This window comes from Biomphalaria glabrata, chromosome 1 (genome assembly GCF_947242115.1).
Source record: "Biomphalaria glabrata chromosome 1, xgBioGlab47.1, whole genome shotgun sequence".
Lineage (NCBI taxonomy): Eukaryota > Metazoa > Mollusca > Gastropoda > Planorbidae > Biomphalaria > Biomphalaria glabrata.
This window is the reverse complement of record NC_074711.1, coordinates 8,538,532-8,593,304: the sequence shown is the minus strand read 5'-3', so window position 1 is coordinate 8,593,304 and position 54,773 is coordinate 8,538,532. Positions and strand designations below refer to the sequence as shown.

The window sequence follows — 54,773 nt, the reverse complement described above, 5'->3', positions numbered from 1 at the left end:
GGTAAAAAAAGTTTAATGTCTTCAACCTCCGATGCCTATTGCAGATCTTTAAAATAAGGTGGCAAGATAAAATAACCATTGAGGAAGTGTTACGCATAGCGGTGCCAGGATATTCACTGTGTTATCTGTAGCAGACGCCTTGGCTGGCTTGGTCACGTTAGTAGAATGCTGAAAGGTCGACTTTCACAAGGCATTCTGTAATAGAAGGCTGGAGAGCCGCTGGTCGTCCACCTTTACGGTAAAAGAATGTATGCAAACGCTACATGAAGCTTTTCTAAATCGACACTAGCAGCTGGGAAAAAGTGGCACTAGATAGACCACATGGAGAAAGAGCATAAAGGAAGAGTCTCGGATTGCAGATGCCATACATAACAGCAGCAGAAAGAAGGGTAAAAATGCGACGGCGCCTGGTGGTTACGTATGTCCACCCTGTGACCAGGGATTGGTCTCTTTAGCCACACAAAGGGAAAAGATCGTCTCTCGAGACGTCTAATGCCTCAGACGTATATGAAATTAAATATCGCGAAAATTTTAATTTCTCGGAACGTCACCCCAATAAACAGTCAAGAAAACACTAACTTTTATTTGTCAAATGTTGTATTTATGTTAACAATACTATAAATGACTTATTTATAGCCCTGCAACTGGTTCAACCTTGATCTTTACGCCTTTTCCTATTCAAATCCAATAGGTTGTCGTTTATTTTCGAAATTAAATGATCTTAATTTGTCGATTTCATCTACTTGTTTTTATTGATGCCAAAGTAAACAGTTATTAAGCAATGATAGCCTCGTAGAAAAGACGCTGTCTTTACCAACACTGAACGGTTTTTAAAACCAAAAAATGTCATTTTTAGAGCTTGGATGGTAACTGGTATTATATATATGTCAGCAAGTCTTCCCAAATATTAAGTAAAAAGCCCTAGTTAAAGAAAGCTGATCTGGAGAGCGAAGCTAAGGGTGACAAGGGAATCTATCTAAAGGATCGGGGCCTGGGACGGTAGCCCACCTGCCACCCTCCAGGACCGCTACTGGTTGAGGCCTTCTATACCGTGTGGTCTCGATTGAAATCAGACATTCAGCACGTTATCGTCGAATACGATTATTTATGCAAACATTATTTTTATAGTGGAATCGATTATTCCAACGTGAAAAAAAATATATTTACGTAAAAAAAGTTTTGGATAGCGTTTGGTAACTAAGTTCATGTTGTAATAACTGAAGGGAGGCAACTCAACGAAATATAGATGTTTATTTACATGGAGACATGACAAGCACAACATCTTCATCTCCTTTTACAGACCTTGGCGAAAATCGTTGTCTCTCGGTCCAATGTCAACACCCTTCCTAGCCAGGTGTCTAACAAGGCTCACCTTCTGCACCATCCTGAATGGCGGTGTGCACCACAAGGTTACAACAATATACAATGGATGCACTAGTTCACTGTGTTATTAAATTATACAGTGATTTTGCACATGTTATCCTTATAGTGTTAGGACATACTATTGTCCTGGTATTGTATCAGTTCAAAAGTTTAGATTAGTGTATTGTGTAGCAGAGTTGGCAAGTCTTTTATGTTATCAAAAAGGTGTTGTCACTGCTATTTATCTTATTGCTGTTTGGAAGCTGGATTAACTTTATTTTCTTCTTGTGTAGTTTAGGACAATGAACTGTTTTTATAGTTTGAGGAAAAAAAGAAACGAATTATCTTTATAAATAGATGTCGCTCCATTTTCTTCCAAGCTCGTATTGTCCTCAAGTGATAGTCTTACAATGCACATTATTGTATAGCCGGGGAATTAGTTTTTAGCCTAGACTTCATTCACTTTAGAATGAATCGTTCTTTTTTAAATAAGGTGGTGTGGCTGAGTGGCAAAGCTCTTGGCTGCCAGGTTCGAATCGTAGTGAAGGCTGAGATTTTTATTTCGCTATCTTTATGGCGCCTTAGAGTCCGCCCAGCCCTATTAAGTAACTGATATTAATTGGGATATAGTAAAGGCGGTTGGTTTTTGTGCGCGAAGGATTCGAACTACCCGTCGCCTCAGCGTGGCGCCTCCGTGGAAACGTCTAGTAGTGTAACTTGATAGGCAAAGTACGACTAGCGAACACGGCCCCGGCCTGAAACCCTGAGTGAGTTTTTTTTTTATCTCACTCGGATGGGGATTGAACAAAAGCCAGCAACCCAGTCCAACAAGTCCGCCACAACGTTCCAAGCAGGAGTCCGTCATCAGTTATGCTGGAGTGGCGGTCCTTACATAGAATAGCGGCGGTCACAGTTTAGGAATATGAGGTAAAATCCCCATGGTTAGCCGTTAAGCTGGAGTGCGGTCCTACATAGAATAGTGGCGGCCACGGTAAAGGAACATGAGGTAAATTCCTCATAGTTAGCCCTGTCCCCAGCCACTTGTTGGAACGAGGCGAGGTGCGCCGTGTACGTGGTACGCTCGCCCTTTCGGTCTATTGTCGTTAATGCTGGGAGCCCTCAGACACGTTAGGGGTGAAGAGCCCCATGTCCAGGCCTGTTCGTTGGATAAAATCCTTTCTAACGATCAACGTGATAATGACAACCTCGGCCCCGATTCTCTACTGAACGTTTTTGAAGGTCGTTGTGCTGGCCACATGACACCTCGTGAACTGTGGGAGACAAAACAGATTGCAAGGTCTGAAAGGGAACTTTTATTATAACAGTAATAACCAAAAGGCCCATTAGGCGTATAAATAATGACATCAATAGTGACATGCTCTCGCAGATTTTTATGAGTACCAGGTGACTGAGCATGGCTCTTTTGAAAATAATTATTGATGTAAGATATTTATTTATTTTGGAAACATTTTTGTAATGACAAAAAAAAAAGTGATCGGTTAAAAACTCCCAATCTGAAGAGCTGCTCTCGTGTTCTTTTAGTTCTAAATGTCAATGTACATGGCAATTAAAATAGAAAGTCTCTTAAGTCCCCCAACAAAAAACGCGTAATCATATTCTTTTTTTAAGGTAAAGTCTGGACTTCATTTCATGATAAAATACAGTCTAGAAAACCGCAACTCAAGTCGTGTCGTTTACATTAAGTCTTTTGCCTAAAGGTATTTGGCTGTTATTGGCTGTGGAAGAAGTCTTTGCAGTATAACTTCTAAAATGATTATATTCAGACATTAATATTGCAAATGGTATATTCATTAAGTCTTTAGTATGAAATATCAAGTGATGCAAATGCTCTAGGCTAAAACATGGACTTTTTTCTTTTAAACAAAATAAAACAAAATTATTTAAAAACATTCTATTAGTATTTTAAAGAAGGATTCATATCAATTTCGGACCAAAAAAAAAAGCGGAGCATTCAACGAATTCACAAACGCTGTCGCTTCTTTCGTTTTATCTATAACCTGAAAAGAACTTGTTGAAGGATAAAATTAGACTCATCACCATGTCTGGACCAAACAACAAATTTAGCAACAGCATACAATCCTTCGTGCTTTTTGCATTAGGGTCTAAATTTTCTCCATTACAGAAAGATGCCAACTACATGAGCAAAGTTTGACCTAATAATTTGCACTAAAGTTTTTTGCTTGTTTTTGTTTTGCATTATTTTGTCCGAAATATACCACTACATCAACTGTATCAAACATCAAACAAAATTACTATGCATACATACATAATAGATAACTAGATAACTAACCAACCAAACTGGGCCAACCTTAATAACAACAAATTACAAACTTAACTATATTCCCAATTACGTATATTATAAGATGAATATACTATCCCAAGGTACCTCGAGACAACATAAATATTAGTCTAGTAATGACAACAAGGCCAGCCAATTAATTAAGAATGCACGAATTGACATAAAATCTATTTACATTTACATACACAAGACAATCGTATAGCGTTATGTTTCACTGGCTTTCTGCGCGAGCCATGCATTTGTTCTCTCAAACTGGAGTTTACATTTTTTTCTGATAAGACCTTCTACCTATGTATGACTTTTAATTACCCATACTGCAGTCATCTTTTCTATCATCACTATCGGATATAAGCCAGCGTCTCCAATCCGACCGTGCAATCTTCGGTTCTGACTGCTCTACTCCTACAATATCTAGCGACGTGCTCAAATTTATGGCATGAATAACAAACTATGTCTTTTCTAGGTTTGTTTCGCTTCTTGTTGTATAGCTACTTTTCCAATGTCTAACCTGCTTGTCAGTAGCGGCTCTGACACCTTCTACATTTCCTAGTAGAACATCCGTAGATAACCTCGTCATGGCTACCCCTTCACAATACCCTGTATACAACGGAGATCTAAGAAATACTTTGCACGCTTGGAAACGCTTAACTTTTGCCGTCTGCCAATCTAAATGATTTGGAATAGCCCAAATAATCTCTAGCTTTCACTAATCCCCCTCTAACCGCGAGAGTACTACTAGCTAGGTCCCGAATCACAATCACCTGTATATTATTTGCAACGCCTGTATACAAGTTTAAATTTATTTTCCCCACTATCAACGTAATTAATTTCTTCATCTGGTTTACTGTCCCCACAGTCGCAATCCCTGCCTTGGATGCTTATTACAAAATGAACCCGCGTCGGAGGCCGATTGAAGGTATAAGCAACAATAACGCCAACACAGTTGCATCGCTTGTACACGATTTCTCTGATTACCTCCCCTGACACTTGTGCATTGCCTATTGTCAGGTCTCTTTCTTTTATGTTTTTACACTGGTCTGCCAAATGTGTGTTTTCCCTGACAGTTAAGACACGTCACCTCACAGAGGTTTCTATTACTCGTTTTAGGTCTATCACTTCTCCTATCTTAAATTTCTCTGCCATTATTTTCATTTTCCCAAGAACTATCGTTTAAGCTATAATTACTATCCAAACTAATATTCCTATGTCCTTCTATCATTAGTGACCCTGTCTCTAACTTGATTCACTTTGACATACCCTACCAGGTCAATGACTTTCCTATGGTCCCGATCTTAAAGTGGGTTGTTTAGGAAGGCGTTTTTGAACATCCATATGATTTCTATCACCTCTTCTATTGTTTTAGGGTTCCTTTTCTTTATAAAGGACTGTAGCTGAGAGCCACTTTTGTTAATGATATTGTGGATCAAGATGAAGTTCTCGAATCCGAGCCATTTGGTGAAAAAAAAATTGTTCCGAATAGATGGTCGTTTGTGGATCTACCTGGTTGAATGCGTATTTTCGTAATATTTCTTTCGGAATGTTGCAGCGTTGTGCCCGTATTCATTTAAAAGTTACTTTTTTAACACTTGATTGCATCGATTTCTGGTGGTTCTGGCAAATCGTGAGGGCTAGCCCATGTACGAAATCCAGCAAGATTTTTGGATCACTCCTTCTCTCGGACTTTAAACTTTGTAAGCTTGATCTGGAAATGCTTTAGATAGGCGCTGATGTCGTCCTTGTTCTCTGCAAAAAGCTGTATAATCCTCTTGATGCTTGCGTCGCTACTTGGGTTCTCTGTGTTGCTCTTACCTTCAGTGGGCACACTTACGCCATCTTCTCCACTTGTATCTTTACCTTTCTATCTCCCTCATCTCTTTTCTCCCTCTCTATGTGTTCCGTTTCTCTAACTTTTTCCCGCCCTATGCGGCCAGCCTCTTCTTTTTTTCTTTTTCTCTGACTCTTTCCGCTTCTCTAACCATCTCTCTCTCTCTCCAAGCGCTCTGCTTCCTCCGCCACCATCTGCTGCAGATAGGCGGTTAGTTGTTTGTTGCGCAGTTCTAGATCTGTCTTGCCTTCTTGGATTAACCTCTTCCTAAAATCTTCTAAGTCGTGACTTGAAACAGTCGCCATATTATTTACCTGTTTTGTGCTAATTTCCATTACTTTTTACATAACTTATGGTACCTCTCGTACAAACGACTACTAGCCCTTCTTAGTTATGTTCTATAATTGAAACCAACTTATGAGATTAACCTCGCTCCGCAGCTTCCAAATATTTCTTAATTCAATCGAATTAAATTCGTCCCTCTAGACATTTGGCGTCTAGATAACCAACTTAGATTTATAATAATTTCTATACTTATTAAAATGCACTCAGTATTATTGACTCGACTTATAACGCTGTGCGACACATGCACACTTATCCGACTACGTGTTACTCAACTCGAGTCACTGGTAAATAGACCAACCTGTCTATTTACAAACTACAAAATTGCGAATGGCCAATCCGGCTTCAACTCGATTGTCCTCTAGATCTATTCTAGGTTACGCTAGATCTTAGTTACCTCTTACCTGCTTTCACAGCCAGAAGAGTATATAACTAATATAATTAAACTATGAAAATAAATAAACTTAAATAAGATAAACACCAAAATATAGATCTAGTTCTAATGTATGAGACTTTCGTCTGACAGTAAGACTTAAGACAGGAGTACTGCAAACATTTAGTACACGACGTTAGTACAAACAAATGCTCAACTAAATGATTCACATTCACATACAAGAGGGGTTCACAGCAAAACGTATATCTGTGCCTCTTGCTAGACGACACCTCATTTTAAGGCTATCCCCAATCCATCACGATTCAACCTGGTAGGGATAATCTATCGAGCTGTCACTTTTCGCAAAGACTCTAATTATTCTACGGAGAAAGAAGTTAATTAAATAACAGTTATATGTTTTAGAAAACTTTCCAATCAGTCTCGGGTCCACTCTTCCCACGCTAACGTCTGTCCCGACGGCAAAGGTCACGGCTATGTCTTCACCAAATGTTGGTTAGGACAACGAACGTTCCGGCTCCCCAATGTCCTTCGGTACTGGTCTATAACGGCCCCGGTTCTTCTTCCAGATGCTTCTTTTGGTTCCGGTTTCTGGGTGATCTGGCGTCTGGCTCCGGTTCTTCGGTGCTGTGGCGTCTGGCTCCGGTTTCTAGTTCTGACGCAGGCACAGTGGTTCTGCACAGAATGATACTGGAACGGACCAACAGCAGATGTAGCGACAATGTCAGAGTCCAGTGGTAGAGTAACGGCTATAATAATAATAATAATTTTATTTATAAAGCGCTGTTAACAAACAAAATATAGGCTCAAGGCGCTGTAATAACATTACAAACACAGACACGACAGCTAAAATGACAGTTATCTGGCTATCTAGCGTGTAGCACAGATTCGACCAATAATCAGAGCAGTATAACGCTACTATACTCAAGTGCCGTAGATAGTAGGATAATTGGCCTTGCAAAGGTAACCTTCAACGTTCGTTCTTCGCTTTCAAGATGCCGGGCAGGTATATATCTCTTCACAGAGGGCTTTGACAGGATGGTTTTCTTCCCTTCCACAACAAAAAAAGTAGGCCTTCTCGAAACGTTATACGATGCCCCAAAGTATGGACGTTTCTAAAAGTGTCTCTCGTTACTTCATAAATTTATATCTATGAGTCCATTGTTTATGTCGACTGGTATATCGTTCTTACTTTTAAAAAAAAAAAAAAACTATCACGAAAGTTTTACTAAGTAAAAACTTTCCCCTTATTCCCGAAACAAATAACTAATTCCTAATCATGCCATAACATTACACAAAACTTCATAATTCTGTTTGTGCCACGTCATTGTTTTTCTTAGCGGCCCCGTATGGCGAAAAGCCTGTATAGGGTTTGTGTAAAATATCCGTGTGTCGGTCTGTCCGTCTGTCACACTTAGATCTCGAAAACTAGAAAAGGAATGAAAAATATTATTTCACCATGCGATGCGGCTTGAAAAGTTTAGGTTCAACAGCTACTTTTAGTTTTCTTAAAGCAAACCGTTTAATTTATACAATTAATTATGCAAGCGATTTTTTCATAAAAATACACCAATTCTAAAACAAACATAAATGTAAGAGAAATAATGTTACAATATGTTAAGAATAGATCTATTGTACTATTGTTTCAGAAACATCAAGCGTGTCTGGAGAATGTACAAGAAATGTTCACAACACATATAAATATTAGTTAAAGGTGTTTTTTTTTCTGGTCAAACTAGCTGCTAAAATTAAAAGAAAACATTTATGTTTGTTTATAAGGGCTAAGAATGCACTTTGTATGTTAATATCACCCATATTTTTTTTTAATGGACCTTTATGCAGCAACTCTCGTGCAGTAGCGTGACAAGCAGCGGCAAGACATTTTACTAATCAGTTCCCTAAAAATTTTAAAAATAATCAGATTTTATTTCTTTTTTGTTTTTCAGAATACAAGACGCTTATTTTTGTGCGTTTTGTCTGTCGGTCAGTAGTTCCGTCACGTTCTTTTTTTCCTTTCCATTTCAATTACATATCAATGCTGAAAGATTATCTAACATCTTTCTCGTATGAGATGTTGTACATATCAAGTAGATGTCATGCCCTAAAGTATTATATATCTCTTGAGTAATAATATTAATTATTATACAATATTAATAATAATTTGTAAACAATTTGTTATTATAATAATTATAGCTTTTATATAGCGCTACTTTCATGCTTATAGCATGCTCAGAGCGCTTTTGGTCCAATCTCATTTTGTGGACCAGTGGGGGGGAGCGGGTATCTAGGAGTTGGTTCCGTGCTGTCTTTAGGCGCTCAGTAAACACGAGTCGGGTGTCGAACCTCGAGCCCCCTTCTAGGTAGCCATGCCAAGCCAAGTTCAAGCGCACTTGGCCTCTCGACCACGCTTCCCATTAAGTTAACAGCAATGCCTGGTTAGCGTGCTGGACTGATTATCTCGACGGTCTAGGCTTCATACCCTGCTCGATGCCATCTCCCGTCGTCCAGCGGGAGGTTTGTAAAAGTAATTAAATTATCTTTAACTTTGAAGGAGCATCAGAAACATGTAAAACAGAAAAAAAATGAATCTTTATTATTTTTGACAATCAAAATACAATTACGTCTTGAATATTCCTTGGGAATATGTGGACCCGACAGGGATCCAAAGGGGACCGACTCTGAGTTTGTGTGATAACACAAACTCTCTTTGTAATATTTTCTATTATGACTCAAGTGCGCATTTCTATATTTAGAAAATACTACATTCTTCTCTTTTCTATAAAAGATAAGTAAGCCATTTATATGATGATGTACGATTATTATATAGGTCCAACCAAATATTAATTTAGTTTTTTCTACAATAGCCGAACTCAGTATTACTATTACATAGTAAGAACACATTCACAATTACAAACAATTTACACACAATGAATAACAACAATTACCACAACCATCCTATGATTTAATACTCTCCTGTATGTTTCTAAGCGTCGACGTATTACGTTGAAACACTCTGACTGATAATAAAGTAAAGATATATCTAATTTATGTGTATACATCCATGAACACTGAGAGTGTATACGCCTATGAGCTGATCGCGATATTCGACTACAAATCAACGTCTTCGACTAATGACATGTCATAAGAACGCTACTTAACGGAATCCCGCTTCTAATATTACACAGATGTAAGCAATTCACCGCAGAGTAAATCACATGTACAACATGATAGCCCGAAGTGTTTTACTCCTGATTCCGCTCACCATGTATTTGGGTAAGTTTTGTCTGACTTCCACCATGATTTTATTTTGTGATCTACACACTATGCATTTTAAAAACTTGGAAAATTATCATTGAGACTAATTAGAATGACCTAATCATAATTTGAAGAACTTAAATGGCATTTATCAATATTACTTCTACTTGACACAAGGATGAATATTGTTTTTAAAAATTTTCTAAACACGATGTATCAGTCGAAACGGTTTAATTAGGTTATATCCCTTGTCATATTTTAAATAATTTTGATGTCTTATGCGGATCTTATAAAATAAGGTGGCAAGATAAAATAACCAATGAGGAAGTGCTGCGAAGAGCAGGCTACCGGGACATCTTCTCTGTTATCAGCAGCAGACGCCTTGTCTGGTTTGGCCACGTGCCACGTTCATAGAATGCCACCAGGTCGACTTCAACATGACATTCTGTATGATGATCTAACACAGCGGTTCTCAACTTTTTAGGCTCGGCGACCCCTTTTTACAATCCCCCACTCTGCCGCGACCCCCCCCCCACACACACACACTCACACATACAGCAATAGAAGAATAGACAAAAACAATTCATTTTTTGATGGTCTTAGGCGACCCCTGGCAAATCGTCAATCGACCCCCAAAGGGGTCGCGAACCACAGGTTGAGAACCCTGATCTAACAGAAGACAGGAGAGCCACTAACTGTCCACTTTTAAGGTATACTGATGTATGCAAACGTATGAAGCTCTTCAAAATCGACACCAGCAGTTGGAAAAAAGTGGAACTGGATAGATCCACATGGAAGAGCGAGCATATAAGAAGGGTTCCGGAATGCAGAGGCCTAACACCAGTGGCGCAGCATCCATGGCACGAAGGGGTTCAATGAGCCCGGGCCAAACACAATTAGGGGCCCACAGCATGTGGAGTAGAAACAATGACGCAAAGGGGTTCATTTCACTTAGGCCCATGACTCTTGACCAGGGGCGGACTGGCTATATGGGCAAAAAGGGCAAATGCCCGGTGGGCCGGTACCAAATGGGCCGGTCTGGTCGCGACCAAAGAAAAAAAAATTTCAATGCAGACAACTTAAAAAAAAGTGACAGCAGCAAGACACAAAGGCCCGAACACGTTTTTTTTCTAATTCTTATTACAATTAATTTGGTTTGAAAGTCAACAAGAATATGAAGAAAAATAAATAAAAATAGATACACTATACACTGTACGTATTATCATTTGCAAAACGTTAGACCGTCCTTTCTGCTATGCACGAGCGGCACGGACTGCTTTGATGTCTTCGAGGTTGTGTTTGGCCTACTCATTTTGCTGGTCGGCATGTGCCTTTGATGGCACTCCTATTTTTTTATTTTGCTCCTTCCCTCTCCCGTCTTTTGATGGTTCCAATGAAATTGAACCAAAAAGAGGGATGAGAGAGGTTAAGTTAGAAAACATGATATAAAGCAGAAAAAAAAAGATAGGCGCGACAATTACCTCTTTAACAATACTTAAAAGAAATTAACACATATACACAGCCGCAAAATTGCAAGCCACCCAACCTATTCACAGCTCAATATGGGTATAATGCTCTAATTTCTGCGATTTGAAAAGAAAAAGCAAGTTTATTTTTGTTTATTTTTAATAACATAGATTTAAAAATACTACACTTAGGGCTTACAAAAAAAACTATTTAATTAAAAAATAAATCTAGATGTAAATTAATTTTTATACTATTATAATTAATGGCAAACTTATGCTTAGTAATAATAATAAGGCTAGTCTTCGAGTCCGAAGATTAGTGAGGAATGCAATATTTCCCGTGGCTGCGCAGCCTCAGCTGAGACCTACATATTTTGCCACATCCAGGGCAAACATAACCATTGTCCGATTGTGGTCGATTTATATTTTCTTTTTCGCCGTCTGCGTTTGTCCTAGGCAGCAGATTTTCTTTTGGTCTCAAATGTGTATCCCGCGGCCTTCGTGAGTGATCTCCAGCTGTCTCGTTCTGAGGCCGCATGCAACCAGGTGCTCTCTTTTATATCAGCCAAGGAAAGTTGACGCCTAAGCTGGTCTTTGAAGCGTTTCCGTGGGGCGCCTCTGTTACGTTGACCACCTTTTAGCTCACCAAAAAAGACTGCCTTTGGCATACGTTCGTCTCCCATATGGGAAACGTGCCCTGCCCAGCGTAACTGTCTATACCGGCGTTCGCAAGGACATCGCTGTTTGTAGTGCGGTCTTGCCACCGTATGTCCATGATGGAGAGCAAGCATCTTTGGTGGAAGCGCTAAAGAAGTCTTAGATGTTTCCTGTATAGTGTCCATGTCTCGGAGCCATACAGAAGGGTTGAGAGAACCACCGCCTGGTAGATACTGATTCATGTAGGTATTCAGAGCGATCTGTTCCGCCAAACTCTCACCTGAAGGCGTCCAAAAGCGCTACTGGCCCTGGACAGACTGTTATCAACTTCAATTGAAAGTGAGGCGTCAATTGACACTGTAATACCTAGATATGTGAAGTGGTCTACCACATTAAGGGGCTGTCCGTTTATGGTAATCCTTGGGGCTAAGTATGTTTTATTGTGTGACTTCTGGAACATAAATTCTGTTTTCCCGAGGCTTATAGATAGACCGAAAGAGGCGGCAGCGTATGCAAATTCGTTTACCGCGTTCTTGAGGTCATGATCATTTTGAGCTAGCATAGAGAAGCTCCGTTATGACCATTTCCTTTGTTTTTTTATGGAATAGTAGACGTCGAAGATTGAACACATTGCCGTCACAACGAAACCGGATATAGATGCCTTCGTGCAATCACTGCCTCATTTGACCCAGCATTACGCCAAAGAAGATAGCGAATAGAGTAGGAGCAAGTACACAGCCCTGCTTCACGCCATTTTCTATTGGGAAGTGATCAGAAAGGGCACCATTTTGTCTGATCTGGCCTTTTTGTCCAACGTGAAGCTGCTTGTGAATGAATAGGAACGTAGATGGGCATCCCAGCCTGGCCAAAATCCTCCACAAACCATCGCGACTGACCGTGTCGAAAGCCTTGGTGAGGTCCACAAAGGCAGCGTATAGGTTTAAGTGCTGCTTTTTGCATTTTTCTTGTAATTGTCGCAGAACAAATATCATGTTATGCTTAGTTATAATAATAATAATAATAAAATTGCCTCAGACCTCATTGTCTGAAAGGGAAACTTTACTTACTGCCCCAGTGCAGCCAACTTAAGCAAACTACAGTCACTAAATTTCATGAGCGTAGCCAAAAGGGGTTTTGTGGTTTCCCTCCCCTTTCCAATACAAAAACTAAGGCATTTTACCATTTTCTACCAGTCGCAGGATTCCATTGAATAGCAGAGTTGTTTTTTTTTATTTTTTTTAGCGGAAGAGTAGCAGGCTAATTGCACTGTAGATACCTCAGAATATGCATTTTTAAGTTTAAAATAACGGAAATAACGCTTGGTTCCGGGGCTTAGCCCCGTGCCCGACTGGACTGGGGGGGGGAGGGGGAGGGGAAGCTCAAAGCGCCCTCCCGGACTTTCTAGCTGCCCTTTGGCGGTGTGTACTGTCTTTCCACTAATTATAGGAAGAGAGTATTCTAGGGTAGAAAAACGTTGAAAGAATGAAAGATCAGAATGTAATGAAGATTAATTACATATACACACACTCTAATATATATATATATATATATATATATATATATATATATATATATATATATATAAATTACGGATTGGGTTAAAAATCCCCCCCAACCGAAAATATATGACATGCCATTTGTGGGCCGGTTTATGTGGTAGTGCCCGGGCCGATTTTGATACCCAGTCCGCCCCTGCTCTTGACTAGTTGGGGCTCACGTGAGAACTTAAGGATGACACTAAAGTCCTGATGTTCATGAATTAAAATTTCGACACAGCTGGTAATTATTCAATTTTCTCAAAGCTTAATTTGTTTCATTTTTTAAATGTATTTAAAATGTAAAATCTAATTTTTGTTTTTGGTTTAGAGTGTTTATATAAGTTGTAAAACTGTTACGACAGTTACGATTTTGAAACTTGTATCTGCGACAATGAAGTAGATACTTCTGTAGTACGACGGCGTCCTCGGCAGCCTTAATCACATTGTTTTGTTGTCTTTGTATTGTGTAAAAAAAATGTAATAACAACAGAATAAAAAAAGAAGAAGATGAAATCTAAAAATAAATTATATAAGAAATAACATTAAATATTTAGCAAGGAAACTAAACACCAGAATAAGTTACATATATTATATATACCGTTAAAGTTGAAATGTTTGTTCTGTTACAATAAATGGCGAAACCAAATTGCGGAGCATGTTTATATCAAAGATGTGGAATATAGAAAGATGTCAAAATTAAACGTGGAATATTGTCATTTTCTAACCAATGTATAGAATTTGGTTTATAGTTCTTAAAGAAAGTTAACACCATTATATTTTTACAATAACATGATCATGGTATAACCTGGTATAGTGTCTTTCGGAGATGAATACCAAAATAACTATACACAACGGAACGATGTCGCCCACACAGCAGCGGAAATTCTTATAATAATCATCTGGTTTTATTGTTTATATAGCTTTCACATCCGATATTTATTGACATTTATATTTATATTTTAATTAATCAGGGCCGGACTTAAGGGAGTGCAGGCGTGGCCCAGGGACTCTACAAGAAAGGGGAATTTCGACGTGTCTTTAAAGTAATTTTTTCCCAATTTTTACCTCTCACACTTTAAATCTTACGTCGGCTGGCAACTCTGTCGTGATAAAGAAGTGTCCGCTTGTGGCATGCTCATAATATATGAATGTAACTCATAAATTACGGCTGTGAGTCTACCAAGGGCTTTACCCTAAACAAACTCAAAATTACTTACATTTAAAACTAAAATATGCATATTAAATTTTACAAAATTGGAAGGTGAGATTAAATTTAACATCCCTTTAGATATAAGCAGGGGCGGACTGGGTATCAAAATCGTCCCGGGCATTACCATATAAACCGGCCCACAAATGGCATGTCATATATTTTCGGTGTGGGGGTGTGGGATTTTTACCCCACTCCGCAATTTATATATATATAAATAAATATATATATATATATATATATATATATATATATATATATATATATATATATATATATATATTAGTGTGTGTGTTTATGTAATTAATCTTCATTACATTCTGATCTTTCATTTTTTTAAAACGTTTTTTCTACCCTAGAATACTCTCTTCCTATAATTAGTGGAAAGACGGCACACACCGCCAAAGAACAGCTAGGGAGTCCGAGGGAGCGCTGTGAGCTCCCCCCAGTGGGGTCCGGGGCGAAGCATTATTTCCGTTATTTTAAGCTTTAAAAATGCATTTTCTGAGGTATCTACAGTGCAATTAGCCTGCTAATCTTTCGCTAAAGAAAATCAAAAACCATATATCTGCTATTCAATGGAGTCCAGCGACTGGTAGAAAATGGTAAAATGCTTTAGTTTTTATATTTGAGGGGGAAGGGAAACCACAAAACCCCTTTTGGCTACGCTCATGAAATTTAGTGACTGTAGTTTGCTTAAGTTGGCTGCACTGGGGCAGTAAGTAAAGTTTCCCTTTCAGACAATGAGGTCTGAGGCAATTGATGGTTTGAAGACCCTCCCCTCATGTATGTTGATCTGCGACTTAAAATATGCTAAATCTTTGGTTTTCCTGGCTTACTCAGGTAACCCATTCCATTAAAAGATAAGAGAAAGTAGAACGGTTAGGAGAGGCACTTACTTAATGTGAAAAGCTCTTGCATCCTCCTAGTACATTCTCAAAAACGCGATTGTAGAGGAATATACCATGACCCATTATTTAAATTATAAATCTCCTTTCATATCGGATGTAACAGCGCTAAATAAATTATTGTAATTATTGTAATAGTTTTCATCTTTAATGACTTTGTACTAAGTTGCTCATTCTTTAGTGGACGAGGTCTTATCTGAAAGCCAATGTGGTTTCAGAGCCGGTAGAGATAGGCCTACATCTAACATGATATTTGTTCTGCGACAATTACAAGAAAAATGCAAAGAGCAGAACTTAAACCTATACGCTGCCTTTGTGAACCTCACCATGGCTTTCGACACAGTCAGTCGCGATGGTTTGTGGAGGATTTTAGCCAGGCTGGGATGCCCATCTACGTTCCTATCCATTCTCAAGCAGCTTCACGTGGGACAAAGAGGCCAGATTAGACACAATGGTGCCCTTTCTGATCACTTCCCAATAGAAAATGGCTTGAAGCAGGGCTGTGTACTTGCTCCTACTTTATTCACGAAGGCATCTATATCCGGTTTCGTTCTGACGGCAATGTGTTCAATCTTCGACGTCTACTATCCCATACAAACACAAAGAAGATGGTCATAACGGAGCTTCTCTATGCTAGCTCACAATGAACATGATCTCCAGAACGCGGTAAACGAATTTGCATACGCTGCCGCCTCTTTCGGTCTATCTATAAACCTCGGGAAAATAGAAGTCATGTTTCAGAAGTCACCCAATAAAACATACTCAGCTCCAAGGATCACCGTAAACGGACAGCCCCTTAATGTGGTAGACAACTTCACATATCTAGGTAGTATAGTGTCAATGACGCCTCACTTTCAAGGGAAGTTGATGATCGTCTTGCCAGGGCCAGTAGCGCTTTTGGACGCATTCAGGCGAGAGTTTGGTGGAACAGATCAGACACAATGCCTACAAAAATCAGTGTCTACCAGGCGGTGGTTCTCTCAACCCTTCAGTATGGCTCTGAGACATGGACACTATACAGAAAACATCTAAGATTTCTTGAGCGCTTCCACCAAAGATGCTTGCGCTCTATCATGGACATACGTTGGCAAGACCGCACTACAAACAGTGATGTCCTTGCGAACGCCGGTTTGGACAGTATAGAGGGACTTCTTTTGGTCCGACAGTTACGTTGGATAGGGCACGTATCCCGTATGGGAGACGAACGTATGCCAAAGGCAGTCTTTTTTGGTGAGCTAAAAGGTGGTCGAAATAACAGAGGCGCCCCACGGAAACTCTTCAAAGACCAGCTTAGGCGTCAACTTTCCTTGACTGATATGCCTGACATAGAAGAGTTGCATGCGGCCTCAGAACGAGACACCTGGAGGTCACTCACGAAGGCCGCGGGATACACATTTGAGACCAAAAGAAAATCTGCTGCTGATGACAAACGCAGACGGCGAAAAGAAAATCTAAATTTACCAACTGCGGACAATGGTTATGTTTGCACTGGATGTGGCAAAATATGTAGGTCTCAGCTGGGACTGCGCAGCCACGGGAAATACTGCACTCCTCACTAATCTTCGGACTCGAAGACAAGCCTTATTATTATAACTAAGCATAACTTTGCCATTAATAATAATAGTATAAAATAGATTTAGATCTAGATTTATTTTTTAATTAAATAATTTTTTGTAAGCCTTAAGTGTAGTATTTTTAGATCTATGTTATTAAAAATCAACAAAAAGAAACTTACGCAGAAAGTAGAGCTTTATATCCATATTGAGCTGTGAATAAGCTGGGTGGTTTGCAATTTTGCGGCTGTGTGTGATTTCTTTTAAGTATTGTTAAAGAGCAAATTGTCGCGCCTATCTTTTTTTATTATTTTTTTTTCCTGCGTTATATCAATGTTTTCTAGCTTAACCTCTCTCATCCCTCTTTTTGGTTAAATTTAATTGGAACCATTAAAAGACGGGGGAGGGAAGGAGAAAAAAAATGGCAGTGCCATCAAACGCCCATGCCGACCAGCAAAATGATTAGGCCAAACACAACCTCGAAGACATCAAAGCAGTCCATGCCGCTCGTGCATAGCAGAATGTACGGTCTAACGTTTTGCAAATGATAATACGTACAGTGTATTGTGTAATTGTAATAAGAATTAAAAAACAAAAGACAAAACAAGAAAACGTGTTTGGGCCTTTGTGTCTTGGTGCTGTCACTTTTTTTTTAAAGTTGTCTGCATTGAAATTTTTGTTTTCTTTGGTCGCGACCAGACCGGCCCATTTGGTACCGGCCCACCGGGCATTTGCCCGTTTGCCCATATAGCCAGTCCGCCCCTGGATATAAGTATTTTTTATTCATAAATAAGAAACCTATACAATGTAGATTACTCAATTGTTCTGTCACACTATACATTCGACTTATTCTTGAACACGGGCCCATGGATACCTTGCTACGCCACTGCCTAACACAACAGTACTTAAAAGTAGGATGAAATTACAACGACGCCTGGTGATTACAGACGCTCAACCTGTGACCCCAGCTGTGTATCAAGGATGGGCCTCCTTAGTCAGACAAGAAGTTCCAAAGCAGATACACCATCTCTCGAGAAGTGCAATGCCACAGATTTTGAAAATGTATTCTAAAACCTATCTAGCTACATTTTACTATTTATTATCGCTATAATTTTAACTATTAGTAGGTTTGTTTAAAAGACATTTGACGTGGCTTCAATAAGGTGTATGAGAGAAGTGGTCTAGTCTTTCTTCGAAGCTTCCATTTGGCTGTTAGCCCACTATTAGCTTTAGTACTATAATATAACAAAAAACAGGGTTAACATTTAACGTTGATTGACCAAAAATTACATTTATTTTGAAATGATACACACAGTAAATATGCATTACACCGGTGCTCAGCCCCGGCTCCGGCTCCTGCATAATATTTGGCCGTATTTTACTTTCCGGCCATAAAAAAAAAATCAAAATACTGTGCCGGATGGTCAAAAGTATACTATAGATGTGATTGAAAATCCGAAAGTTTTTTAACTTTATTAATTACATAAGCAGAGATAAAGAAGTATGAGACTAATAGAGTGTCAAATATTCAACTTTTTTAGAAGCTCTACCAGGCAAGAGACGTTATATGTATTGGAGGAAACACTTTTTTTTTCTCAAACGCACTGATTAGCAAAAAGGTCCTTCGAACCAGACGAATTTTTTAGTAGTCTTACTAACAATCGAAAAAAAAAAAGCAGCTCGCATGTTTTATAATTAAATTGTATTTCTAAGTTGAGTACCGTAATTATTTCAGATAAACTACCTACATTTACAAACTAATGTTTATTTATTTTTTTACAGGATAACTCTATTTTTTATGCATATAGGGACACTATAATTTAAAACAACAATTAAAAAGCAGTGTTCCATATTTTATCCTGAACTGCCGCAGACAATGAACAAGATTTACTATTAATTAAAGGGAAAGTTTGTATTTGTTCTTGGAATGATAGATTTTCCCCAGGTAATCATTCAGTAACATCTGCTAGGCCAGGTTTACATTATTTAACTTCCCCTACACCTATCCTTTAGCTTTGTTGGACCCATCTGGGCACCACACAAGATCCGTCAATGATCTTTATTTATTCCTCTCTGTCTTTAACCTTTGATAGAGTTTCATTCGCTGACAGGCTATTCCATTCTTTGATGTCGTCCCATCGCCAATAGGAATCTATAGTATCTTGTGATGTGGCTATAGAGTTTGATTTGATGTTGTTGTTGTTGTTTTTTTGGACAGTGGTCAGCAGGTCATCGTGGGTTCTGCATTACTCCTGTTTCTAATCTCTTCATTCGTTACGCGGGCTTAGTAAGTGACACATGGGATTTATCTCTATCTTAATTAAGTTTCAATGCATTGAATACACATGGATATTAACAATGCCGTAATAGTACCATTAATAAATGTCCGTATTCTGAGGCATAAGTTGTTAGACGAACTGACAATTCATGAGAATCGGCAAGACTTTCGACACAAGCACGTCACTTCTTTTTGTATCAACGGAGTCAGGGCTGTAGTTGGGGATAATTTGTAGTTCACAGTTTCTGATATTCTTTCTGAAAATATTGATACCTGGCTTTTTACCTGGGTGAGTAAACCACTTTGGGTGCCGATACTTAGTTTGTGTTTCCACACAAGCTGTCTTTCTAACCTTGTTTTTTTTTTTTAGATTGATGATAAAACATTGATTAAAATACATGTTTTGCACAATGGTTCCCAGCAGCTTGTGCTGATGTTGTGTCCGGTGCACATGAAAGTGTTGTTTTTTTTAATCGATTTTATGACATTAGTATAATAGTTGTATTTACCTTCATCTCTTATTAGTCTGTAGGACAGAGGGGTGCGGAAAAGAGGATTGGCGAAGCCTGCAAATGCTTTGGCTAGAAGACGAATGGACGGACCTGACGGATAAGAGAAAAAATACGGAATCACTGCATGAATTTATACAATTGCTATATACGAAACCACAATATCTTAGGCTGCAAGACGCAATGTTACAATTGAGGCTTACAATGGAGAAAGAACTGTTGCAAAGTAAGATACTATTGCAGTTATCAATTCTTTCTTCCCAACTAAATCTTTAGATACTACCAAACGCTCTGGGGTAATGTTTGAATAAACTTGTGCATAAACGTGATTTGCTATTTAAAAATAGATTTGTTTTGATATGCACAATTTGCAAAAAAAAATAATTCTTTAGGATAAAAAAGTTATTATTATTATAAAGAACGAGTATTCATTCTACGGCGAAGCCAGGGTCGAGTTTCGTTAAAGGGAAACTAAATTCATCGTAGTCCCTTTATCAGTTTCCACATCTGTCCACTGCATTCATTTCCTGTCCATTTATCTTGATGCTTGGATCCGAGTTGGCTTTACCTGGAGCAGGCAAGTATTGTGTTGATAGTGAAGCTGAAGTCTAAGCATGCTCTTGAGAAGTCACTGACGATGCTCTGCAGATCATTTTCAGAGCAGGCATTTAGGGCACAGTCGTCAGCAAATAGCAAGTCCCTGATTTTTGCTGATTTTGTTTTAGATTTTGCTTTAAGCCGCCTCGGGTTGAACAGGCGATTATTGTTTATAAGGAGCGTTCTTTTCAAATCAGGTCATTTGTCAAGGCCAAGTAGGCCTACGATGTATTATTTTCTTTACTTGAATATGGTGATCTAACAAGCCAGCGATAAACAACCTGCCATTAGGTGTTTTAATGACTCACCTAGGTTCCCCCAATTTAGTCAATAACCTCGTGTTTTATAATGTGCCTTTTATAGTGTGTTGATATTGTTATAGCTATATTAACAAGCTAAAATTTAAAAAAAAAATTTAGTTCTGTTCCTTTATTTAATTCAATTTGTAATAGATCTAGACTAAAAAAAAAAAATCTGTATGATTAGAAATAGTATTTTAACAATTGTTTATGTTTAGCGCAATTTCTGCTTTTAGCTTTCTCAATACGCTACGATCCTATCACTTGAAGAATCAGTTGTAAAGGGGCGGAGGAAGAACGGGTATCTGAATGATCGGTTTAAATGCTTTGTTTTAAAGGAACGACCTGAATTCTAACTGTTGAACAAAAGCCTTCTCAGGCTCCTCAAGCCAACGTGGTAACCACGTAGTCACTCTATTAGCAAATACTGTTTATGTATTATCTATTGATTCTATTTCGTGTTAAACTAATTAGTTATTTTTAGCGGCCCCCCGAAAGGGGAAAGGACGCTATTAGTTTTGTGTGAAATGTCTGTCCGTCTGTCCGTCCGTCCCGTTTAGATCTCGTAAACTAGAAAAGATATTGAAAATCCGACATCACAATATTTTAGATCATTCAAAGTTCTGATGCAACGGCTACTTTTTTTTTCTGAAAGCGAAAAGTATAATTTTTTAAATCACCTGTGCAAGCAGTTTTTTAAAGAGAAAAAGCTAATTAGTATGCATTATAAATTAGACCTAATTTAAAACGAATAGTTTTAATAGTTTGTAAATTGCATTTTCTTGAACAATAATTTGCGGGAGTTCCGTATTTTTTTTTTTTGTTGAGGCTTTTTCAAAACAATTACATCAATTATAAGACTTCAGTTGGGCCAGGAGAGGCGCTTGGCTTCCGAACCGGGGGTCCCGGGTTCGAATCCTGGTGAAGACTGGAATTTTTAACGCCTATGAGTCCATCCAGCTCTAATGGGTACCTGACATTAGTTGGGAAAAGTAAAGGCGGTTGGTCGTTGTGCTGGCTACATGATACCCTCGTTAACCGTAGGCAACAAAAACAGATGAACTTTACATCAACTGCCCTATAGACCACAAGGTCTGAAAGGGGAACTAGTTAGGCCAGGTTCACATCTAACTTTGCATTCACTTGCACCTATTCTTTAATCTGCTGGACCGTTGGGGCACTACACAAGATCTGTCAACCTTCTTTCTCCATTCTTATCTCTCATTTGTCTTTGATATAATTTCATTCGGATGTTCTTTCTGAAAATATTGAAGCCTGACTGGGTGGACCACTTCGGGGGCCGATTTTGAGTTTGTGTTTCCACACAAACTATCTTTGTAACCTTGTTTTACAATTGATTCTTGTCAGGTAAAAGAAATAATTGTGAACAATTTCAGCATGAGCAGAGATTGGGTGTCGGGCAAATAATGTGTACAAAAATTTTGGCCACACAGACCGACATAGTGAGTTCATATAAGCTTTGTGGGACTAAAGGGTGTATCCTCTGTTGGACTGGATGGGCATGTCCTCCTGCAGTTACACTCACGACCAACTTCTTTTAGTATGGCGTCAATATCTGAGAATATCAAATAACTTTTCTTAATTATCACAGAACGTCTATCAGCAACTTTCCGTTCGGTGAAGTGTTAATAATATAGACTCTTGGACTTCTTGTTTTATTATTAGTATTATGATAATCTAGGTGGTATAGTGTCAAATGACGTCTCACTTTTAAGGGAAGTTGATAACCGTCTGGCCAGGGCCATGTATCGCTTTTGGACGCCTTCAGGCGAGAGTTAGGTGGAACAGATCGCTCAGCCTACCTACAAAAATCAGTGTCTACCAGGCGGTGGTTCTCTTAACCTTTCTGTATGGCTCTGAGACATTGACACTATACAGGAAACATCTAAGACTTCTTGAGCGCTTCCACCAAAGATGCTTGCGCTCCATCATGGACAGTATAGAGAGACTTCATTTGGTCCGACAGTTGCGCTGGGCAGGGCATGTATCCCGTATGGGAGACGAACGTATGCCAAAGGCAGTCTTTTTTGGTGAGCTAAAATGTGGCCGACGTAACAGAGGCGCCCAACGGAAACGCTTCAAAGACCAGCTTAGGCATCAACTTTCCTTGGATAACATAGAAAAGAGCACCTGGTTGCATGAGGCCTCAGAACGAGACAGCTGGAGGTCACTCACGAAGGCCGCGGGATAAACATTTAAGATCAAAAGAAAATCTGCTGCCGAGGACAAACGCAGACGGCGAAAAGAAAATCTAAATCGACCGACTGATGACAATGGTTATGCTTGCCCTGGATGTGGCAAAATATGTAGGTCACAGCTGAGACTGTGCAGCCACGGGAAATACTGCATTCCTCACTAATCTTCGGACTCGAAGACTTGCCTTATTATTATTATCATTATTATAAACTAACTGCAAGTGTGAAAATGTAAAGACGAGATGCCAATAACTTAAGTAAAAGCGCTTTTTAAATATTTTATTACTTTTGTTTTGAGTGTACAACGCAACTGTAAAACAACATCAACCTAAAGAGGATTTTGTCCTTACAGATAAAGAAAAGAAAATATTATTGCATTCATATATTGCTAATTTATATTGTTTACAAATCTTTTCTTTAAACTCACTCTGTCAGTCTGTCTGGTAAAAAAATGAACACCTTATTTCTCCCACACCCATTCTCAGATCAAGCTGAAACTTTACATAATTATGCATTGACATAGATAGGACATGAATTGATGTCTTTTAGAGACTATATCTTTTTTTTACTGGTATATCTTATACTGCAGTATTTACAGATATGGCTATTTGGTTTAGACCCCTGTTAATAATAGTTCAAGCTATTTCTCCGATTAAGTTGATACTGTAATGACTTAATAGTTAAAAGTATGTTATAATTGGTTTACTTAGTCAATCATTATTAATAATTTATTACTTGTTTGATATCGAATACGGGAAATTACTTGTACATTATTAGTAGTTATAGTTTTAAGGATATAGTTCTTTCCCTTTGTAAAAAAGCATTTTAAAAAAAATATTTTTTTATATTTTGCTTGTTTTTGTTCCTCTAGTGCACCTAGGGATAAAAGAAGGTATGTACTCTCTAACTACTAAATCTATTAAATAAATTATATAGTAAGGCATATGTATTTATATATGTAATGGTAACCGTAAAACATCAAGTGGGTAGAGTTTGCTACAGTGTAAAGAAAAGTCCAGATCAAGTTGAATACTGTAATGACTTAATAGTTAGAAGTATGGTAAAATTGGTTTACTTAGTCAATCATTACTAATAATTCATTACTTGTTTGATATCAAATAAGGGAAATTACTTGTACATTATTGGTATAGTTTTAAGGATATAGTTCTTCCCCTTTGTAAAAAAACTTTTTCTTTTAAATTATTTTTTTTTAATTTTGCATGTATTTTTGTTCCTCTAGCGAACCTAAGGATAAAAGATGGTATGTATTCTCTCACTACTGCATCTATGATATAAATAATTAAGTAAGGGGGTACGTATGTATGTATGTAATGGTAACCGTAAGATATCAAGGGAATACAGTTTGCTACAGTGTGACAAAAAGTCATGGACAAGTTCTTACAACAAGATCAAAATGTAAGTTCTTTCTACCTGCGCTTCCTCCGGGATCTTGAAACTGTCACAGGCAAAGGCGGCCCCCCATCGAGTGGACCAATGGACAAGGAATATTTAATCCATAGTCTTGTTTTGATCGGCCACACAAAACTAAAAACATCTTTTCACCTTTCGGGGCTGCTAAAAATCGCCTGAGGCCACTTTCGAATTATCGGAGTGTCTTTCGGATAAACATATAGAGGTCAATCCCAATACAAAAATAGAGAACACAAAATTTAAAATGATTTTTAAAAAGTAATATTGTTGGTATGTTTACATTAAGCCATGAAAAAATGTAATATGTATACTAAAAAAGATAACTATTGAACACCCATGTGCTCCCCATGAGCACGCTTCTTCTTATATAATATATAGTATGTTCTAGTGAATAGTAAAATAGTTTATGAAGTTTTCTATATTATATGTGAAATCTCTATGACATTTTAAGTCTGAAGAGATGATTATTATCTTTAAAACTGTAGACTGTAGAGGCACTGGCGGATCCAGGGGGGGGGGCGGTAGGGGCGATCGCCCCTCCCCACACTCGGACGACCCTCCCCAGAGGGGGGGGGGAGGGCGAATTTTCTTATAGAATTCACACAATTTGTATACGAATTTATTACTTATGTTAAAAATATATACTAATTTTTTATATTTCAACCTATTTTTAGATTATTTCGCCCCCCCCCCTTCTAGTATGTTGGCCTATTTGGTGTGGTCGAGAGGAGGCGATGATATCGATCCCGCCCCCCATACACTTTGGAGTGGGGGGGGGGCGGTCCAATTTATTTGTAGAAATCACAGCTTGCTAACAGAATCAATTAAATATCAATATATTTAAAACTTGTTATTGATATTTTAACCGATCTTTATATTATTTCGTTCCCAGTTTGCCGATTGATGGGTGGGGGGGGGGGGGGGCGAATACCTCTACTGCCCTTCCCACCTGAACCCTTTGAGTTGGGGGGGGGGGCGGTCCGTTTTTTAGGGAGAAATCATAGTTTGTGAACAAAATTAGTTGAATTAAAATATAAATTTTTTATTATGTCGCTCCCTTTCTGGTATTTTGGCCGATTCGGTGGGGTTGGGGGGAGGGTGATTGCATGTACTGCCCTCCCCACTCTAGCCCTCTGAGTGCTGGGGGGGGGCGGTCCTATTTTTGTGGAGAATCATAGTTTGTGAACAAAATTACTTAAATATCTATATAATATAAACTACGTATTGATGTGACCCATTGTATATTATGTCGTACCACACCCTAATCTCAAATTGTATCATTAGTAAATTTAAATGAAAAAGGGTTGTACCAGGTGGGAGGGGCGATACATGCAATCGCATTTCCCCCATCGGACAAATCAATACTTTTTCTTTTTGTATTATAGTTCAGAAATTACTAAATTTTAAAAATCTGTCTCTAATATAATTTATATATGCTATAAATTAAATTCTTATATCGAGTCGCCCCACCCCTATTCTTTAATGCTAAATGCAATCTTTAGCAGAAATTATTAAAGGAGCGAGGATTAATCATTTTCACTCTACCGCACCTCCCATTTCCAGACAGAGTTTATGTAATTTCACATGAATTTATCACTATTATTTTAAGAAAGACTTTGCATTGGAAAAGTTAGAATTCAAACGAAATTTTTCAGTATAAGAGTCATGATTGAGAAGAGTTTTAAACTCAAACAATGTTCTCATAGTCGCCTTTTCCCAACCTTTACTCAACCTGATATTTTTCTAGTTAAATAAATTTGGGCGGCGATCCTCAAAGCCAAAATCTAAATATGTGGGGTATCTATCTTTTCAAGAAACAAATCGGTTTTATTTGCGATGTATTTAGGGCCTATAAGTTCATATTAGAATATTTTTCAAGTACAACATTATTCAAAAGGTCCTTTTTTAATAGTATGAATAATGAGCTTTAGGTTAGGAGAATGCGTTTCTGCAGTGAAGAATGCAAGAAAACGCTTTTGGCGTCGGGGCTTCGCCCCGAACTCCATTGATGAATTATGAGCTGTAGATGTCAGGAGAATGCGTTTCTGCAACGAAGAATGCAAGAAAATGCTTTTGGCGTCGGGGCTTCGCCCCGAACCCCACAAGGTAACCTTATAGAGCTGCCCCAGTTGTTTTGTTTTTCGACGAAGGTTGAGAAATGCTGCTTTTTTATTCTCATATATATAAATATATGTTTGTGTGTGTATGTGTGTGCGTGCGCGCGCGTGTCTCTCTAACTCAATAACATTGTCTGTTGTTGTTTCATCGTGTACGATTTTGTTTTCTTCTTCCACTTCGATCTAGAAAAGTTTAAAGTATTCAAGGGAGTTTTAACCATGATGCACAGAGACTTTATAATGTTCTTTCAACGGCTTCCTGAGAAGTTGAAAAGAAGAGCCCCAACTGAGCTGAAAGAGTTCTACCGTCTCCTTGCCATCCTGACACCTAATGACGACTCATTCGATACAAAGGACTCGAAGTTGGTTCTGGAAAAGTGGCAGAAGTTGGCCAGCGCCCTGAAGCTTGTGCTGTTGCACATTGAAAGTTACGTCGCGAAAAAAAATCTGAAATGGTTTCAAGAAGTGAAGAAAAAGTTAGATGTGTCGATTGGCATAGTTGACAACCATTCAAGGTGGCTGAGGGTTGATCCTACTTTGTATGATACAAACACAGGTACTTATAGTTCAAAGCTTATTCATTACACAATTTCTATTTGAGCTTTTTTTTTTTGGAGACACTTAGTGAAATCGGTCTACAACTTTTGTACAATGACAAAATATTTGTTTACCTTTCATTAAAATGCATAGAAATGTTCAAAGGATCTTTTTGACGTATATGTGTCTTTGTTTTTTATGTAGACTCGAGCGCAGGAATAGGCTTAGCTAACAGTGAATCTGCTGATCTGAAAAAGAAAATCAAATCGAGCAGGTAAGAAGTCGATTCATATGCGGTGAATATTCACATAATTTTATTTGTGCCTGTGTATGTGTCTCTATATTTTGTGTGTATGTGTGGAGAAAGAGACTAATGCGAGAAGGAACAAAGAAGAAAAGAAAGAGAATGAAGATAGCTCTATATTCTAATGAGAGCGAGAAAGAGAGAGACAGAGAGAGAGAGAGAGAGAGAGACATAGAGACATATAGAGAGACTGAGAAAGTGAGAGAGAGAGAGAGGCCTATAAATGTGATGAGATCTTGCCTTGGATCTTATAGGCTGCACTACGGTCATGGATACGCATGACAGCATTTAGAAATGAAACCTACCTGTTAGTATTTGAAGTTTATTTTTCTTTATAGATGTTTTAAGTCTTTTATGTATTGTTGTAACTTTGTTCTCGTGCCAAACTGATGGTACTAAACACAAGAGTGGAAGTCATGTTTATACAGGAAGAAGGCCTGTTGTAGATCCGCTGCAGTGATCTGCAAGTTATTGAAGTATGAGCAACATAATGATGAGAAATGTGAAAACGATTGACACTAGGAATTGTGTCGGTGGTCTGCATAGGTTTTTAGGTACAAAAGGACTGGTGTCACTCAAGAGACGACATCCTGGAACTATAGTTGAAGTCCATGCCTGTTTGTACTGTAAATAAATACCTAGTTTATTGTTACCTCCTGCCTTTTGTTGAGTGCCTACCTTAGAGTTACAACAATATTAAAAGAGAAGCGCGGTAGCTAAGCGGTTAAAAAGCTTGACTTCCAAACCGGGGTCCGGGGATAGAATTCAGGTGAAGACTGTTTTTTTTTCCGGAATCTTCGGGAACCTTGAGTACATCCAGCTCTTATGGTTACTGACATTAGTTGGGGAAAACTAAAGGCGTTTGGTCGTTGTGCTGACCATATTACACCCTCATTAACCGAATACCACAGAAATAGATGACCTTTACATATTAAAAGCAAAAAGGCCAAAGAAAAACGTGACCTCTCGTAAACTTAAAGCCATTGATATTGTCTCCTTCAAAATGGACGTGACCTCTTTGCTGTTACAACAGAGCAACACAGACGTTCTCAGCAATTACAATTCTTGCTTGAAAAAGTTACTGGGTAGCCATGCACCTCTTGTCACTCGTACAGTCTCAGTTAGGCCATCTGCACCCTGGATGACGGAAGACATAAAGACTGCCAAACTTATTCGCCGACGTGCCGAACGTACATTTCAAAACACAAGTTTAACGATACATCGACAAATATACATCCTAGAAAAAAAATAAGTTTAACCGTATGATTAGAGACGCAAAAGCTAGTCATATTCGACCAAAAATCGAAACTTCTGATTCTTCAAAGGAGCTATTCAGGATCATCGCTGAAATGTTAGGGGGAGCAAATAACTTCCTGATTCTTTCAATAGATTCTTCATTGGCAAGATTGAGCAGATCAGAAATGGCATAAAATAAATCAAAGCAAAAAATAAGTCTTTAAATTCCGACCCCCCCCCAAGCAGGGGAGATCTCTTTTCGGGAGGGGGGGGGGCGAACCCCCCCCCTGGCTACGCTCATGATGTGTATGTATAAGAACGCTATGTTATGATGTGTGTGTGTGTGTATAAAGCATTTATGTGTTTATACCTGGGTATAAAGCAACAACGTTATTATTTCTTGGTATAAAGCGACAATGTTATGTGTGTGTATAACTTACGTAAGTAAATGTAAATGTTTTTGATGCTTTAATTTTGTGGTGATTTTGATTTGAAGTACAAATATTTTTTTCTAGTCAGTTGAAAATTCTACAGTACATTCCATGTAATATTTGCCTTTTTTTTTTTCTTTCAGCAAAAAAGATTTTTTTAGCGCTCTCGAGGAGTTGGGGGTTACATATTTTGTAAAATAGTTACATTGCCGCTTTGTAATAGATGTCTGACAATAAATAAATCAAAGTTTGTTTCATCCGAGTCTCTATTTGCACAGTGTAGAAATGACATTTTAGTCTGAGAGTTTGTGATGTGAATATTTGTTTTTGTACTTTTACCATATGGTCGCACATATAACTATAGATATAGACTAGATCAAGATATAGAATTTGAATTTTCAGACTTAAAGTGTAGATTTTGATTTCCAAACGCTTAGATCTATATTACAATGCTATAGCCTAATATGCTAAAACTAATCTACTATTTTAAAATTTAATGTTCAATTCAGTCTATTAATAGATTATCTAGGCTTTTTATTTTTATAAATCTAATTACATCTAAATTATTCCAAATTTATTTTTTAGATCTAGATCTAGTAGATCTTAAGAGTGCTAAATCAGAAGTTTAGGTAGATCTACATTTTCATTCTAGTTCCATTTAAATGAAAATGCCAATAGCTCTGTTGTTAACTGTGATGAGACATTGAAATTGGCCTACAAGCTATTAGTTTGTAAACAATTTGTTATTAAGTTAACAGCAATGCCTGGTCGTGCGGTTAGCGTGCTGGACTGATTATCTCGACAGTCCCGGGTTCATACCCAGCTCGCTACCATCCCCTGTCGTCTATTGGGAGGTTTGGACAAGGAAGTTAATTATCTTTAATTTTGAAAGAACATCCGAAACATGTACGACAGAATTTTTTTTTTACAACGGCAAATAAATCTTTGAAACATTATTACTTTAGACAATCAAATTCCTTGCGAATAGGCGGATCCGATTTGGATTTGATGGGGGCCGCCTTTGTAATCTTGCTTTTTGGTGTAAAGTAGTTGTTAGCATGACAGAACTTAACTTAGTAATATGAAAGTAAAAAAAAAAACACTTGACAAAAAATCTAAAACCATTTGCATAAATGTGTTAAAAATATGGTAAATAGTTATCTCCCCTTCTAAAGAGCCTCCCGTGTTTGTCAATATTAATAGTGAAAAGTTGTGTATTTTTAGGAAAAAAATGATTTCATTATTTATTTAAAAAATAAGATTTTTACCTATCAGAAAAGAAAAATGTAGCTGTTGCTTCAGAACTTTGAATTATCTAAAATACTATTATGTTGGATTCTCACTAAATTTTATAGTTTACGAGATCTAAAAGAGACGGACGGACGGACGGACGGACAGACAGACAATCCACTCAAAGTTAATAGCGTCTTTTTCCCTTTTTCCTATTTTGTTTTTGTAAGGAATAAAAAAAAAACCTCCGCGGTCAGAACATAAGGAATAAAAAAAAACCGCCGCTGTCAGAACATAAGGAATAAAAAAAAAACCGCCGCGGTCAGAACATAAGGAATAAAAAAAAAAACCGCCGCGGTCAGAACATAAGGAATAAAAAAAAAACGCCGCTGTCAGAACATAAGGAATAAAAAAAAAACCGCCGCGGTCAGAACATAAGGAATAAAAAAAAATCGTCGCGGTCAGAACATAAGGAATAAAAAAAAATCGTCGCGGTCAGAACATAAGGAATAAAAAAAAAAACGCCGCGGTCAGAACATAAGGAATAAAAAAAAATCGCCGCGGTCAGAACATAAGGAATAAAAAAAAAACGCCGCGGTCAGAACATAAGGAATAAAAAAAAAAACGCCGCGGTCACAACATAAGGAATACAAAAAAACCGCCGCGGTCAGAACATAAGGAATAAAAAAAAAACGCCGCTGTCAGAACATAAGGAATAAAAAAAAAACCGCCGCGGTCAGAACATAAGGAATAAAAAAAAATCGTCGCGGTCAGAACATAAGGAATAAAAAAAAAATCGTCGCGGTCAGAACATAAGGAATAAAAAAAAAAACGCCGCGGTCAGAACATAAGGAATAAAAAAAAATCGCCGCGGTCAGAACATAAGGAATAAAAAAAAAACGCCGCGGTCAGAACATAAGGAATAAAAAAAAAAACGCCGCGGTCACAACATAAGGAATACAAAAAAATCGCCGCGGTCAGAACATAAGGAATAAAAAAAAAACGCCGCGGTCAGAACATAAGGAATACAAAAAAAAACGCCGCGGTCACAACATAAGGAATACAAAAAAATCGCCGCGGTCAGAACATAAGGAATAAAAAAAAAACCGCCGCGGTCAGAACATAAGGAATAAAAAAAAATCGCCGCGGTCAGAACATAAGGAATAAAAAAAAATCGCCGCGGTCACAACATAAGGAATACAAAAAAATCGCCGCGGTCACAACATTAGATACAAAAAATTGCTGCCGTCACAATTCAGGGAACAAAGCGGCGGTCACAACAGAAGGAACAAAAAAGATCTCCGCGGTCACAATTCAGGGAACAAAGCTAGCGGCGGTCATTGAAGTCCAGTCAGCTCTTGGACACAATATCTACACTTCAGAAACAAGGGGAGATATGTTTATGTAGCTATTTACAAAAAAAAAAATATCTTAAACTTCTTCTACGTTGCTTATCAGTGAACAAAAATAGATCTGTTTGTGTAGCTATTGCATATATTTAACAAGAAAGAAAACACTTCAACAAAAGTTAGAAACCACACAGACAGTGCCAAGTACATTATTTCTTTACAGATGATACTCGACATTTATTTTTTAAATTAAATTAAATTATGGTCAGAGGAAGGCCAAAGGCCGAGCACACCTGAAAAATAAAACAATATTTCTGCTCTATACAACATCATCCTTACAGATGTCTGCCATAAAAATGGCTCCAGGAGAAACGGTGTGTTGATAGAGTCTGTTGCGGCTTTCTTCCATCCTCGCCAGTGCAATGGACTCGGTTCTTAGGTGTCCAAAAGGGGTTCTGTTTTGCTTTTCCTCTAACGACCGTTTACAGCCGAGCTCTGGGCTCTGACGTTGAACTGAGAGCGCGGTGCCACTATTTCTTTAAATATATTTCATTTGATATTTTACAACTATTGTGACCCCGTTATCGACTTTGTTTTACTCTGTAACCCAAACTATTGAATGTAACTTCACATGTAACACTTGTAGTTATATTTTCTAAACAGTGATTCTTTACAAAATATAATCTTTACTTTGTCAAAAAAAAAACTTTTAATTTTAATGAGGGTTGTGGTGACTGAGTTGTAAAGCGCTTGGTTTCCGAAACGATGGTCCTGTATTCGAATCCTAGATTTTGAACTTCGGGATTTTAAGGGCGCATATGAGTCCACCTGAAAATAATGGGTATCTGTCATTAATTGTGGAAAAGTGTGGAAAAGTAAATGGGATTGGTCGCTGTGCTGGCCACATAACATTCTCGTTAGCCATCGGCTACAGAAACAGACAATCTTACATCATCTGCCCTATAGAATGCAAGGTCTGAAAAGGTGGGGTGGGGTAGTTTTGAATAGATAATTTTAATTTTGTAAATGGAAAAAAAAATTAATTGTGTTACTTTATTTTTAAATAATTTTTTCTTCTAACCTCTAAAGAATTTCATAAATAATTTGGTTTCTGAATATTATGTTTTAAATTCCCTTTCGCACTAACTAACACTGGCACTATAGGGCATCAATGCGAATTTTTTCACTCTATTTGTATAGCTGCACAAACAAATGTCAACTTGATTATAGCCCATTGTCGCGTACCATGACATGGTATAAATATTGTTTTTATGCCACAATTTCTATTGTCCGTGGTTGGAGGCGTCTTCGTTTGATCAATGCTGTTTATTTAGATAACTACGTAAACAAATCTTCCCATTTTTCTGGGAAGCAGGTGTTGTACATTGGAGTGGGCTGGACTTCAATGACCGCCGCCATCTTTTGCTCGTTGAGGTGTGACGGCGGCGATCTATTGTTCCTAAGTTTTGACCGCGGCGATGAAGTAAGACATCGCTTTTGACACCTTTTGTTGTCTTCTCTTACCGCTCTCTGACATGAGGATTGGTCAGTTCGGTCAGGGGGACGGACAAAATACAGGATGTGACGTAGACATTGGACACTGCAATATAAAGCAAGAGAGACGCTTGTGGACTTCATATCGTTAAGTAGTCTTGCGATACACGGATTGTTGCCTTCAATTTATGTGATTTCTGAGACTTGTAGATTTTATATTGCTAAGTTGCCTTTCAATACACGGATTGTTGCCTTCTGTTTTTGTGATTTCTGCGAAACAGAAAAATTGTTTAGTGAACATTAGGATTTTTCAGAATTTAAGATTTACTGGTAAGTAGGACAGTTTTATATTTAATAATTTTTATTATTTAAATTTATTGTCTGGCTTCCATACATTTGTATTTCTATGATTTTAGACTTAAACAAATTTTACACATAGATGATGGTTAAAGTATTTCTACTCATACAAATTTACCTCTTGTCTCAATAAGCGTTTGGTTTACATAGCCTATAAAATGAAATTATAAAAATGTATTACATCTATTTCTTACAAATCATATTGATATAGTTTTAGTGTATCAAAAATTGAAATTTAAATTTAGCATTATCGATTTTTCTTTTAAACTAAATTTGTTCCAATTGTATAAATAGCAACCTATAACATTTTAAAAAATAAGAACATTTATTTTTTGAGACCTTGTTACCTAAAAATTTTTCATTCTTTTTAATGTTTATTTTCAAGTGCTTCTTTCTATGAGATGATCTCCAATGAGTTATATCTAAATATCAAATTAGGGATGAACTAAAGTATACGGTTTAAATATATAAATAAGGAACATAAATCACAGTCAAACAGATTTTCATTAGTTGATACCCGTGCTTCGCTACGGTTGAAATAGTTGGAATATATGTTTATATTGCCGGAAACACTGGAATTAATTTAACTAGAAAAAGCAGTGTGCGTAATTGCGAAAAAATAATAAATTAAAAAATCTTCATACTTAACCATTTTTTTTGCGCTTTCCTTACTATAAGAAAAAGTGATCTGTGAAGCTCTCAGTGCATAGAAAACACGTCAGACCCTCTTGTAGAATAAAGGGAAAGGGGATTTTTCAATACTACCTTTACAAAGAACCTTTTTTCAATATACAAAACACTTAGAAACTATCCGCGAAACACTATTTCTGAAAAAAAAAGATAAATGACTAGCGTCAAATACCATTTAGTGCGTAAATACTGTAAATATTTATATTTGAAAATTCTGTGATAATTAAGTCTTACATTAATCTTGAGAACAAAAAATTCAAGTGTATTTTGTTTCTAGTGTAAATTTTGTTTCTATTATTTTACGTTTACAGCCAGTGTAGGATGGAGACAAGTGTCTGCTCATCACCACCCAAATCTAGGGCCAGGAAAAGAGAGTATGATTACTAGTAAGTTTCATTTACCTTTTAAGAGTCAGTCTGATCTATTTCTCATATCCTTCTAACCTTTATAATGAGTTTCACTTTTTTTTTTTTTGGTCAAACGTGTCCAATTTATTTTATTTTTTTACTATGTTTTTACATTTCATTCTCACTTTTGTTATTAGTTTTAAAGTTTGTTATTTAATGTAGTACGATATAAGAAAAGTGGAGTAAGAAAATAAAAGAACTGCGTTTCATGTTGGGAAAAGAACAGTTCTTTCTTTGATATAATAAACTGTTTAAGAATATATGAAAAAACTTAACTAATTTATAGGCTTCTAAATTCAAACTTTACTATTGAATTTTTTCCCTCTTATTTTAAATTCGTTCAGTACTGTCTTAAAAGTTTTTATGTATCAAAAGAAATGTATATGTTTATTTACTTGTTAAAGTGTGTAATTCTGGGTGCAGTTGTAACACTTGCGTTAGGTATTAAAGTGTCATAATGTTAAAAAAAAACTTTTTCTATTTATATTAGAATATATATTTAGATATTTAAAAAGTATAATGAATATTTTACCTACATCTATTTTTCCAAATATTTTGCTTTATTTAAAATAGTGTTAATAGAACGTATGCAAATGGGAAATAAATATAATATATATGTATAATACCAGTGGGGGGTAAAAACATTATTTTTACTGAAATTCTAATTTTTTTTTTTTTATCATCTCCAGTGAAAAGAGTCATCGGAAGTACGCAAAAAAGGTGAAGAAAAGTCTATTCTTAGCCATTGAAAAAAGAGACCTTGAACATTTCGCCAAAATCGTTAATACGCGAGTCCAAGTGACAACTTGCAGTGGCAAAAAGATTATCCAGAAAGCTTTCATTAAAGCTTGTCGTGCAGGTGAAACAAACATCGTCCGATTTCTGCTCCGTAACGGGGCTGAGGTCAACGAGAGATCGAAAGGTGACCTCACGCCTATCATGGCCGCAGTTCTGTCTAACTCTTACGACACGGTTGAATTCTTGCTCGAATGTAGAGCTAAGATCAGAACCCGTTTAAAGCCTACACAAGACAGCGTACTCCATATGGCTTTAAAGAGAGGATTTTATCATAGCGATATCGTAGGTTCAGAAAACTGGGACCCTACATTTTTCATCGACACTAAAATAATCAAACTTCTAATTGACAATGGAGCTTCAGTTAACCAGAAATGTAAAGACGGTTACCTGCCCTTGTCGCTTGCTGCCTCTTCCAACAGGGATGCAGTCATCACTCACCTCATTAAGAAAGGCGCTGATGTCGACAGAGTGGACAGTAGATATGAGATGACTCCCTTGATGCACGCAGCTATGGCAGGCAATGTCTACATCGTGAGACAGCTTCTGAAGTACAACGTAGACATGGACATCACAGACAAATGGGACTATACGGCTCTCATGTTGGCTGCACAGTTCAAAAAGCCTTTAGTTGTCTCAGCTTTAATTCAAGAAGGCGCTGATGTCAACATGGTCAGTGACTATGATGGAAAGAACGCCTTAATTTTGGCTACACAGTCCAACTGTTTTGATTCCGTCAATAGTCTTCTGGAAAATGGAGCAGACGTGAACTACAGAAAGCCAAAGCGAGGCACAACCGCCTTGATGATCGCAGCTAAAAAAGGACTCGTCGATGTCGTGGACACTTTACTCTACTACAATGCAGATGTTGACCTGAGAGACGAGGATGGAAAGACAGCGGTGTGTTTGTGTTCAGATGATGAGATTGTGGATTTGATAAAAAGACCATTTTAGTGTGATTTGTCCTACGTCTTATAAGTCAGACGATGTATATAGTTTGCATGTATAAGTGTACACTGTTTATAGACACATAGATGTATTAAAGTTTTTTTTTAATGCATTATAAAAACTATTTAAATCTTATAATTTTTTTTTGTTTTTGTAAAATTGTATATACTTTAATGCAGTAATCAATAAAAATAAATCTGTGAGCAACTTAACAACTTTTTGTTTAATCTTTAAGTAATTGTATATAGTTGAAAGCTGGAACTCTAAATTTTAATTCCCTCCACTTACTTCATTCTCTGGCTGAGTCACGGGAGGAGGGGTGGTTCATCTTCACTGTCAACTTGTGCAGTTTGTTTTCTAATTTCATTTGTTTTACTATGTACTGTACAGGTATTTTTATTTACTCTTTAATTGTTTGAGCCTGTTTCCGTAGAACCCTAGAAAGGTCATCTAAAATTTAATAAATGACCATAGCGAACAGACATACAATATTTTAAAAAGATCACATCATATTTTGTGCCTTTCATTTTGCCACAATGTTATTAAACATTCAAAAAAAAAAAAGAAAATAGAATCTAAAATTCTCTCTCTATATATATATTTAGTTGCAAGTGCTGATCATATCAAATAGACATAACACATTGAAAAAAAAGGTCACTTATCACTTTGAATCTTTTAAGTAGCTGTTAAATTATCAGCCATTGAAAAAACGGGAAATGTAAAACAAGCAAGTGGAAAAGATATAAAACAATAATGACAAGAGGTAATGAGAACATTAGAGCTAGGTGTCACTTGTGGTCTTCCATACTTTTGTTCTAATCACAAATAAATTACTTTGGAAATCTCTTGCTTAACAACTGACACGTACACACTTTGCAGAATCGGCATAGACTTCTCAAGTACTTTTATTGAGTTCAAGGTACTGGTATGCTAAAAGATTAGCCACCTGTCAATTTTTTTACTGGACTTAAATGGATAATTTAAAACACTATGACTTTAATAACTGCCGTTAAATAACAAACAAACGTTACTACTAACTAAACTCTATAAGAACTCTTAGCTATCTAGGTAAATGAGAGCTGTAAAAAGCATAATAATTTAAATCTAAAAAATGGAGGGGAATGTTCCGGCTATAATAAACAATATAAAGAAAGTAAAGGACCTAGATAGATATAAGTTGAACAATTTATTTACTCATAGCCACTTGCTTACAGGAAGATAACATTTTTATTCCCCGTTATTTCAACACTTTTAGTCACTATGTCATGATAAAACAGAACAGTCATATACAACACTTATATCAAATATTTGAATATATTTTTGAATAAAAAGGATGAAAAAAAATGTTTGTTTATAAAAGTATTACAAAGACATTTGAATATTGCCAAAGAAAGATTGGTCATTACATACAGAACATGAATATGTTTTTAATACATGTGTATAACCATAGAACATTAAATAGCAGATTGTAATTTAATATTGCGTTTTGTTAATATTGATAGATCTTAGAGACTCAATCGTCTGCCTTGTTTCGTTTTTTTTAAGGGAGACTAATAAGACATGCTGCTTATATTGTAGCGTATAAGAGAAAATAAAGGTCACCTCCCTTTCACTTTAAAAAGCAAATGTCAGGTTTGGTTTGAAATATTTACATTTGTTATCATTGACCATTTTATAAAATGAAACGTTTTGATTCCAGTATAAAAAGAGTTTACATAGCTACATACATACACAAAAAGTGATAGAAAATGTACTTAAAACAATTAAAAATACTAATTATTTAAAAAATGAGAGTACCACACTTGATCTAGTGCAAATGGCATTGATTTTTTTTTAACTAGTTGAATTTCTATAATCTCTGCAAAGTCTAAAAGATTAAAATCTGTATTCTGTTTTACGAATGTATATAGCACCCTGAATTCAATAAACTTACAATTGAAACAAAAGTAAAGTTCCTATTCTAGACCTTCCGACCTATAGGACATATCATGCTATAGTAATCTGTTTCTTTGGCCAAAGGTTGATGAGGAAGGTGGCATGTGGCCAGCACAACGACAAACCGCATTTTCTTTCCCCAGAGTCAAATACCCATCAGAGTTGGGTAGACCCAGGGACGCCCTAAAATTTCCGAAATTCAAAATCCCAGTCTTTACGAGATACGATCCAAGGACCCCATGTTTGGAAGCCAAGCTAAATGCTTAAACGCTCAACCACCACGCCACCGAAATGTAAAGTTCCCTTATCAGACCCTACGATGTAAGTACGAGTACTTGTACTTCTATTGATTTAGAGAGATGGTTTATCTTTAATAATTCAAAAGTATTAGAAAACTCGTTTGTTAAAGAAGAAATATAAAAAATAAATCACAGCTTATATTAGTGTAATTGTAGCAATTAGTTTAAATTTGTTATAAATCTAGCCTAAAATAAAATTGTGCGATTAGAAATATTTGTACTATCTGTAATTGTTTAACGCCATTTTATGTTTTTAGTATTCTCAATGCGATATGATTCAGTCAGTTGTCTGGACCCGTTGGGAAAAGAAAGGGGTGGAAGGGACATCTGTGTGAATATTACAGCCTTCGCTTTTTAAAACGCTTTATATATTAAAAAAAAGTTGTTTGACTTCAATTTGAACTAGAAGGCTAAGCCTCTTTAAGCCAATACACATGTGTAGAGCAATAGCTCGTTGAATGGTCACAGGTCAGTGTTGTGCGTAGCCAGGGAGTGGGAATCCCCCCCCCCCACTTTGGAATCGAATATTCAAACGTGGAAAAAATGTATTTACGTAAATAAAACGTTTTGGATTGCGTCAGGTAACTAAGTTCATATAGTATTAACGCATTAGTTGCCTGTGTAATGAAATTATACAGTTTTTGCACATGCTATCCTAATAGTGTTAGGTCATACTATTGTCCTGGTATTGTATCAGTTCAAAAGTTTAGATTAGCGTATTGTGTAGCAGAGTTGGCAAATCTTGTATATTATCATAAAGGTGTTGTCACTTCTATTTATGGTAAATGGATATACTAATTAGATTAACTCTACTTTTTTCTTGTGTAGTTTAGGACCATGAATTATTTTTATAGTTTGAGGGAAAAAAAAACGAATTATCTTTATAAATAGATGTCGCTCCATTTTCTTTAAAGCTCGTATTGTCCTCAAGTGTTAGTCTTACAAAGTACATTCTCGTATAGCCTGGTATTTTTATTTTTAGTCTAGACTTTATTCATTTAATCATGAATCCGTTCTTATATAAATGAGGTACGTTGGCTGAGGGGTAAAGCGCTTGGCTGCCTGGTTCGAATCGTAGTGAAGGCTGAGATTTTTTTTTTGTTATCTTTAGGGCGCCTTTGAGTCCACCCAGCCCAAATGGGTTCCTGATATTAGTTGGGATAAAGTTAAGGTTTTTGGTTTTTGTGCTCGGAGGATTTCCAGCGTGGCGCCTCCGTGGAAACGGCTAGTAGTGGAACTAGATAGGCTAAGTACTGGTAGCGAACAAGGATACCCTGAGTGAGCTTTTTTTTTATCTTACTCGGGGTGGATATTGAATAAAAGCCAGCAACTCAGTCCAACAAGTCCGCCACACCGTTCCAAGCAGGGGGGCTTCATTAGTTAGCCGGTAAGCTGGAGTGGCGGTCCTTACATAGAATAGTGGCGGTCACAGTATAGGAATATTAGGTAAACTCCCCATGGTTAGCGCTGCCCCTGGCCACTTGTCGCGAGTGGGACCCCGAAACGAGGCTAGGTGCGCCGTGTACGTGGTACGCTCGCCCTTTCGGTCTATAGTCGTCACTGTTGGGAGGCCTCAGACAGGATAGGTGCGACAAAAACAGATTGCAAGGTCTGAAAGGGAACTTTTACTATAACAGTAATAACCAAAAGGCCTATTAGACGTATAAATAAAGGCATCAATAGTGACATGCTCTCGCAGATTTTTATGAGTATCAGGTGACGAGCCTCGCCCGGTTGAATAATTTATTGATAAAAAATATTTACTTATTTTAATTTTAGAAACATTTTTGTAATGATAAAAATTTGCCATCGGTTAAAAACTCCCAATCTGATGAGCTACATTCGTGTTCTTTTAGTTCTAAATGTCAACGTATATTGCAATTAAAATGGAAAGTCTCTTAAATCCCCAAACAAAGCACGCGTAATTATCTTCTTTTTGAAGTAACGTCTGGATTTCATAAGATAATATACAGTCTAGAAAACCGCAGCTCACGTCGAGTCGTTTACATCTTTTGCCTAAAGGTATTTCTGCAGTGTAACTTCTCAAACATTAATATTGCAATTGGTATATTCATTAATTCTTTAGTATAAAATATCAAGGGATGCAATATCTCTAAAGTAAAACATGGACTTTTTTGTACTTTTGACAAAATAAAATGATATACATCAATATTTGCCCCAAAAACGCTTCAATTTCTTTTGTTGTACTTATAACCTGAAAAAAAAAACTTGTTATATGCAACATTTAACTCATCACTATATCTGGACTTAACAATACGTTTAACTACAACAGCATAAAACCCTCGTGCTTTTTTTGCATTAGCAAAGTCTGAATGTTCCCTTTACGTACTTGAGCTAAAGTCTAGCTTTTTTTTTGCATTATTTAAATCCAAATGTTCCACAACAGAATATCTAGATTGACAACTGTACCTAAAGTTTGTATTGATAGGCGTTTGAAAAATATAAACTAGTTCTAGAGATTTAGAGAGGACAAGAGAGGTCAAGATGACCCAGGCTGCACAATGATGGACATTTGTAATTATTGCTATTCTATAGTTACTCACACAAGAGGATAACAGCCGAAAAAAAAAAGAAATACTTATTCAACAAGATAAACAGTTCCTTTTAAACTAAAAAAAACTTTTTATCGCCCCAAAGTACAGAACAAAAGATAACATTAACAATCGATAATCTCACCAAAATGTGTTTCTTAACAATTCAGCTGTTTCTTATCACTTCTAGGAAGTGTTTATTTGTAATGTTATCACAGCGACTTGAGCCTGCATTTTGTTTATTTATTTTTGTATTTCTTTCACAACCAATCTCGGATCAAGCTGAAATTTTTAACAATTATTTCTTTACCTGACAAAACCATAATCCATAAAATTAACCAATTAGTTAATTAACTGTTGGTGATTAATTATTTTGTTTGGTATTTGGGAAGAAAGAATTTGTAATTGATTTATAAGGTAATATAAATTGAATTAGTCCCCTTTATACTTTTTAGATAGTGGGGAAACTAACAAAAGATTTACCCCATTCTTTCTCCACCCCTCACCCCCTTTTTTTTCCCCAACTGATCAAGAAATATGATAGAATCATAGAGCATTGACAAAATCTAAAAGCATGAAAATGCGCTAAACAAAAGCAATTATTAAAAATATGTGTAATCGCACATATTTATTATCGTTACTCTAGATCTATTACAAATTTCATTATATGACTGTTTCAAACTAATTGATACAACTACATAACATATAGAATTTCTTTTGTATAAAATTATTTTATTTTGATAGCACCATTCACTCATACTATTTTTACATTTTTACGCATTCGCTTTACTTATAACATTATTATTTCGTTTAATTGTTTACAAACCACTCTCAGTGACTCATCGACAGTTATACGCAAACAAAAAACCCGCGGGCCACGGGTAATATATGTCTAGTTTTATATAAAATATAAACAGGAATTAATAAGATCAAGTAAGATTACTGTATCGGTCTAACCAAATAGAAATTCAGTTTGTCTACAATAGCCAACCTCACTATTTCTTTTTTATTTATTTCTATTTATTTATTTTCTAATACAAACTCTTATCTTTCTCTTATTATCTGTATTCCTACCCAAACGTGGCTTCGCGAACGGTTTAGTCCGGCCATGCCATGACGGGTGAATATAGAGTATATTACTTGTTCTCCCCCACTCCCTCTTTTTTTTTCGCACCTCGAGTTACGCGGAGTAACTCTAGTCAAACTTGAAAAAAAAAGAGTGATCTTTCCATTACTTCTTGGTGACCAGACTCTTTGAGCCATAAAGAGAATTATATATATATAGATAGCTTACTCACAATGAATGAACTCTTTTTCTCCTAATTAAGGATGCCATTGTTGATTTAACCCCATCCAACTAAACTGATTTTTGGATTTATAAATTTTGAATTGCGTTGAATAAAAACAGAATGCCATAACTTGATACAAAAGCAAAGTTACCTTTTCAAACCTTGAGCATCTGTTCTTCACAAAAAACACGCCTTAACTTTTCCCTAACTAACACCCATTAGAGCTGGGTGGAATCAGAGGCGCCCGAAGATTCCAAAATTAAAAATACCAGTCTTCACCAGGATTCGAACTCCGGTCCCCGGTTCGGAAGCCAAGCGCTTTACCGCTCAGCCACTGGGCCCTTGATATCAAACATAAAATTTTAAACACAAAAGTCATTTGAAAGTTTAATTATAACAGGAGAGTGAAATACAAATGAGCAGAACGAATAATTCTATCGGAACGAGGACAATAATTACGGATAGAAAGAGTTAATATCAATTCCTATAAACAACCATCGCTTGATGTGCTACACTCCCGTGTATTTCTAAGCGTCAACGTATTGCCTTGAAACACTTTGACTAATAATGAAGTAAAGAGATATCTAAATTATGTGTATATATCCAAGAAAGTGCATACGCCTTTGAGCTGATCGCGATATTCGACTACAAATCCACGTCTTCGATAAATGACCTGTCATGAGAATGCTACTTAAACGAGCCCCGTGTCTGACACCACACATGTTTAATTAATCCACCACAGTAGAAATCACACGTACAACATGATAGCCCGAAGTCTGCTACTTCTGATTCCGCTCACCATGTATTTGGGTAAGTTTTTATTTTGTGATGTACACAAAATGCATTAATAAAAAACTTGGAAAAAATATCTTTGAAACTAACTAGAATGACCTGTCAGTTATAGAATACATTACTTGATGAACTTTCACTGCATATATCAATATTCCCTCTACTTGACACAATGATGAATATACTACTACACCCGATGTATCAGTCGACACGTTAAATCTAGTAATGCCCCTTGTCATTTTTTTAAAGAATTAGGATTAGGCAGATCTTATAAAATAAGATGGCAATATGAAATAACCAATGATGAAGTGCTGCAGACTCCTTGTCTGGCTTGGCTACGTTCATAGAATGCCACCAGGTCGACTTCTACGGGACATTTTGTATGATGATCTAACGCAGCGGTTCTCAATCTTTTATGCTCGGCGACCCCTTTTTACAATCTCCCACTCTGCCGCGACCCCCCCCCCCGCACACACACACACCTATAGAAGAATGGACGAAACAATCAATTTTTTCGATGGTCTTTGGCGACCCCTGGCAAATCATCAATCGACCCCCAAAGGGGTCGCGACCCACAGGTTGAGAACCCCTGATCTAACGGAAGGCAGGAGAGACACTGGTCGACCACTTTTAAGGTATACTGATATATGCAAACACATAAAGATCTTCGAAATCGACACTAGCAGTTGAAAAAAAGTGGAAATGGGTAGATCCACATGGAAGTGTGAATATCAAAGAAGGGTCCCAGATTGCTGATGCGTTACACAACAGGAGTAAAAAGTAAGTAGCATGCCATTACAACGGCGCCTGGTGATTACAGATGCTAAACCTGTGAGCGCAACTGTGTATCAAGCATTGATCTCTTTAGTCAGATAGAAAGTTCCAAAGAAGATGCATCATCTCTAGAGAAGTACATTGCCACAGATTTTGAAATTTTGTTTTATAACCTCTCTTGCTACATTTGACTGTTTATTATCGCTATAATTTTAACTATTGGTAAATTTGTTCGAATGACCTTTGACGTGTGCACCGAATAAAGGCCTTCTATAAGGTGTATGACAAAAGTGATCTTACTTGTCCTCCATTTGGCCGTCAGCCCACTATTAACTTCAATACTAAAATATAACTAAAAACAGTGTTAACATCTAAAGATTTATTACACTAAATGACAATGTATTTTGAAATGATACTCACACAGTAAATAGGCATTGCACCGGTGCTCGGCTCCGGCTCCTGCTCCAGCATAATATTTGGCCAAATTTCAGGGCCTGATAGTCAAAAGTGTTAATTTAGATCTAGGTTAACTGTCATCATTAAACAAACAACAACAATTAGTGTCATGGCGGAGAACGACACTTTATTCTCTTGAACGATTGCAACTTTGCGTACAATATAAGCAAAAAGTAAACTATAGCTGTCATTAAAAGTTCGAAAGTTTTTTAACTTTATTAATAACATAGGCAGGGAATAGAAGTATGAGGCTGAGAGAGTGTCTATATATTCATTTTATTAGAAGCTGACTTGTCTATATATTCATTTTATTAGAAGCTGACTTGTCTATATATTCATTTTATTGGAAACTGACTTGTCTATATATTCATTTTATTAGAAGTTGACTTGTCTATATATTCATTTTATTAGAAGCTGACTTGTCTATATATTCATTTTATTAGAAGCTGACTTGTCTATATATTCATTTTATTAGAAGCTGACTTGTCTATATATTCATTTTATTAGAAGCTGACTTGTCTATATATTCATTTTATTAGAAGCTGACTTGTCTATATATTCATTTTATTAGAAGCTGACTTGTCTATACATTCATTTTATTAGAAGCTGACTTGTCTATATATTCATTTTATTAGAAGCTGACTTGTCTATATATTCATTTTATTGGAAACTGACTTGTCTATATATTCATTTTATTAGAAGCTGACTTGTCTATATATTCATTTTATTAGAAGCTGACTTGTCTATATATTCATTTTATTGGAAACTGACTTGTCTATATATTCATTTTATTAGAAGCTGACTTGTCTATATATTCATTTTATTAGAAGCTGACCAGACAAGTAATATTAATTTTATGGGAGGAAACACTCTCTTTTTCTCAAAGGCACTGATTAGCAATAATGCCCGAACCAGAAAATTTTGTATTAGTCTATTTAGCAATCGAATAAAAAAAATGCAGCGTGTATGTTTTATAATTAAATTTTAGTTCTTTAATTATTCTGTCGTTCGAACTACCTAAAATTACAAAAAAAAAGCTTTTTAAAGGATAAACCTATTTATTGTGCATAAAGATGGAATATAATTTAAAATAACAATTAATAAGTGGTGTTTCATGTTATACTCTTGAACTGCGCGATAATACTTATATAATAAACAATTAACTAAAATGATTTTTTTTCGTGGAAAACCTTATTTGTTAAGTCTTTGAATGATAGATGATCTTTTAAGAAACATCTGATAGGTCAGGTTTATATTTAATTTCACCTATACCTATCCCTTAGTCTGTTGAACCGTCTGGGTACTAAGCAAGATCTGTCAACGATCTTTATCCATTCCTCTCTGTCTTTAGCCTATGATAGAATTTCATTCACTGACAGGCCTTTCCAATATTTGATGTTGTCGTACCATCGCTTTCTATGTCTTCCTCATTATCTTTATCCTGGTACTGTTCCCTGACGAAAGGTCTTGGCAAACCCTGAGGATTTTGTGATGTGGCCATTGAGTTGGATTTTAGTTGTTGTTGTTTTTTTACTGTGGTTACCAGATTATCGTGCGGTCAAATAGCTGCATTAATCCTGTTTCTAATCTTTCATTCGTAACGCCGTCTTCGTGAGTGCCACTTAGTATTTAAGTGTATCTTCATAACTTTCAGTTCATTGAATACATATGAATATTAACAATGCAATAATAATAATAAAATTAATAAATATCTATATTCTGTGGCATAAGTCTGTAGACGAAATAACAACACAAGAGTATCGACAATACTATCGACACAATTAGGTCTCTTCTTTTTGTATCGATGGATACAGTGTTTTAGTTGTTGATAGTTTTTAGTTCAAAGTTTCTGATATTTTTTTCTAAAAAAATTGATACCTGGCTTTTTACCTGGGTGAGTAAACCACTTTGGGGGCTACACAAGCTGTCTTTCTAGCCTTTTGTTTTTGGAAGATTGACAAGAAAACAGGGATTATAATTCATGTTTTGATCAATGGTTCCCAACAGCCTGCGCTGATGTTGTGTCCGGTGCATATAAATGTGTTTTTATTACAATTAAAAAAAACTGTTTGAGAACATTAATATAACAGTAGTATTTACCTTCATCTATCATTAGTCTGTAAGACAGAGGGTTGCGGAAGAGGAGATTGGAAAGTTTTGGAGAAGTATTGGCTAGAAGAAGAATTGACACAAATGACGGATATGAAAATGCCTTCGGAAGCAGTCGATGAATTTCTAAAATTAATATATAGCAAACCACAATATCGTCAGCTGCAAGACGAAATAGATCAATTCAGGAGTATAATGGAGAAAGAACTGGCGAAAAAACTGGCGAAACGTAAGATACTATTGAAGTCATTAATTCTTTTTATTCCCTATTAAATCATTAAATACTACCAGTTTCTCTGAGGTAAAACAAAATGTTTGAATGAAAATGTGCATGAACATGATTTGCTATTTAAATATAGATTTGTTATGTGATATGCACATTTTGCAAAAAAAAAAATGGATACAGCAGTTTTTTGTTTTTTTTTATGTTAGAAACGGATGAGTATTCGTGCGAAGGCTCAGCCAGGTTTGACTTTTCGCTAAATAGAGACGCTTTATCTTCCAGAATAGGTTGCCATATTATCTTTGTTTTTCCATTTCAGTTTTTCTAAAATTATGAGACAGTGGTATGGCGGTGTCAAAAATGGTAGCGGAATTTTCTTTTTTTTTTTATCAATGAACAGGGTTATTCCGTTTTTGTCAAAATAGGCCTATCCTAGCACAGTACATGATTAGTAGACTCAAGAAACTCTTCTGGGGAGTATTTATATAAGGAGGAGAATCGTTATCGATCACATTGTAAAAAATGATTTTATTTTATTCTCTGGCACTGCCAGGGTCGAGCTTTGCTATAAAGAAACAAAATTCCTTGAAGTCTCCTGAAAAGTGTCCACTGCTATACTGCCTTCTAGGAGATATCGAGGGTTTTGTTAGGGCTTCGAATGTGTCTTTGAGTTCAGTTGTCACTATTTTGTCTGTTGTTATAACAACAAGGTTATATTGTTATTTTAGATAACTTCCGTAGTCACCAGATATCTAAGATAAATTATCGTATTTGTCAATTTCAGTTTTTTATATAGTGTTTTGCGGTGTCGACAACTGTTGCAATTTTTTCTTTTGATCAGTAAAAAAAATTATTAAATCTGGTCGGTTGAAATTCAACTTCTTCTAAATAAAAATAGGTCTATCTTTGTTTAAAAAAATAGTTCACACATATTACTTTTATTATGACCAATTTCGCCCATACAGGGGGCTGAGGGCTTTGCACTGGGATTTTGTGCCTTTTCATGTGGCTGGTGAGACCTGTGTGAGCCCGGAATGTTCAGCCTCACATTGTGCTGGATATTTCTGCTGGAGCTAGTGTCATTGGCATTGCTTATTATTTTTCTGACGCTTTTCTTTTGTCAGCGCTCTTCCCTCGCCCTCTGCTGCTTTAGACAGTGTCATAGAATGCACTGGCCTTGGCGTTACGCAAGTCAATTGCATTATCGATCTTTCTGTTTCTGGATAGTGTGCTGCCAAGATAGGTGAATCTGTCCAATGCATTCATTTCCTGTCCATTTATCTAAATTCTTGGATCCGAGTTGGCTTCCCTTGGAGCGGGAAAGTATAAGACTATAGTCTTTTTCTGTGTTTATAGTGAGGCTGAAGTCTGAGCACTGATGATGAACTGCAGATCATTTTCAGTACAGGCATTTAGGGCACCGGCGTCAGCAAATAACAAGTCCCTGATTTCTGCTGTTTTTGTTTTAGATTTTGCTTTAAAGCACCTCGGACTGGGGCGACTATTTGAATAGGCGACTATTTTTTTTAATGAGAGGTGTTCCTTTCTAATCTAGCTGTTAGTCAAGGCCAAGTACGATCTATTATTTTATTAACTTGAATGTGTTGATCTAACAAGCCAGCGTTAAACAACCTGCCATTATGTATTTTATTGACTCAACTACGTACCCGCAATTAAGTCAATAACATCGTGTTTTATAATGTGCCTTTTATAGTTTGTTTATATTGTTATAGCTATATTAACAAGCAAAATTTACCAATTAGATAATTAATTACTGGTGATTCATTATTTTGTTCAATAACAAAAATGGAAACTAATTTTTCAGTTTTCACATATCTGGCTAATTGGTTGGGTTTAGTCCCCTTAAATAATTGTTCACGCTATTTCCCTTTCAAGCATTCTCCGATGATCTTAATACAGTAATGATTTAATAGTAAGAAATTGGGTATAACTGGGTTACTTAGTCACTTAACTATTGGTAATTTATTACTTGTTTGATATCGAATAAGGGAAATAACTTGTAAATTATTGGTAGTTACAGTTTTAAGGATGTAGTTCTTCCCCTTTTTTAAAAAAAAATTTTATATATATTTTGCTTGTTTTTTTTTGTCTAGAAAAACGAAGGAAAAGAGAAGGTATGTATTCTATAATTCAAGAAGGTATGTTGTAAATAAGCTAATGTCAACTAACTACTGCATCTATAATATAATACATAACGTAAGTTGAAAGTATGTATGTATATATTTCCCGGACAGAAATAAAAACCGTTGGACCTATCTTGATAAAACTTTGCATAAAGGTTCCTTCCTTGGATACTCACTGGAACAGAAACAGATGTAAAGTAGTCATAAAACAATCTTAAAACCCTCAAAAAAAAAAAAAAAAGATTGCCCCAACTTTATGAAAGTTTCACTATTTCATGGATTGAGATCATATAGCCATGTTTACATGAGACGAAACCAAAAGGTCACGCATGCTTAAGCATGCGCAGAAAGAAAGTCTTGAGAAGACTAGTTCTACTATTCGCAAAGATAGTGTTGTTTTTTTATTTAACATATGAACATTTATAGTATATGGTTCATTCATTTAATTAATTGTACAAATAAAACTTTAAATTTGTGTTTCAATTTTGTTTTACATAAATTCATTGTGTATTGCTGCGAAATGTGAATTAAGCCGTCTCGACATACGTTCCAATAGCTCAAGACTGTGTGGTGAAAGAAAATGTATTTTACACATGAATCTAAGTTAAATCTAGATCTAAAACATTAGTTGAGGCCTACAAGCAAACGTTTTTATAACAAAAATGGATTTATGTCAATTGGCTATTTTAATGGCACCATTCATACTATTTTTACATTCACGCATTTGTTTTATTTATAACATTATTAATTTGTTTAATTGTTTCTTATACACTTTTCAGAGACACGAGCCGCGGGTAATAAACGGCTCGTAAATTTAGTTGTCTAAAAGGCATCCTAAAAATCACAAAATCACAATTCCTTCTTGATTTAAACACGAGACATTTCGTTTCAGAGCCTAATCGCCATTCTCCATTTGGAAACATTTCAGTTCAGAGGCCAATCTCCATTTGGAAACATTTCAGTTCAGAGGCTAATAACTTTTTGGAAAAAATTTAGAGATTTGACGAAAAAGTGAACAGTGTCAATGACATTTCAATAGACTTTAAAACTTCCAACTAAACTGTTACAAAGAGAAGAGCTTTCAAAAGTGATTGTGCAGCGCTATAATGTGCTACAATGTACATGACAATGAACATATTCCTTATGTGGAAAACAAAACCTGTCAACATTTCATGTCTTTAGCATCCCTAAGCATTACTATAATATAACAAAAACAGTGTTCTCACACGACACAAAACGATCTTCTAACGATAATTATTACAATCTAACTGGACACTTTTTTAAAATATACTTTATTCAACTTAAGATTACGTTTAAGTAACTGCAGTGGTGTCACTAGGGTCGGTGTCACTGGGTGCGGTTAGAGTAAATTAAATATGCATACTAAAAAAAAAGATAACAATTGAACACATGTGCTTCCCATGAACACGCTTCTTGTATATAGTATGTTCTAGTGAATAGTGAAATAGTTTCTGAAGTTTTCTATAATATATGTGAAACCTTTCTCTAAGCTATCGCCAAGTTTATCTTCATCTACGCCTATTCTGCTACGTCATTCGTCTGTCTGACTACGTCACTACTTTAAAAAAAAACACTACACGATATATTTATCTACCAAATTTACTATACTCTCTAAATAAATTAGGTCACTACATTGTCTATTGTTGTTTCATGGTGTAACATTTTGTTTTCTTGTTCCACTTAGGAATGTTTAGAGACTTCAAGCACACTTACACCGAGATGCACAAGGACATGACAAAGTTCATTCTAAAGCTTCTGAGGAGGCTGAAAAGAAGCGGCCCAGCTGAGGCGAAAAATCTCAAGCCCATCGTTCTCATCCTACCGCCTAATGGCGCTTTCTTCGATATCAAGCATACGAGCTTGGTTCTGGAGTTGTGGGAGAAGACGGTCGTCGCCCTGAAGCTTGTGCTCGAGAGCATTGATAGATACGTGACGAAAAAGCATCTGGTATGGTTTGAAGAACAAAAGGGAAAGTTTGAGAGGTGGATTTACGTAGTAAACGGCTATGCAGAGTTGCTGAGAAAAAAAACGACTTTTAAGGATGAATTCGCAACCGCGCCTCCAATAGGTACGTAAGTTGGGGAAAAGAAAAGGCGTTTGGTCGTTGTGCTTGTCACATGACATCCTCGATAACCAAGGGAAAAACAAATGAACTTAAAAATGTCTGCCCTATAGACCAAAGTTTTTAAAAGAAGAACTTGTTCGCTTAGTGAAATGCCGTTCATGGTTATATATAATTTAAGACGCCGTTTATCTTTAACTTGGTAACGTTTAGAAATGAAGACACAAAAATAAGCGAAAAAGAAACGAGGCTACAAAGACAGTTTGTGTGGAAACAAAAATATATATATATATATATACCTGCTTTTTGCACCCGATGTGCAGACGAGAAAATTGTTGTAAGATTATACAAAGAATTGAAAATATCAGACATTGATTGTTTCACATTTCATTAAAATGTATAGAGATGTTCATATGATCTTTTTGACATGTATGTCTTTGTTGTTTTTTATGTAGAAATAGACATATCTAACAGAGGAACTGCTGATTTACAATTAACAAGAAAATTGAAAAAGTAAGAAATAGATTCATATGTAATGAATATCTACAACATTTTCTTTGTGCCTGTGTATATATCTCTATATCTGTGTGTGTGTGAAGAAAGAGACTAGTGCGAGAAGGAAAAGAGAAAAGAAGAAAGATAAAAGAGAGATAGGTCTATATTCTAGTGAGAGCGAGAAAGAGAGAGAGAGAGAGAGAATCAGGAGAGAGGCCTTTAAATGTGTTAAGATCTTGCCCTGCATCGTAAATGCTGCCCTATGGTCATGGATCAAATTTTTAGCTTTTTAGCTTAGATACGCATGACAGAAATGAAAGTTATCTATTGGCATTTTAAGTATGTTTTTCTTCAAAGATCTTTTTAAGTATTTTATTTTTTAAAAGAGGAGGCGCGGTAGCTGAGCGGTAAAACGCTAGGCCTTCGAACTAAGGTCCGGGTGAACTGGTGAAGACTGGGATTTTAAATTCTTGGATCTTCGGGTACCTCTGATTTCACCCAGCTCTTATGGTTACTTAACATTAGTTGGGGAAAAGTAAAGACGGTTGGTCATTGTTCTGGCCACATGACACCCTCTTTAACCGTAGACCACAAAAAAACGCATGAACTTTACATTATCTGCCCTATAGACCGCAAGGTCTGGAAGGGGAACTTTACTTTTATATATGAAAAGATTTTTCGGCCACAAGTGTGTTTATTGACGGGACTATATTATACTGTTTCAGTTGTAGACTGTAATATTACACTGACAAGTGTTCTTCTGCTTCAGTGTTTTTAGCGGCAATTAGATCAATCAGATACTCATTATAAGACATCAGTTAGGCCAGGTTCACATCTACCTTCAAATTCACTTTCACCTATTCCTTGGTCTGCTCTACCTTTGGGGCACCACACATGATCTGTCAAACTACTTCTCTGTCATTTGCCTTTGATAGAATTTCATTATTATATTCTTTCTAAAAATATTTAAACCTGCCTTTTTACCTGCCTGGGTGGACCACTTCGAGGTCCGATTTTGAGTTTGTGTTTCCCTACAGATTGTCTTTCTAACCTTGTTTAAAGGATGTCTCACGTTCTGAAAGCCAATAAGACATGACATTTCTTGATTGTCATCTAATAGATGTTTGCTACAGAACTAGCAGACCACATATTTAGATTTCTAAAGAACAAATAGACAACTGGTTTCGATTTCTACAGAACTAACAGAACACTATTTTAGATTCCTACAGTACTAATAAACCACTAGTTTACGCTCCTACAGCACTAGTAAACCACTAGTTAAGATTTCTAAAGAACAATTAGAGCACTGGTTTACATGTCTAAAGAACTAATAGACCACTAGTTTAGATATTTAAATAGCTATTAGACAAATGATTTAGATTTCTAACGAACTAAAAGAACACTAGTTTCTGCAGAACTAAAATACCACAAGTTTAGATTTCTAAAGAACTAATAGACCAGTAGTTAATATGTTTAATAACGAATAGACAACTGGTCGGTTTTAGGCCACTGTAATATTTGCGGTCGCAGTGGGCCCCGCGCTTTTATAGGCCCCGCGCTAATTCTATGTCATTATTATACATACGAAAATTTCCTGAAAATGTCCTGCATTTATTAAAATCTCCTGAAAACTCATAAAAACCTCTAGTCAAAATTATTATTTGTGGGTGTCATTTATTACGAAAAAAAGCCAATTCTACGTATGATTAAAAAAAGGTATTGTAAGCTTTCATGTAATAAAATGTAATGATCGGATAAATTTTCACCTAAACCGAAAGTTCCAATACCTTATTTACTTTTATAGTCACTGGCATATAAATATGCCATAGGTTGCATAGCTCGTAAAGAAATGTTAATATGATCGCAATTTTGTACTTAGTAAAGAATGAATAAAATGCAAAGTCGAATTTTTAAAAATACAAAATCTTTATTTTCACTTATTATCCTTATCCCAGACTAGGCCACGCGTAATCAGTTTCGCATAATGCCCCGCAATGTTTAGAACCGGCCCTGCTAACAGACCACTAGTTTAGATTTCTAAAGAAAAAGTAGACCACTAGTTTACATTTCTAAAGAACTAATGTACCACTAGTTTACATTTCTAAAGAACTAATGTACCACTAGTTTACATTTCTGAAGAAAAAATAGACCACTAGTTTACATTTATAAAGAACTAATATATCACTAGTTTAGATTTTCAAATTTGCATTATGATGTGAGTATATAACGCATTTATGTTATGATGTGTGTATAAAGCATTTATGTTATGGTGTGTGTGTATAAAGCATTTATGTTATGGCGTGTGTGTATAAAGCATTTATGTTATGGTGTGTGTATAAAGCATTTACGTTATGATGTGTGTGTATAAAGCATTTATGTTATGGTGTGTGTATAAAGCATTTATGTTATGATGTGTGTGTATAAAGCATTTATGTTATGGTGTGTGTATAAAGCATTTATGTTATGATGTGTGTGTATAAAGCATTTATGTTATGATGTGTGTGTATAAAGCATTTATGTCATGGTGTGTGTATGAAGCATTTGTGTGTATAAAGCATTTATGTTGTGATGTGTGTGTAAAAAGCAACTAGGTTTTGATCCTGGGTATAAAGCGACAATGTTATGTGTGTGTATAAATTACGTACGTAAATGTAAATGTTTTAGAGTCTCTAATTTTGTGGTGATTTTGATTTGAAGTACAAATATTTTCACTACTCATTTGAAAATTATACATTACATTCCTCGTAATGTTTTTCTCTCTCTTTTTTTTTTCTTTCAGAAAAATAGATGTCATCATCAAGGAATCTTAGACAATGATGATTCAAGAGAAGCGCGTAATTTGTTAAATAGTTACATTGCCGCTTTGTAATAGATGTCTGACAATAAATAAATCAAAGTTAGTTTTATCCGCACTTCTAGTTGCACATAATAGAAACGAAATTTTGGTCTGGGAGTTTGTGATGTGAATATTTGTTTTTTGTGCTTTTAACACATGTTCGCAGATATAACCCGCGGGTTATGTTCTTTTTGCATATAGATGTCAAATTTGTGGGGTAAACAAAGGTTCGGGGTATAGTAAATGTTACTCCTAAAGATGAAATAACGAAAAAACCATGAAAATAACTTTGGGTCTTAATTTCACCATTAGCTTGATTTGTGGTTGTAAAATGTACATTGCAAAGTTTTATGAACACTTTATTATAAATCCTAAGAAAACAATGAGCTCAATACAATGTCTGATACGCAATCGTAGTGCCCAGCTATGCTGCTGCAGCAAATCTTTTTCCACCATCACCAGATAAATAGGTCAAAGACTTCCGTCGAAACAACAAACCACAGATACTACCGTGGACTCAATTTCAGAAGCGTGTTGCGCTCTGTGTATCGCTTGTTGAAACAAAAAAAAGTGGAAAACGAGTGCGTCTCGAGTCATGGACGTCTGATGAGCAACAATTTTCTGTACCATTAGTGTTTAATCCACGAAAGTGGAGTGAGGCTTTAGACATTTTTTTTTACCCACCCGCAGATTTTAATGGCTTAGCCGTTTACCAGTCTAAACCCCCTCCTGCAAAGCTC

At 36.4% G+C, this 54,773-nt stretch overlaps 3 protein-coding genes across 3 annotated transcripts; all 3 read left to right on the top strand.

Annotated features, from left to right (window-relative positions):
- The first annotated feature begins 9,375 nt into the window (after positions 1-9,375).
- On the top strand, positions 9,376-29,030 carry LOC106079104 (uncharacterized). Its single transcript, XM_056020438.1, has 7 exons — positions 9,376-9,513; positions 19,628-19,837; positions 23,595-23,615; positions 23,964-23,984; positions 26,459-26,827; positions 27,013-27,082; positions 28,923-29,030. Exons 1-7 carry the CDS (start codon positions 9,456-9,458, stop codon positions 28,978-28,980), a joined length of 807 nt encoding a protein of 268 aa, XP_055876413.1. The 5' UTR covers positions 9,376-9,455; the 3' UTR covers positions 28,981-29,030.
- Positions 29,031-34,220: 5,190 nt separating this feature from the next.
- LOC106079102 (ankyrin repeat domain-containing protein 50-like) lies at positions 34,221-36,055 on the top strand. The gene is made up of 2 exons (XM_013240221.2): positions 34,221-34,285; positions 34,996-36,055. The coding sequence occupies exons 1-2, from the start codon at positions 34,221-34,223 to the stop codon at positions 36,053-36,055; spliced, it is 1,125 nt and encodes a 374-aa protein (XP_013095675.2).
- Positions 36,056-42,778: 6,723 nt separating this feature from the next.
- LOC106079103 (uncharacterized) lies at positions 42,779-54,103 on the top strand. The gene is made up of 6 exons (XM_013240222.2): positions 42,779-42,934; positions 46,260-46,481; positions 48,590-48,610; positions 50,325-50,708; positions 51,158-51,215; positions 53,977-54,103. Exons 1-6 carry the CDS (start codon positions 42,886-42,888, stop codon positions 54,005-54,007), a joined length of 765 nt encoding a protein of 254 aa, XP_013095676.2. The 5' UTR covers positions 42,779-42,885; the 3' UTR covers positions 54,008-54,103.
- The last annotated feature ends 670 nt before the right edge of the window (positions 54,104-54,773 follow it).

Coding starts and splice junctions, on each gene's coding strand:
- LOC106079104 (XM_056020438.1), top strand. CDS start 9,456: ATGTACAACATGATAGCCCGAAGTGTTTTACTCCTGATTCCGCTCACC. Junction 19,838..23,594: donor GGAGAAAGAACTGTTGCAAA/GTAAGATACTAT, acceptor TTGTTCCTCTAG/TGCACCTAGGGATAAAAGAA. Junction 23,985..26,458: donor GAACCTAAGGATAAAAGATG/GTATGTATTCTC, acceptor ACTTCGATCTAG/AAAAGTTTAAAGTATTCAAG.
- LOC106079102 (XM_013240221.2), top strand. CDS start 34,221: ATGGAGACAAGTGTCTGCTCATCACCACCCAAATCTAGGGCCAGGAAA. Junction 34,286..34,995: donor AAAAGAGAGTATGATTACTA/GTAAGTTTCATT, acceptor TATCATCTCCAG/TGAAAAGAGTCATCGGAAGT.
- LOC106079103 (XM_013240222.2), top strand. CDS start 42,886: ATGATAGCCCGAAGTCTGCTACTTCTGATTCCGCTCACCATGTATTTG. Junction 42,935..46,259: donor TCCGCTCACCATGTATTTGG/GTAAGTTTTTAT, acceptor ATCTATCATTAG/TCTGTAAGACAGAGGGTTGC. Junction 48,611..50,324: donor AAAACGAAGGAAAAGAGAAG/GTATGTATTCTA, acceptor TGTTCCACTTAG/GAATGTTTAGAGACTTCAAG.